We start from the raw sequence: 72,089 nt of genomic DNA on the forward strand, positions 1-72,089 counted from the left end.
TTTTTATCCAAATAAAAAATGCATATTTTAACAATAAAGAAAGTTGTAGCGTGAAAAATTAGAACCCATACATAGGCATTGGGGTTCAAACTGAAGATCAGAAAAGTAAAACAGCCAAGGCAATAGAGATGCCTTATCTCTACAGAGGTTGGACCACTTGAGGCTGAGCCCTGAAGCACTCTATCCCCAATCTTATAACCCTATTTGGTGATCAGATTGGAAGGTATGTGTGACTATCTAGTATTTGGATTAAAAATATGAGCCACCACCACCTGGATCTGTTTTTGCATCGATATTTTGTAGTCTAGGGTGGCCTCAAACTCACCAAGATCCATTTGACTCTATCTTCCAAATCCTGGGATTAAATTTGTGTGACATCACTGCCTGTTCTTTAGTGGCATAGTTTTACCCTCTGGTGTTCAGGCAAGCTTTATTTAATAAAACATAAATGAAATATCACTATAGAAAATCAAATTATGGTAAATGCAGGGAATTTGAAACAGTTGAAGATCATCATATTACTTGAATTTAATTGATATCAATTTGACAATTTCCATATTAGTACTCTCATTTGTGCTAATTAGGCAATATATGTATATATATGATCGTGCATGCATATGATACAAAGTAGAAATGGCATTTTCTGGAGGAAAAATAGCTTTTAGATGTGGATTCAAGGTTTTAGAAGACAATGAGATGGAAAACTGAGGTTCAAGGTTATTATTATAACAGTTATTAATGCTGTGGACAAACAACCCAAGGGAAAAGTATAGTAGAGAGCTTCAGGGAGAATTTTATCCCAAGCATCAGAGACAGACAACATGGTGGGGAAATCTCTACAGGAAGTCAGATACCACATGCAAAACCTAAGACAAGTTTTAAACACTGGAGAAGATTTACAGAAAGGACCTATATTCAATCTCTCTGATTGTTATTCAAAGAAGAGAATGGGAAATGGGATGTAAATATTGCCCATACCTTAACTACAGGATTCTTTTATCTTATCTCATTTCCCAGGTGGGCTTTCCTATCTTCAATGTCACTGTAGGGAAACTGTCAGTATCAACAGTAGTTGGAGAGCTGCTGTACAGCTAATAAGTTGTTGCTTGATTCAAATATGATATTTTGATAAAAACACAAAAAGTCTTTGTGTGTAGAGGGGTAATTGATTTTTTGGAGTTGATCTTGTGTTCTGCCACAGTATTAAATGTGTTGATCAGCTGCAGGAGTTCTCTGGTGGATTTTTTTGGGTCGCGTATGCACACTATTATATCATCTGCAAATAATGAAAGTTTGACTTCTTCCTTTGCAATTTGAATCCCATTGATCTTTTTATGCTCTATTATTGCTATTGCTAGAACTTCAAGCACTATATTGAAGAGCTATGAAGAGAGTGGACAGCCTTGTCTTGTTCTTGATTTTAGTGGGATGGTTTTGAGTTTCTCTCCATTTAATTTAATGTTAGCTGTCGGCTTGTATATTGCTTTTATTAAATTTAAGAATGAACCTTGTATCTCTAATCTCTCCAACACCTTTATCATAAAGGGGTGTTGAATTTTGTCAAATGCTTTTTCAGCATCTAATGAAAGGATCATATGTTTTTTTTTTCCTTCCTTTTATTTAGAGGATGGATTACATTGATAGATTTTCTTATGTTGAACCAGCCCTGTCTCTCTGGGATGAAACCTACTTGATCACAATGATACAAAGAGGGAAATCAGAGAAACATCACCTTTCACCATAGCCACAAATAGCATAAAGTATCTTGGATAACTCTAACCAAGGAAGTGAAAGACCTATTTAACTAGTACTTTAAGGTTTTGAAGAAAGAAATTGAAGAGGATACCAGAAAATGGAAGAATCTCCCATGCTCTTGGATTGGGAGGATCGACATAGTAAAAATAGCAATTCTACCAAAAGCAATCTATAGATAAAATGCAATCTCCATCAAAATCCCAACAAAATTCTTCGCAGACCTTGAGAGAACAATAATCAACCTTATATGGCAAAACAAAAAACCCAGGATAGCCAAAACAATCCTATACAAAAAAGTCTTTCCGGAGGCATTACCAGCCCTGACTTCAAACTCTATTACAGACCTACAGTAATGAAAACTGCTTGGTACTGGCACAAAAACAGACATGTTGACCAATGAAATGAATCAAAGACCCAGATATTAATCCACAAACCTATGAACACCTGATTTTTGACAAAGGAGCTAACATTATACAATGGAAGAAAAAAAAGCATCTTTATCAAATGATGCTTGCATAACTGGATGTCCACCTGTAGAAGAATGAAAATAGATCCATATCTATCACCATGCACAAAGCTCAAGTCCAAATCAATTAAAGACCTCAATATTATTCTGAACACATTGGACTTGATAGAAGAGAAAGTGGAAGTAGTCTACAACACATGGGCACAGGATACCACTTCCTAGGTAGATCCCCAGTAGCACAGACAATGAGAGCAACAATGAATAAATGGGACCTCCTGAAATTGAGAAGCTTCTGTAAAGCAAAGGATACTTTCATTAAGACAAATAGGCACCCTACCAATTAGGAGAAGATCTTTACCAACCCCACATCAGACAACGTTCTGATCTCCAAAATATACAAAGAACTCAAGAAACTAGACACTAAAACTCTAATTAAATCAATTAAAAAATGGGGTACTGATCTTAACAGAGAATTCTCAACAGAAGTTCAAATGGCCAAAAGACACTTAAGGTCATGCTCAACATCCTTAGTGATCAGGGAAATGCAAATCAAAACAACTTTGAGATACCATCTTACACCTGTCAGAATAGCTAAAATCAAAAATACCAATGATAGCCTATGTCAAAGAGGATGTGGAGTAAGGGGAAAACTCATTCATTGTTGGGAACGCAAATTTGTGCATTAGTTGAAAACTTGCCTACTTGACTCTTATTAGTACTGAACAAAAGACCACATTTAACCATCAATGAACAGAAATATATAACAGTGAAGAGAACTACTATGCAAAATTAATGATAGAAGGTAGAAATAGATAAAAATGGAGTCGAGAGAGAATTAAAAATCTTTTAAGTAAATGACAGGGGCAACTTTTATACAGAAATGAATTCCTGAAGGTGAATTACAACCTTGCATTAAGGTTGTGAGCACAAAAGTCTGTGGCTATCTAAACAACAACTGCATAAAAGACATGTGACAATAATGTGGTGACTTATTGGGAAGAAGAATTAGGTCAGCATTTTTGAAAAGAGTCTAAGATGGGACTTGTAAACTAGTATAGGTATGTGTAATTGTCAGGAAAAAGACAGAGAGCATGAGGCAATTGATAGTACATAAAAGATAAGTGATATGTAGAAAGACAGATGATAGATAGATAGATAGATAGATAGATAGATAGATAGACAGACAGCAGACAGACAGACAGACAGATAGACAGACATTGAATGAAGGTAACAGAGAGGTGATCTACAAAGTTTCCTGGCATCCTCCAGGATAATGACTAATTCCTTCTCTGCTTACTAACACTAAAGAAGCAGGACCAATAATAAATACAGTCCAACTAGTATATATGAGATAAGAAAACAAAGTGAAATGAGACACCATCAAGATATTAAACTACTTAAACAAATCATATGGCTTTGTAAGGATATGTACTACCTTAACTATTAACCCATTATCATATGAGATAAACATGAAAGCAAATGTGTCTTCTGTAGCTGTTAGAATGTATAAGTGCCTCCTGTGTCAGTCCCTACACTTCCTCAGAAGTGTTAATTGCTGGCAAAACTTTTTTTACAGGCACTGCATGGAACTGCAGCAAAGTTCTCACTATTTTTTTTTATTAATTTATAAAAGTTACCATTTCCACCCCTCCTCCCAAAACCCTCCCACTCCCCTCACTCCCTCTCCTCCTCCCTCTCCAGCCCTAAGAACAGTCAGGGTTTCCTGCCCTGTGGGAAGTTCAAGTTCCTCCTCCCTCCCTCCAGGTCTAGGAAGGGAAGCATCCAAACAAACTGGATCCCAAAAATCCAGTACATGCAGAGGAAACAAGTCCTAGTGAGATTATCAATGGCTTCTCAGATAGTCCCCATGCCAGCCACATTTAGAGACTCTGGCCACACTCAGAGAATCCAGTTTAATCACCTGCTTGTTCAGTCCCAGTCCAGCTCGCCTTGGTGAACTCTCATTAGATCAGTCCCCTTGTATCAGTAGGTGAATGCACTCCCCACGGTCCTGCCTTTCTTGTGCATGTTCTCCTTCCTTCTGCTCCTCATTTTGACCTTGGGGACTCAGTCCAGTGCTCCAATGTTGGTCTCTGTCTCAATCTCCATCCATCATCAGGTGAAGGTTCCCTCTGATCTTGCCTTCCTCGCTCACGTTCTCCCTCCTTCTGTTTCTCCTTTGGACCTTGGGAGTTAATTCCAGTGTTCCAATGTGGGTCTCTGTCTCTATCTCCATCCATCACCAGATGAAGGTTCTATGGTGATATGCAAAAATATTCATCAGTATGGTTATGGCCCAAGGCCGGTTCAGGCACCCTCTCCTCTGCTGTCCAGGGAACAATATGGGGATCTCTCCTTGGACCTGGGAACCCATCTAGAATCAAGTATCTTGTAAACCCTAAAATGGCTCCCTTAGTTGAGATATATACTTCCCTGCTTCCAATCTATCCTTCCTCCCTCTCCCCATCCCAATCCCCCAAGCTTTCCCCAATCCTCCCCAACTCCCTTCTCACTAACCCTCTCCCCTTCCATCTATCCCCACAGCCCTCCCACCCCCGTGCACACAAGTTTGCCTGGCACTCTTGTCTGCTTCCAATCTCCAGGGGGATAACTACATGATTTTCTTCAGGTTCACCTCCTTATTAACCTCTCTAGGATCACAAATAATAGGCTCAAAGACCTTTAATTATGGCTAGAATCCACTTATGAGTGAGTCCATACCATATTCCTCTTTTTGGGTCTGGGTTACCTCACTCAGTAAAGCGTTGTCTATTTCCATCCATTTGCATGCAAAATTCACGATGTCATTGTTTTTTACCGCTGAGTAAAACTCTAATGTATATATGTTCCACACCTACTTTAAGCATTCTTCTATTAAGGGGCACCAAGGTTGTTTCCATGTTCTGGGTATTACAAATAGTGCTGCTATGAACATAGTTGAACAAATGCTTTTGTGGTATGATAGGGCATATCTTGGGTATATTTCCAAGAGTGGAATTGCTGGGTCCTGAGGGAGGTTGACTCCCAGTTTCCAGAGAAACCGCGACACTGATTTCCACAGTGGCTGCACAAGTTTGCATTCCCACAAACAGTGGATGAGTGTTCCCTTCACTCCACAACCTCTCCAGCATTGGCTATCATTGGTGTTTTTGAGTTTAGCTAATCTGACCGGTGTAAAATGGTATCACATAGTTGTTTTAATTTGCCTATCCCTGATCGCTAAAGATGTTGAACATGACCTTAAGTGTCTTTTGGCCATTCGAAGTTCTTCTGCTTAGAATTCTCTGTTCAGATCAATACCCCATTTTTTAATTGGGTTAATTAGAGTTTTAGTGTCTAGTTTCTTGAGTTCCTTGTATATTTTGGAGATCAGACCTTTGTCTGATGAGGGGTTGGTGAAGATCTTCTACCAGTCAGAAGGCAGTCTTTTTGTCTTACTGACGGTGTCCTTTGCTTTACAGAAGCTGCTCAGTATCAGGAGGTCCCATTTATTCATTGATTCTCTTATTGTCTGTGCTACTGGGCTTCTACCAAGGAAGTGGTTTCCTGTGCCTATGTCTTGTAGACTACTTCCCACTTTCTTTTCTCTCTGGTTCTAATGGTCAGAATAATGTTGAGGTCTTTAATCCATTTGGACTTGATTTTTGTATATGATGATATATATGGATCTACTTTCATTCGTCTACAGGTTGACATCCAGTTATGCCAGCACCATTTGTTAAAGATGCTTTCCTTCTTCCATTGCATACCTTTAGCTTCCTTGTTGAAAATCAAGTGTTCATAGGTTTGTGGGTTAAATTCTGGGTCTTCTATTCGATTTCATAGGTCTACTTCTCTGTTCTTATGCCAATACCAAGCTGTTTTCAATACAGTAGCTCTGTAATAGAGTTTGAAGTCAGGGATGGTTATACCTCCAGTAGTTCCTTTATTGTATAAGATGTGTTTGGCTATCGTGGTTTTTTTTTTCCATATAAACTTGATTATTGTTCTCTCAAGGTCTGTGAAGAAGTATGATGGGATTTTGATGGGGATTGCATTTTATCTATACATTGTTTTTGGTGGAATTGCCATTTTAACTATGCTGATCCTCCCAATCCACGAGCAGGGGAGGTCTTTCCATTTTCTGGTATCCTCCTCAATTTCTCTTTTCAAAGGCTTAAAATTCTTGTCAAATAGGTCTTTCATTTCCTTGGTTAGAGTAACCCCAAGATATTTTATGCTATTTGTGGCTATCGTGAAAGGTGATGTTTCTCTGATTTCCCTCTCTGCTTCTTTATCCTTTGTATATAGGAGGACAACTGATTTTTTGGAGTTGAGCTTGTATACTGGCACTATACTAAAGGTGTTTATTAGCTGTAGGAGTTCTTTGGAAGAGTTTTTGGGGTCGCTTATATACACTATCATATCATCTGAAAATAACGAGAGTTTAACTTCTTCCTTTCCAATTTGAATCCCCTTAATCCCCTTATGTTGCCTTATTGCTTTTGCTAGAACTTCAAGCACTATATTGAAGAGGTATGGGGAGAGTGGACAACCTTGTCCTGTTCCTGATTTCAATGGAATGGCTCTGAGTTTCTTTCCATTCAGTTTGATGTTAGCTGTCTGCTTGCTGTAATTAGCTTTTATTATATTTAGGTATGATCCTTATATCCCCAATCTCTTCAACACCTTTATCATGAAGGGATGTTGAATTCTGTCAATTCTTTTTCAGCATCTAATGAAATGATCATATGGTTATTTTCTTTCAGTTTATTTATATTCTGGATTACATTGATATATCTGCATATGTTGAGCCAGCCCTGCATCATTGGGATGAAGCCTACTTGATCATAATGGATAATTATTCTAATGTGTTCTTGGATTCGGTTTGCCAGAATTTTGTTGAGAATTTTTGCATCGATGTTCATGAGTGAGATTGGCTTGTAATTATCATTCTTGGTTGTGTATTTATGTGTTTTTGGTATCAGGGTAACTGTAGCTTCATAAAAAGAATTTGGCAATGATTCTTCTGTTTCTATATTGTGGAATACATTAAGGAGTATAGGTATTAACACTTCTTGGAAGTTCTGGTAGAATTCTGCATTGAAACCATCTGGTCCTGGGCTTTTTTCGTTGGGAGGATTTTGATAACAGCTTCTAATTCTTCGCGACTAACTGGTCTATTTAGATTGTTCTCCTGGTCTTGATTTAACTTTGGTAAATGGTACTTATCTAAAAATCAGTCCATTTCTTTTACATTTTCCAACTTTGTGGCATATAAACTTTCATAGTATGATCTAATGATTCTCTGAATTTCCTCTGTGTCTGGAATTATGTCCCTCTTTTCATTTCTGATCTTATTAATTTGAGTGTTCTCTCTCTGTCATTTGATTATTTTGGATAGGGGTTTGTCAATCTTGTTGATTTTCTCCAAGAACCAGCTTTTTGATTCATTGATTCTTTGGATTGTTTTCTGTGTTTCTATTTTGTTGATTTCAGCCCTCAGTTTGATTATTTCCAGTCTTCTAGACCTCCTGGGTGAATCAGCTTCTTTTTTTTCTAGGACTTTCAAGTGTGCTGTTAAGTCTCCAATGTGTGCTTTCTCCATTTTCTTTAATTGGGCACTTAGTACTATGAACTTTCCTCTTAGCACTGCTTTCATTGTGTCCCATAGGTTTGAGCATGTTGTGTCTTTATTTTCATTAAATTCAAGGAAGACTTTAATTTCTTTCTTTATTTCTTCCTTGACCCAGTGGTGATTCAGTAATTGACTGTTCAGTTTCCATGAGTTTGTAGGCTTTCTGGTGTTAGAATTGTTATTGAATTCTAACTTTATTCCATGGTGATCCAACAAGACACAGGTAGTTACTAATATGTTTTTGTATCTGTGGAAGTTTGATTTGTTACCAAGTATGTATTCAATTTTCGAGAAGGTTCCATGAGCTGCAGAGAAGAAAGTATATTCTTTCCTATTTGGGTGGAATGTTCTATAGATATCTGTTAAGTCCATTTGATTCATTACCTCTATTAATTAAGTAATTAAGTAATTCTCTTATTTCTTTGTTGGGTTTCTGTCTGATTGACCTGTCCATTGTTGATAGAGTTGTGTTGAAATCTCCTACTATTAGTGAGTGTGGTTTGATGATTGCCTTGTGTCCTAAAAGTTTTTCTTTTACATAAGTGGGTGCTTTTATATTAGGGGCATAGATATTCAGGATTGAGATTTCCTCCTGATGAACTCTTCCTGTTATGAGTATAAAATGTCCATCTCCATCTCTTCTGATTGATTTTAGTTTGAAGTCGATTTTGTTATAAATTAGAATGGCCACACATGCTTTTTTTCTTAGGTCCATTTGCTTGGAAACCCTTTTCCCAACCCTTTACTCTTAGTAGGTATCTGTCTTTGTGGTTGTGGTGTGTTTCTTGTAAACAGCAAATGTTGGATCCTGTTTTTGTATCCAATCTCTTTGTCTGTGCCATTTTATAGGTGAGTTGAGTCCATTAATATTAAGTGGTATTAGTGACTGGTGGTTATTGACTCTGATTATTAATTGTTTGTGTGTGTGTGTGTGTGTGTGTGTGTGTGTGTGTGTGTGTGTAGTAGAGTTTGTAGGTTTCCCTTCTTTGACCTCTGGTTCTGAAGGGTCACTAGATGTCTGAATTATTTTAGGCAGTGTTGGCAATGTTGGGTTCCTTGGGTTGTGATTTTTCTTCTATTACTTTTTGTGAGGCTGGATTTGTGGCTATGAATTGTTTAAATTTGTTTTTATCCTGGAATATTTTGTTTTCTCCATTGATAGTGAACAATAGCTTGGCTGGATATAGTAGTCTGGGTTTGCATCTATGGTCTCTTAGTTTCTGCAGTACCTCTATCCATGACCTTCTTTCTTTCATGGTTTCCATAGAGAAGTCTGGGTTAAGTCTGATAGGTTTACCTTTATAAGTTACTTGACCTTTTTCCTTTGCAGTTCTTAATATTCTTTCTTTAATCTGAACATTTTGTGTTTTGATTATTATATGGCGAGGGGATGGATTTTTTTTTTGATCAAGTCTATTCAGTGTTCTGTATGCTTCTTAAACCTTCATAGAAATATTGTTTTTTAGGTTGGGAGACTTTTCTTCTATAATTTTGTTGAATATATTTTCTGGGCCTTTGATCTGCAATTCTTCTCCATCTTCTACCCCTATTATTCTTAGATTCATTTTTTTTATTATGTCCAAGATTTCTTGAATGTTTGTGATGAGAATTTGTTGGATCTGCCGTTTTCTTTGATCAGAGCGTTTATTTTCTCTATGGTGTCTTCAGAATCTGAGATTCGTTTTTCCATCCCTTATATTCTATTGGGTATGCTTGATTCTGTAGTCTCTGTTCATTTACCTACATTTTCCATATCCAGCCGGCCCTCGGCTTGTGTTTTCTTCATTACCTCCATTTCAGTTTTCAGTTCTTGAACTGTTTCCATTACCTGTTTTATTGTTTTTTCTTGGTTTCCCAGGGTATCATTCACAGATTTACTCATTTCTTCAATCTTTTTGTTATACTTCTCATCCATTTCTTTATTCATTTCTTCAAACTTTTTGTTATACTTCTCATCTAATTCTTTAAGGGAGTTATTCATATCCTGTTTAAGGGACTCTATTGCTTTCATAATGGTACTTTTTTCCACATCTTCTGGATTAAGGTGTTCAAGTCCTTCTATTGTAGGCTCGTTGGGATCTGGAGTTTTCATGTTGTTTTTCAGATTGTTGGAGGAGTTCTTGCCTTGGCGTTTACCCAATCCTTCCTTCAAATGCTCTCTATTGGATCTTCTGATATTGGGTCGGGTTCCCTTGTTGGGCAGGGACTTCTGTGACAGAAGGCCTACTTTTCCTCAGGCAGGCTATTGAAACACAAGAACTGCCTCCTGCCAGGTTGGGCTTACCGCCTAGGCCCAGCAGGCAATGCAGCTGAGCTGGGGAAGTTTTATGGCCGGAGGGGGAAGGGAGGAAAAGGGAAGGTGTACCTGGATGAAAGCTGGGATGGGAGGCGGGAGACCTTAGCAGGGTAGAGCCAACACTGCAGGGTGATCAGAAAGTCAAGGGCTTCGGGGAAAGTCTGAACTACTCCTAGCTGGGCTTCTGCCGTGGGCCAGGAACAAACTCACCCCTCTGTTGTATGTCCGGCAGAGGCTCCAAAGTTCTCACACTTTACTTCTTCATAGAAGGCATGGAATCCATATAGTTCTCCTGTTTTTCAAAAGGGTACTTCCTTGTATAATATCATGCTCACCCTAACACACAGAGAAATAAGATTTGTCCATAGATTGAAAAACATCAAAGAAACTGAAAAGAATGTGGAAACACTGATATCCTGCCCCACACCTGTTTCTTACAGTAAAGCAGGAAACACACCAGACAGAGAAGAACCCCATACTAGTAAGTGGACAAGACTGCAGTGTTCAAGTTTAAACCATGGTAACATTTTCAGGTTTTGATGATGTTGATTACAAAGAAAAAATTAAACAGATTGAAAAACAATGCACACTGTGAACTAAGAACAGCCTACAGTAGACAGGTTAAATCATAGGCACATTTCATGAGAAACACAGTACAAAAACAAGTAATAAAATTTCCACAGGCAATATTTATATTACGTTCACAAATAGCAGTATCTCTTTCTATCTATCTGTCTATCTATCTATCTATCTATCTATCTATCTATCTATCTATCTATCTTTCTATCTATCTATCTCCATAAATGACCATGTTAAAAGTCTGGATGCATGTCCCTAAGAAAACATACAGAAAAAAAATATAAGATATTCAAATAATCCTCTCAAGTCTACTCAGAATGATAAAAAGGAAATATAGATAGGCTTTTAAGGACTTAAAAGTGGAAAGAGAATTTTGGAAATGGGTATACATTATTAAAATTAAATGTTAAAAATGAAGTTCAAGAAAGTAATGAAAATTTATAAATGCATAAAAATTTTTAACACTGAACTGAAATGATATGAAATCATTATTATATAGAATCAATATCATGGCTGTTACAAAAAGAAAGACAAGAAATTCATGTCACATGAGTACTAGCCAAACCAGTCACCCAACTAGATGAGTTTAGCTAGAGTTCTCAGGTTCAAACAACTGCACTGGTTCCCTTCCACCTGCACCTCACAGTGATGCAGAGTGAACTGTTCTTCTCTAGTCAAGCAGTACATTGCAGCTGAACCTCTCCAAGCAAGGAAGTTTTTGTTAGGGTCTGTATCACTGTGGGAGGAGCATGTATATCTTGGAAACAATAATAAACTCCTATGTCCTCAGCCTCTACTCTGCTGATTTTGAGTGTGAAATCTGTCCCCGACCCACTGCCACTGAACCTGTCAGGGACTCCAGAGTAACGGTTGGACACTAAATAGATTAGGATCTGTGGAGACTGGCCTGGCCTCTGTATGTACCATTCCAAATAGGTATTTCCATTACTATATAAGAGACTCTGACTTGAGTGGCAAGAGATGGAGGCTGATTGTCCAATTGTAACCGACAAAGAGAGTGGAGTCTGGGTCATCACAACATCACCATAGGTTCCTGAAATTAAAACAGAATAGTACAATGTCCATGTAAATCAGAATCTCCATGTTAGCACAGATTATGTCTCTTTAGTTTCTCATCATCACATAACTAAACCTCACATGCCCATCCAGAACAACAGGACCTGCCTCATTACACGTGGACAGCACACAGAGGCAACCAGACGGTTCACTTTATTCTCATTCCTGCTTTTATCTATCACTATTCTTACCCAGAATGGAGAAAATTAGCAGAAACAGGGACTGGACAGGAAACATCATTTTGAGGAGATGAACTAAGTAGAGTTCTCAGTGAAGTCAAGAGAACAGTTGAACTTTTATTTAGGCCAACAAGGCAGGGACCTCCCTGGGGAACAATATGCAAATACCATGGACTGCATAACAGTGTACATAGAGAAGACTGTTATGTGGGCTTCTTCAATTCTCAGATATAAAGATGAAGTCATTATAGTTCATTAACTATAAATTTCTTTGACTAGCAATGGGAATATTATGTAACGTACATCCTTCTCCCAGTCATTCTTACATTAACATATATCCAAAAGATTTACTTAATCATTTAATTACAGTTTTACTAGTTTGTTTTGTTTCCTGAGATACCATGCCCCAAAGTATAAAAGTAAATGATTGCTTATCTTTTGTTCACAGTTCTGCCAATAGTTTTTTCCTATTCTTTTAATTTATCCACTTGGTCATTGAATTCTAGGTATGAAAACTATTTTGATACTCATGCCTTCCAGATTCTTTGACAAAATGTGGTATTAGTAAATAAATTACACAAAATTGACTTGCCTGTATAAAAGAAAATTAGTTACATGTGAAAACTGACTCAGTAACATTTTTTATGTTAGCAATTAATTTCATAATTTTCTTATTTACAATATATGGGGACCTAAATGACAACTCAGGGAAGCTATAAATTATTCCTACTTAGACCAAATGACAGAACGAGTGCATACCTTTCACAAATGACAGAACAAGTGCATATCCATATAAAACTTACCACCTATAGGCATAAGTAATTCATTCTTCAAATAAAATGTCTGAAATCATCAAAAAGGTGGATGTAATCATGAAACTAGAGCATCATAGAGAATAATATAGGGAAAGTCTAGTTATTATATGTTTTTTTGGGTGACTTAGTACAATGCCAAACTGATGATCCATGTAGGAAAGTATATGATACACTTTAATAACATGCCATAATTCCTCTGTGAAAAACACTAGCAGGAGACATGCACATTTTCAAAAATTATTTCATAAATTACTACAATCTTAAATATTCAACTAATTCTTCGGTTTGACAATGATTTCAAATAATCATTTTATTCATATTTACATAATGTACTTATTTTTAAATTATAATTATTTTACATTAATTTAGAAAATGTTGCAATGTATTCAGACTACACCTCATAAAAGAGAATATGACCATCATGTCCTCACAATACAGCCTCATCACATCAAATTCATTATTTTCATGTGAGAAAATATATGATAAATTATATTGCACTGGAGCAAGTAAAAAAAAGAAAGTTATAAACTGCTATGTATCTGTAAGAATACTGAAAATACAGAAGACTAGCAAAACAAAATGATGAGTGTGAGAAATTCAATTATGAGTTTCTCTGCATTATTTATGAAAATGCAAATTTTGGTAAGACTATATAAGATATATCATATATCACTATATGATGATTTATTACAATACAAAACAAGTTCTTTTTCCTGTCATTAGCGGATATGACATTTAGATGTCCTGGTCTCAATCCACGCTTTCTGCTTTTCTTGGAGACAGAGTCAGTATTGTTTACCATGCCAGTCTGAAAGCAAGAAATCTTTCTAAACCATTAGTAAGGCATCCAACATTCAATCAAGAGTATCATCAAGATTCAGTGTCAGGGATATCTGGGACAGATTTCATTCTTACATCAGCTCCTAGCAGTCTGGGAACATGGTCACGTAGGACTTACTGTCTTCATTCTCTGACTTATTAACACAGTCATGCAAGTCATAAACCAAACCTCCCAAAAGTTCAGAGAATAGACCTGATTTGGACTAGCGGCTCCCTCTAGTGATTGCACCTGCTAATATTTTTTTTTCATGTTCTGATCTGCTTTAAATGTCATTTATAGAATTGGAGGAACTGTCAATAGATCTTCTCTAAAGCTAACTGTCCTCTTGGGCCCAAGAGTTGACATATGACATATTTCCAGAGTTTTATTAAGAGACAGTGATCTTTTATTTTTGTTTATGCAGAGAGTAATCCTGAATTGGACTAGATGCTCCCAATAATGCCGGCACCAGCTAATATTTTTTTGAAGTTCTGCTGTGCTTTTTGACATTTGCCCTTCCCTTCTCTCCCAACCACATTCTCCCAATTTTGTTAGGTTATCTCATCTGTTTCCTTTTTACAGTTGAATATATGGATGTTTTTCCTAGGATTCAGATTGTTAACATAGCTTTTCAAATGTTATGGACTCAACACCCAATCATGAGTGAGTGCATATCATGTACAGCTTTCTGGATCTGTGCTACCTCAATCAGGATGATTTTTGAGATTCATTCATTTGCATGCATTTTCAAGTTGTTGTTTTTTACCATTAAGTAATAATCCATTGTGTACATTTTCCACATTTTCTTTATCCATGCTTCAGTTGAGGGGCATCTAAGTTATTTCAGATTCAGGATATTACAAATAAGGTTGCTATAAATATTGTTGAACAAATGTCCTTTTAGGATGATTCAGCATCTTTGGCTATATGCCCAAGAGCGTCATTGCTGGATTTTGAGGTAGGTTGATTTCCTATTTCCTGTGAAACCACCATATTGATTACCAGAGTGGTTGTACAAATTAGCATTGCCAATAGCAATGGGAGAGTGTTCCCCTTAATCCACATCCTCTCCAGCATATGCTATCATTGGTGCTTTTGATCTTAGCCTTCTAACTGGTATAAGATAGTATCTAAGACTCATTTTGATTTTCATTTCCCTGATGGCAAAGAACGATGAACATTCCCTTAAGTGTCTTCTGGCCATTTGAGATTCTGCTGCTGAGAATTCTTTATTTAATTGTGTACAGCATTTTAAGCTGATTATTTGGAATTTTGTTGTCTGTTTTATTGAGTTCTTTATATATTTTGGAGATCAGTCCTCTGTCTGATGTGGGGTTGGTGAATAATTTTTCTAAATCAGTAGGCTGCTTTTTCGTCTTATTATCTGTGTTCTTTCCTTTACAGAAGCTTCTCAGTTTCAGGTAGTCCTATTTATTTACTTTTGTTCTCAGTGTCTGTGCTACTGGAGTTGGAGGGGAAAAAGGGAGGGGGAAGAACTTGTGGGAATTGGATAATTGATATGAAAGATGGACAGAGATGAGTGAAGGTATAAGTCACAAACAATCCTACACAAGTTTGGAATTATGATTAATAAAATATGTATTTATTTAAAGGGTAAAAACTTACAAATCACCATCCTAGACAACAGCCCTCTGCATGATCAGAAAAGGAGTCTAGGAGCCAGAAGTGGAGCCGGAAGCCAGAGAGAGAATGGAGGACAGCCACAGCCTTTTTAAAGAGAGAGAGAGAGAGAGAGAGAGAGAGAGAGAGAGAGAGAGAGAGAGAGATGCCCCAATGGGCTGGCATATCAGCAGCTATTGGCTGAAAGAGAAGAAGGAGCTCCCACAGCACCTCTCCCTTTTGTTTAAGGAAGAGAGTTCAAAGCCACTATGAAATTATATATAATAAGTGCATATATCCTATTTGAACTATCTTAAGTGTGTTATAGATATGTAGAAAATCAAAAATATTTTCTAAATTCATATTTCTTTCTGTCCCATATCATGACTCATAACATGAGACAGAAACTCCAGAAACTCTGGGTTTTTTCCTTAAAAACAGGCTTGGGGCCTGGAGAGATGGCTCAGCAGTTAAGAACATTGCCTGCCCTTCCAAAGGTCCTGAGTTCAATTCCAGCTACCACATGGTGACTCACAAACACCTGTAATGCGGTCTGGTGCCTTCTTCTCGCCTGCATGCATACATGTAGACAGAATACTATATACATAATAAAAAAAATTAAAAAAAAAACAGGCTTGGAATTCGAGAGGGACTGAGCCAGAGTCCAACTCCAAAACCAGTTCTATATATTTAGAAATATGTTTTAGTATATCTTACTTACAGAACCTATTCAGTTTTCTTGATAGTCCCTATTGGGTAGTTATTTTTCCATCTGTCAGTATTCAAACATCTAGGGTCCCTTGAACTTTTCAAAGATGAGTATTTTCTTGCAGAGATAAGAACAGAACCCTGCCCCCATTCTATATGTTTTTCTTACCACCTGTATGATTATCATCATTGTGGGTGAGCTTTCATTTCTCCTTTCCAAGAGTTTTCTTCTCTTCAAATCAAACCTTTATTAATTTTGATGGTATCCACTATTTTTCTTCTCCTGTGGAAATAAGAGAGAAACCCCTTCTCCAAAGTAGCACATCTCCTGGCTTCCATTGAGAGGTCGACATATCCTTGAAATAAACCGGTTGGTTTAGTTCAGCAGACTTTTCTATTATCTAATGTCTTTCTGCCACTGTTGTTTCTTTCTCATTAGCATTCAGAAAATTCAAGGTTATTAAAGCATTATGCAATCTTTTTCAGAGGGTATTTTCTATCCCTTTCTGTTTGTTCAGCATATCCTTTATAGTACAATTTGATCTTCCTACAACTGTCTGACATGTAGGATTATTTGGTATACCTGTAATGTGTTTTATATTATAATAATCGAAAAAGCATTTCATTTTCCTAGATACATTTGCTGGACCCTTCTCTGTCTTTAATTGTGCAGGTATACCCATGATGGTCATAACTTCCAATAAATATGTGATTACCAAATCAGCCTTTTCTGAGCTCAGGGCAGTTGCCCAATGAAAATCTGAATATGTGTCTATGGTGTGGTGTTCATATTTTAATTTACCAAATTCCATAAAGTGGAGCACATCCATCTGCCAGTTTTAATTCCTTTGAGTACCTTTTGTGTTACTCCCTGCAGGCAACGGTGTTTGATTATAGAAAGAATAAGTAGGACATCTCTTTATAATCTCCTTAGCTTGTTGTCATGTAATGGAAGACTCTTTCTTTAAGCCTTTACTATTGATGTAATGTTTTCTGTGAAATTCTAAGTCCTGCAACACACTTTCAATTGTTGTTTGGTGTCTATAATGATCATTTTCATTTGCAAGATGGATATGTTAGTTTTAGTATTGTACCTTAAAAGATTCAATTTGCATCTTATTTTCATGGACAGGTGTGTAATAAAGTATACCTGAGTGTGAAAACAAAATGAGTAATCACTTAAACATCTTCATGCCAAATAATAAATAACAAATACAGATTCAGAGTAGGAATGAAATGGAGTTTTTCAGGAAAATCATGTTCTGAGGACCTTTAGGTGCCACCTAGATACAGGTCATGCTTTGACATTAGCAAATGATGAATATTTTATACCACAACTACCCTCTTGAGAGTCAATAAAGAAAAAATAAGTTAGTATATATTTGAAATGAACAATAATCATCAATTTCCAGAAAAGAAGTAGAAGTACAGTTCGTTGGGCTTTCTATTTTGGACTAAGCTTTTATAAGGTGAGTTACAGATTTCAGGTATATAGACTGTATCAAACAAAATTTTGCCACCACTGTGTAGCTGAAATCCATAGTAACTTCTGATTAACACATGTCTGCTTCTGTGGTAACTCATCATTTAAATTGTCTATCCAGAGACTGATTTGTGAATACCTGGACATGAGAAATGAGAGGGGCTGAAGAAGACTGCATTGGTGATGACAAACTGTGTACATCACAAAGAACAAAGAATAATCATGGATTTTATCTTGTTAGACATTTCTGTTGATTATATACATAAATAAATTTTCCTTACTTAAAATAGCAAACTTTAATAATAAAAAGACAACATTAGAGTTGTTTTCAAACACAAACAGCATTGTTTATCTGAAGTTTATAGGGACAGCTTAGACATAAACCACGCCAAGTCTTATTCATATTGACAAGCTTTAAATGTTCCCTTTTTAAAATGTTATCTGTCTGAATATTTTGTTTGCTTACATTTAGCTGTTCAATGGTGTCCTTGGATCTCAGAACAGGGCATTACATTACCTGGAATTTGAGTTATACAAGGTTTTGAGCTGCCATGTAGGTACTGAGATCCTAACCCAGGTTCCCTGTCAATAAAAAGTAATCCACTTAAACATTAAATCGTATGTCCATGCCATGTCATTTTAGGTAAAATGTTTTCTCATTTTGTAATCATATTTTATAGAATTTGTACACCCCACCTGTCTAACACCACTGCATTCAGCATAGAATTAACACCCAAATTCATCTTCACATCTGAAATGAATAATATTTATAACAAAGAAATGAGATTCTGTATGGCTTTGCAAAATACATGTTGAAAGAGCAGCAGAATTAATGAGTTGATAGAATCAAATCAAACCATTAGAATAAAGGAGTAAATTCTAAGCAATTATTATAGTGATGGTGTTAGGTTCATGAAGTTTTTATATTGAGTACATGTGATTTATTCCTGACACATGCCGTTAACTAAGTACCTACTATTTTGCGAATACTTTGATTAAGAATTTAAAGTGTGTCCGGAAAACAAAAAAACAAATAAATAAAACCAACCCCACACAATTGACACACATCTTTACACATGAGGCCTTTTTCCTAAAAGTTTGTAAACATTAATCTAATCTTTCACACCTATTACAATCATGGACAGTTTCTCAGGGAAACTGTGAGTTAACAAGGACTCCATGCTTTCCTGAGAAAGATCTATGTGATAATTGTGTCTCTTTATTTTAGTTTTATTTCAATATACTTAAAAATATTTCAATATACTTTTAATGTTATCTTTTATTCTACCTTTTATTCAATAATAAGCAGGTTCATTCTTTCCATCTATAATTTATCATGCATTACTTTAATTAATGTTTAATTTTATTGTTTTATTATTACAAAAGATTCAAAATATAGTTGTATTTTTAATTTTTAATATTTATTTTGAGGTGTATTATTTGTTTATTTTGAACCATGTTCTCTTTACTAAAAAGAATAAGGCATTCTCTGAATCTAACATGTGAAAATACTGCAGCAAATATTTTTTGGATATATTTGGTCAGTAATGTTCACTTATACTGACTTTGTTTTTTCATGTAAGTTGATTAAAGCAAAGTACTATAGATCCCTTTTTAATGTATGAGATAACATGTCTCAGTGTAGACCATGAAATATTTTTATTCATTGTCAATTTTACTGTTGGGAAAAGTGTGTATGAAAACAAATTATTTAGGTGTGCCCTATAAACTTATTATATAGACTGCTTTGATGTACCACGCTAAACACAGTATAATAGTTCTCTTTTCCTGATACCCTGCAGAATACATTCTGTTCAATTAGTGCTTCCTTTTAAGTCAAATGTCCATACAGCATCAGTAAACTTTATGTTGTAATGGTGCTTCACTTTTTAATAAATAAAGTTTGCCTGAAGTATGGAAAAGTAAAACAGCCACACTGGCCAGTGTTACAAAATAGGCAATGGTGACACACGTCGTTAGTCCTAGTAGCCATGCCAGGTTGCCATAAAAGCCAGACAGTAGTGATACACACACACTTAATCCCAGAACTATAGAGTGTTATAAAATAGGAGGAGACAGCTCTCAGTCTCAGAATCATTCTGAGATTTCCGGGAGGCAGGTTCACCATTTTCTGACAAAGTTTGAGCTGAGAGTCTCTGGCTGGCTGCTTTGATTTTTTGGTCTTCAGGTTGAACCCCAATATCTGAATCTGAAATTTTGTTAATTATGCTTCATTATATAATTCAGATGACCTGGTTTTAGTTATAATTATAACTATTCATAAAATTCATGACTTATTTTGAATTATAATTGAAATTATAGTGATTTTCAGTGATTTTCTCCTATGTTCAACATATAAGAATCACTTGTTCAAGAAAGCATTAGTTGAAAACCTGCCTGATTGACTCTTATCATTACTGAATAGAAACCCACAGTTTAGTACCAATAACAGAAATATTTTGGGGTGAATAAAACTACTTATTTAAATAGAAGGAAGGGCAAATAAAGATGAGGGATAAAGAGAATTAATTTCATTTAAGTAAATGATAGGGTCAGCTTTTATACACAAATGACTTCCTAAAGGCAAATGACAATCTTGCATTGAGGTTGTGATCCTAAATTGTGTAGCTTTCTAAAAAATAACTGCATAAAAAAGGAGACATCAAATTGGGAGTGAGACAAGTTGAGAAGAAGATGAGGGTCAGCTTTTTTTGAAGATACTAAGATGGAAATAATAAACTGGTATACATATGTATAACTGTTTGGAGAAAACAGATATGTTTTAGAAACATATCTATTTTAGAAACAGTCATGATAGATGACAGACAAACAGATGATAGATAGATAGATAGATAGATAGATAGATAGATAGATAGATAGATAGATAGATAGATGAATAGATAGATAGATAGATATTGGTTGAAGTTAGCACAGAGACCATCTACAAAATTTCCAGGGTTCCTCTAGGACAATAGTTTATGCCTTCTTCCATTTGGCTTACACTATAATAACCACGACTAAGAATAAATATTGTCCAACTAAGTTGCATGAGAGAAACACTAAAGTGAAATGTGAACTCATGAATAAAGATACTTGGGTACTTAAACAAATCAAAGGCCTTGTAAGAGTATGAATTACCTTGCATCTAATAAACTGCTGCCATATGAGATTAACATGAAAGCAAATGTGTTTAATGTAAGTATAAGAGTGTATAAGTGTGACCTATGTCAGTCACTACATCTTTCACAAAATTCGTTGTTGCTGGTAAACCTTCCTTCTCAGGCAATTCAGAGAATTTCAGCAAGTTCTCACTCTTTAATTCTTCATAGAAGACATAGATTCAGTATTATGCTTTTGTTTTTCAAAGAAATATTTCCATGTATAATAATATCATACCCACTCTGAGACCACATATGAATATGGATCCACAAAAGATTGAAAAACATTCAAGAAACCAGATAAAACAGTGGAAACTCTGATGTCCTATACCAAACCTACTTTTTATTAAAAAAAACAGTTAACACAGCAGATTAAGAAGACCCACATCCCAGTATGTAGACAAGACCACTGTAATTTAGCTTACACCAATGGAAGGTTTTCAGCCTTTGATGATATTGAACACAATTAAAGAATTATACAGAATGCAACAATATTACTATGAACTAAGCACAGGGTACAGCCAAGCATTAAGTTTACTTCATAGGCATATTTTCATGAGGAACTCAGTTCAGAAAACACAAATAAAATTTCCACAGCAAATATTTTTGCTATATTGACAAATAACAATATACATACTTAAGAAGCATATGAAAGTCAGTAAATTTAATCCTCAAATGAATATACCAACTTTTTGATGCATGACCCTTAGAAAATACACAGGAGATTCTTTAATGATATTCAAAATAATTATCTCAAGTATACTGGAAAGATAAAAGAGAATATGAACAGATATCTCAGCATTTGAAAAGCTGAAAGAAAATTTAACAAACATGCATACATCATTAAAAGTAAGCATTAAACATGAAACTCAAGAAATTAATGAAAAATTGTTACTGCTAAAATTGTCCACACTAAACAGAAATAATGATATAAAATTATTCTTGTATAGAACCATGACTGTTACAGAAAGTATGACCAGAAATATGTGTCACAAGTAGACTAACCAGACGAGACTAGGCAGAGTTCTCATGTGCAAACAACTGCCCTAGTTCCCTTGCAACTGCACCTCACAGTGACTCAGAGTGAACTTCTCTTCTCCAGTCAAGCAGCACATTGCAGCTGGGCCTCTCCAAGTAAGGAAGTTTGCGTTTGGGTCTGTATCACTGTGGGAGGAAAATGTGTACCTTGGAAGCAGTAATAAACTCCCAAATCTTCAGCCTCTACTCTGCTGATTTTGAGAGTGAAATCTATCCCAGATCCACTGCCACTGAACCTGTCAGGGACTCCAGAGTTATGTTTGGACACCAAATAGATTAAGTTCTGTGGAGACTGGCCTGGTCTATGTAGGAGCCAACTCAAATAGGTATTTCCATTACTATGTAAAAGACTCTGACTTGACCAACAAGTTATGGAGGTTGATTGTCCAATGGTAACTGACAAAGAGAGTGGATTCTGGGTCATCACAACATCACCAGTGGTTCCTGAAATTATAATAGAAAAGTTCAAATTTATGTGTAAACTTATTCTCCTTTGTGAATACCCATATGTTATTCATGTCAAGAAACTTTCTGCTATCCTTTGTGTTTCTTTACAAAACAAATCAAATGATTTTTTTCATGAAAAAAGTTATTTGAAGTGTCTAGAGCTCATAGTCTGTGCGACACCTTTCCGTGTAAATCAGAATCTCCATATCAGCACTGATTATGTCTCTTTTATTTCTCATTATCACATAAATAAACATCAAAAGCCCATTCTGAGCAAAAAAAAAACCTGCTTCATGACACATGAAAGCATTCAGAGTCAGCAGAGGTATCCCTCTATCCCCATTCCCACTTATGTCTCCATTTATACTTACCTATAATGTAGAAAATTTGCAGAAGGAAGAACTGGACAAGACACGCCACTTTGAGAAGATAAATTATGTAGAATTATCAGTGAAGGAAAGAGCACAGTTGAGCTTTTATTTAATCCAACAAGGCAGGGACCTCCCTGGGGAGCAATATGCAAATACCATAGACTGCATAACAGTGTTCATAGAGAAGGCAGTTATGTAGGCTTCTTAAATTTGAAAAATGACTCAAACAAATCTTCTATAAAGGAAGTAAAATTAGTAAAACAAAATGTGGTGAAGATGGGAGACTATTAGTATGCTGAAAAACTGCTAATATAATTTAAATCAGTTGTAAATATGTATTAATGTCCTCAAATGCATCTCTTAACAGATGGTATGTTCATCATATCCTCACATTACAGCCTCATTATATCTACACATTATTTTAGTATGAGGAAATACAAGAAATATTATAGGGTACCAGAACAAGTAAATAAATCAAGTTATGATGTGCTATACATCTGAGAGAATACTCATAATACAGAACACTGACATAGTTAAATGATAGAGATTAAGATGTGTTCTGAAATATAGTCCTTTAAAAAGCTTCCCCATTGTGGATATAAAGTTTCCATTCCATACTATAGATGATGTGGTATCATATAAGTAAATCATTGGAATTTCTGAATTTTGAAATCCTTTAGGTGATTGTAAAAATTCACGAAGACAAGGTAAAGAACTTGATTTATATTGTAATAAATAACAAAACAGTCCTTTAAAGTCATACCACAATTTGTATTTTCCTAAAGAGTAAGAGAAATATAAGGTTTCTGAAATGCAGAGGTGCTCAATGAACCTTGATACTGACAAACTCACACATCACCAAGGCTTCAAGGACTTGTTGCTTTTCTGAGTGTCAAAACATCCCTGACTGGACTTCCTGATTCTCTGTTCTTTTCTTTCTTTTTAAAAATTCATCCATTTATTTAACATCCTGGACACAGCTTCCCCCTCAGCTTCTCCTACCACTATGCCCTGCCTTCACCTTCCAATCCTCTCCTCTTTCATCTCACCTTTTCATCTCCAAAAAATAATTGTTCTCTCATGTGTACTAATATAATATGTCATATTATGTTACAATAAATCTGAGCAACTCCCTGTATACTGATGCTGGAAAAATTAACCCAATTAAAAAAAGAAGAATACCAAAATTTTGTAAAAGGGTTGGAGACAGCCCCTGATTCCTCTATTATGAGTCCCATAAGAGAACCAAACTACACAGGTGTCATATATATGTAGAATCCCTAGGTCAGTACCATGCAGACTCCATGTTTTGCGGTTTAAACTCTGCCAGTCCCTGTGAGTTCAGGTTCATTGACAGTATGAACCCACTGTGATTTCCTTGACCCCTCTGTCTCCTACAGTCCTTTCTCATCCTCCTCCCCCGGATTTCAAATCATGGCCTAATGTGTGGCTGTGGGTATCTGCACCCTCTTCCACCAGTTGCTGGATGGGGCATCTCTGATGACTATTAGGACAGACACAAATCTGGTCACAGGGGTGAGCTCAGGATACTCATCCACTATGGTTAGGAATATAAGCTGATGACCACTCTGTAAACTCCTCAGTTGCTTATATGACTGTTTTTTTTTTATATGACCTTATAAAGTTCTTTTACCTGGCCCGTATTGCTCATGAGTATGCAAATGAAGCATTCTCAATGTTCATGCACCAAAAATTGAATGCCTCCTCATCGATTCCAAGTGTATAACTGTTCCTTTCCCCCTTTGAATAAATGAGCCCTTCATTGGCAGATTTGGGGGATTTTGTCCCATCATACTTGAAACCACTCAGGATCCAGTTTTGTCCAAACATGTTCAGTTTCTTTACTCCTTCCCTGGGTCTGGCATGAGTAAAAGAGTCTGATCATAACTGTATGAAGTAGCACTTAACCCTGGCACAAGCTCAGAAGAATAAAAATATATTGCAACAATGTCATTACTAAAAAACACAAAGAACTCTTCACTCACCAAATCAGATCATGATGTCCTCTTAGACATATGTGTGATACATTATGTACCTAATTTCCTGAATTAGGAATCAAGATGTGTTAAGATTTACACTATAATGGAACTAAAATGTCCCCAGTCTTAATGTGGAATTTATAGTTTTAACATCAACCTTAGCAGATGAAGTTGTGTTAAGGTCTACCTGCTGGTAGTAATGGGAATTACAACTTTGACTCTGCTTCTACATTGACATGGAACTCAAATTGTAATTAATGTCTCAATTATTTATCTAAAACTAAATGCTAAAATATTAAGAGAAAAGTTATAGCATGTAAACAACCATTGTGTCCTTTTACAGAAGAATACATAAAGAATATACTGCTTGAATATAGCATAAACATTTTTTCAGTATTAATTGTAAAATGAATTGAAATAGCTGAAAATATAAGATAACATTATATCAATTAAAACAAGATTTTCATTAAGCAGTTATGCATTCTTTATTTTTATGTAAATGCATAATAGATATATATGTATATACATTTGAATCTAATATAAGCATATAAATATTAATTTGAAGGAAACCAAATGCATATAATAGTAAAGTATTGTGGTTGACCATCCTGCATAAAACAATCAAAATTCACTGAGAAATCCTTATTTTCCATATAACTGAAGTCATTACTTGACTGAATTCATTTGTCAAGGGGTAGAATACTACAAAAATTGTTCCCCTTCCTTTTTATTATATCCATTCATACATATTACAATTGTTCCTTTCATGTTTATGCAGCAATTTTAGTAGGGACAGTTTCTTAATAGAATTCATGGTATTCTGGCAGTTACAATCTTCTTGTTCCCTATTGTCCAAAGTTATCTGAGCCATAGTTGATAAAGCTTTTGTTTAGAAGTATTCAATGGGGCTTAGAAGGAACCCCAAATCAATATATACACAATCAATAAAAGTACACTTAAAAAGACTGATTTATGTGTTCATTATATATATTTATAAATACAGCTTACACATGCATATGTAATGATAATAATAAAGAAAATGTTATCAACATCAGATTGGGGTCTATAGTGTTCATGGCAGGAAATATAGGAAAGAAAATGATATAGTACACATTTTTCCTCTTTTGAAAATCCTGGTCAGGTTGGCTTTGTTGCTTGGACATGAACTGGGGAAAATGGCAATAGTCCAAAGTTCCTGCATCCTCAGCTTGCTCTAGAGCTAGGTCCCTGGAATTGACTGACTCAATTGATATTTTTGCTGCTTTAACACCAATCTATATTATTAAGATATTCTAGAGTCCTCTGTCCAGAGTTCTCTGTTTAGGTCTGTACTACAATTTTTATTGGATTATGTGTTCTTTTGGTGACCAATTTCTTGTGTTCTTGGTATATTTTTGAGATCAGACATCTCTCTGATGTGGGGTAAGTGTCAGTGTGGTGATTTCTCAGAAAATTAGAGAACAACTTACCTCAAGACCCAGTAATACCACTTTTGGGTATATATCCAAAGGATTCTCAATTGTGCCACAAAGACATGTGTTCAGCTATGCTCATAGCAGTATTGTTTGTCATAGTCAGAACTTGGAAACAACTTAAATGTCCCTCGACCGAAGAATGGATAAGTAAAATGTAATAAATTCACACAACAGAGTACTACACAGCAGAAAAAAAAAATTGGCACCTTGAATTTTGCAGGAAAATGGATGGCGCTAGAAAACATTATTTTGAGTAAGGTAACTCAGACACAGAAAGACAATTATGACATATTCTCACTCATAGGTGATTTTTAAACATAAAGCAAAGAAAACCAGTCTACAAACCACAATCCCAGAGAATTTAAACAACAATGAGGACCTTAAGAGATACTTACATAGATATAATCTACATGTGAAGTAGAAAAAGACAAGATCGGAGTAAATTGAGAGCATGAGGACCTTGGGGTAGAGTTGGAGGGAGAAGAGGAGATGCAGGGAGGGGAGGAGAGAAATATTTAGAGCTCATTAAAATCAATAAAAAGATATTCCATAGTTCCTACAACCTCATATAAAGCATTTGGCACATTGGTTTATTAAAACTAGTTACCTCCCATGCCATTTATGAACTCCTTGATGAATTATCAACTTTCTTAATTCTACTGTGAAGAATATTCTCTTGATCTCAGTGTAAAAGTATCCAGGTTCACTTTCTCATATTAACAACACTAATGCCTATCCTTATTCATTGTGTACCCACCTATTTGAGCTTTGTGGGGACTTTTGATAATGAAGACAAAGTCCACCAATCTGAGATGAATTTCCCTATTTTTGTCTCAGTTTATGCCACATTTGTCTCAAAGAAAAGATTACCATGCTCATGTTCTTCATTAACACCCAGATTCAAACCATCTCCTAAATTAAGCACCTGAAAATTCTGAAAATTGTGGTTTCCTCTATTATAGTTTTATGAAATGTAAAGTTCTAAAGCATGTAGTATTCAAAGATGAAATCTGAATTTTCCCTTGTAAACTTTAAGTCAAACCCTGGGCCTATCATTAATCTTTTATACCTTCCTTTATCATTTCCTTGGTATCCATGTGTGATAGTTTAAATGAGAGGGATTCCATGGACCAATATTCTCAAATAATTTATCTCCCTTTGTGAAAATATTTGAAAAGGATTAAAAGGTATGACATTTTGGGGAAAGGTTTGTAATGGGGATGAGAGAAAGAAAACATAGAGAGCTAAAAACATTGTTTTAAAAAATTCTTTAAAGACATAAAGTACAGACAGTCACAGATTAAAAGTAAAGAAAAATAAGCCATATAGAGATGGAAAATACACAGAGAGTTTGGTTTATGTATATTATTGTGGCTTTTTTGAATTTTTGACTGCGAAGGAGCTAAGTACAAAGAGTCATTTCATTATATACGTGGCTAAGCTAAATCATCATTTATATTATAAAGGTATCTTGACTTCAAGATATGGTGCTTTGGAAAAGAGGTTCTTTTGTCTCCACAGAAAATGAGAACCTGTGGATTCATTCAAGACTAATATTGTTTGATGGACCGAGACCCCCCTGAAAGGCTGCTGTTACCATTTCACTAATAAAATACTTCACCCAATAAACAGCTAGAAGCAGTTTGGAGTGAAATAACTGTACCCATATTCCCAAATATTGTTTATAAATATTTCTTTACATTTAAAGGGGGATATGCTATAGAGATGCATACTTTGCATTGCACGGGTATGGATGTCGATTTATTGATACAAGTTTAAGTTCAATTTTGTTATATGTATACACATTTTTTTCTCATGTTTAAGGTATTGTGATTGTGTAGCTCTTTCAAAAATATAATGTATAATTAAGAAATATAGGTTAATAGATAATCATCAAGTTTGTAGTCATGTTAGTTAAGTTTTCTAGATATATAGAGATATATTTAAGTTAGATAGGTATTCTTCAAATCTTTCAGAGATCGTCAGAATATGCCATTTAAAGTATTTAAAAACTTAAGACTTTTCATGACAGTGAGACAAATCTGCTCGTGGCAGAACCAATTAATTCAAGAAGGTGATGGGCCTTGAAAAGGCTTCTTATATAGTTGGTTAGCCATTTGGGTAAGAAACTGTTCTTTTGTGGACTGTTGTATAATCTGGACATGCAGGACCCACAAAGCAATGACTCCTGAACTTGTCTAAAGGTGAGACGATCCTTTGGGGTTCCTGCTTCATGAAAGAGACTGTTAGACATTCTGCAGGACACAGAAAAATGTGAGGGGCAAACTGCCAGTATAGGTGGAACTGTCTTTGAAATTTCCTGCTTCATGAAGAAAGAGTCTGCTGGATACCATGGGCCTGTAGGCTGAAGATGGAAGCCCTAAATTTACAGAAGAATTTTGGGTGACTGTCAAAGTATCAAAATGTCTCTGTCAGTTCTAGAGTTTCAGAAGTTGTTTACAATGAACTTCCTGTTTACTTAGGTACTTATATCCTTCTGGAGTCTTTGATGGAGTTGAAGAATTTATAGGGTCAAATGAACATTAGTTACAGTGTGAGTTTCAAGTTTTGAAAATTGAGGATGATGCAAAGATAGAACAGAAAGATAAGAATAGTATCTTGAGACATCCAGAGATATCATATAATATATAAAATGCATGATTATTAAAGGAGGGAGCTTGTGGAACAGAAAGAAATCCTGATATTGGATGGTTTTGATTAAAGTAACTTGGCATAATACTGATGAATGGATGGAGGCAAGATTGCTTAGAAACGGGTAACTCAACCTGATTTGAAATGTTCTGTTCTTCAAGTTCCCTTATAGATCATCAGGGAATCAAAGCAAAAATATTTATTTTGTGATTAATGGTATCAGTTGTCAAAAATGAAATGAGAGAAAAGAAATAAAAGTTATGTGTAGTAAGATCCACTTGTTCATTTCCCAGCTACCCAGACTTCCAAAATTACTACACAGAAACTGTATCAAGTAGATTACTGCTTAGTCAATTACTTAAGCATATTTCTAGCTAGCTCTTACATGTAGACTTTACCCATCTCCATTAGTTTATCTTTTACCATAAGACTCGTGGCCTACCAGGAAGATTCATGTATGTCTGTCTCTGGTGATGGCTCCATGGCTTTTTTTGTAAACTCTACCTTCCTACTCTAAGCATTCAGTTTAGTTTTCCCTGCCTACCTCTGTTGTGTCCTGCAATGCTATAGGCTCAAAGCAGTTTCTTTTCATATTTATTTAAAATATTTTTAAATATTTGAGAATTTCATACATTGTATTTAATACTATTCACCACTGCTACAATGCCTCTCAAGTCCACACTGATCCTAGATCTCCCTCAGTGTATTAAATAAAATTAATCATTTCTTCAAATTCTCAGTGAATTTTTAATTTGTAACTAAGCTTAACTGTTCTTTGATTTAAACTTTGATTCAGCTTCTCTTATTAGAAGATATTTTCTCTGCAGTTTGAAATTCCATGATGATTCTACACCTGAAAGCAATAATGACCCATGGAGATTACAAGATACTTGACTTTTTCCAGGGATTATTCAGACATCCATGCCAATTTTCCTTACAGAATGTTTTATTGAATGATGCGCTGAAAATAGTCTCTTAAATGTTTTCCCTGATCTGTTTGAATCCAGATCAGGGTGTCTTTGGTTCTGAGTTGTTCCACATGAGTTTATGATCATAAGGGTCCATGGCTCTCTAAATGATAACTGCTTAAAAGAAAAGACATGAAAGTATGAGGAAGACAAGTTGTGAAGTAGAAGGGGGTCTGCGTTATTGGGAAGGGACTAAATTGGAAAATGTAAACTGGCATACATGTACATTGGCGAGAGAAAGACAGAGACAGGGAGACAGAAATCATATACATTAGATACGTTACAGATTGAAAGATTCATGATAAATAGGCAAAGATATGATTGATGATAGACAGGAAAGAGAGGGGGGAGAGAGAGAGAGGGAGAGAGAGATGTATTGAGTCAAGTTAGCACAGAGATTTATCTGCAAAGGCTCTTAAAGATCTCCATTACAATGTTTGCTCCCTTTTCTACTATTATTTACACTACTTCTATCCAGGACAAAGAATTAATATTATTCAACCAGAGTATTTGAAAAGACCACTAAAGACAAATTAGAAATTATTAAGATACTAAGGTACTTAAGGATATCAAATAACCTTGTAAGAATATGAAGTATCTTATGTCTACTAAGCCATGTAACTATATGAGATCAATTTGAAAGCAAATGCCTCTTCTGTAACTGTAAGAATATATAAGTGAGGCCTGTGTCAATCCCTTCATCTACTCCAGTGTTCTTTGTTGCTGTTGAATCTTCCTTCTCAGGTACTGTAGGGTGCTACTGCAGAGTTCTCACACTTTACTTCTTCTTAGAAGGTAACAACTCTATAATGTGATCTCATTCACCAAAGTGACAACTACATGAGAAATATACTGCCCACCCTAAGATACAGAGGAATGTGGAACTTCCACAGATTGAGAAACAATGAAGAAACCTGATAAGACTGGGGAACTCTGATATCCTGTCTCAGTCCTGGTTTGCAAAGGAAAGCAAGTAACACACTGGACTGAAAAAAAAATCACATACCAGTAGGTAGATAAATCACAAGATTCCAAAATTTAGGAAACTGGGACACCTGTAGGCTTTCATGATGTTGATTACAATAAAAGGAAAATTATAGCAATTGCAAAACTTTGCAAATTGTGAAATAAGCACAAACCACAGTACCTGAGTTGGGTCCTAGACATATTCCCTGGAGAAACTCTTTCATTTCAGAAAAAATAAATAAAATTTTTACAGCCAATAATCATGTCAGAGTCACAAATATTAAATTAAAGTATTAATAAGAACTTCAAAGGCAGTAAAATGAAATTTCTGGATGGATATACCAACTTTCTGGTTTTGTGTCCCTATGAAAATGAAATATATACAACACCTCTAAAAGATATTTAAAATGACGCTCTCAAGTCTACTTAGAAAGAAAAAAGATGATATAACACAGACATTTCAGCATTTAAAAAGCTGAATGAAAATTTAGCAAACACACATAAATCATTAAAGGGAAGCCTTAAAAATAAAGCTCAAGAAATTAATGAAAAATTTAAATGCTTAAAATTTAAAAAATAAAATAAATAATTAGATGAAATTATTCTGGTACAGAAGCCATACCCTAGCTATTGCAGATTGAAGGACCAGAAACTGATGTGATTTCAGGTCTAGCTAAATCCCTTACTCAGCAAGATGCATCTAGCCAGACTTCTGAGCTCCAAACAATTGCCCAAATTCCCTTGTGCCTTTGTCTCACAATGATACAGAGTGAAATGCTACTGTAAAATCAAACAATATATTGCAGCTGGGCCCCTTCAAGCAAGGAGGTTTTTGTTAGGGTCTATATCAATATGGGAGGATCATATGTACGTTGCAGGCAGTAATAAACTCCCAAATCCTCAGGTTCAACTTTTGTGATTTTAAGAGTAAAATCTGTCTTTGACCCACTTCCACTGAACCTCTCTGGGACTCCAGAGTCAAGTTTGTACACCTGATAAATTAGGCGCCGTGGAGGCTGGCCTGGCCTCTGTAGGTACCAATTCAAATAGGTTTTTTCATCACTGTGTAAGACGCTCTGACTGGACTGGCAAGAGATGGAGATTGATTGTCCAATGGCAATCGACACTGAAAGTGGAGTCTGGGTCATCACAACATCACCACTGGTTTCTGAAATTATAATAGAGTAGCAAAAATCATGTGAAAATTTCCTGAGAAATTTTTCTGAAATCCGTTTTAAGTATTCATTTCAAATGAGATCCTGGTATCTTTTGTGATTTTAAAAAATATATAAATGTTTTTTATGTGTGAGTATGAGCACACACACACACACACACACATATAATTTGGATGTCCTAACCGTAATAGTCTTCACCACTCCATCCCATATAAGTCAGAATCTTCATAGTAGTACAGCTTTTTTCTCTTTAATTTCTAATAGTCCCATAACTAAACTTCACATGCTCTTCATAGAGAACAGGACCTGCGTAATCAGGCATAGACAACACTCATTGGCAACCAAAGTTCAGCCTCTCTCTCCATTCTGTGATTTTTATCTCCCTCTATCCTTACCCAAAATCCAGAATATGAGCAGAGACAGGAAATGGACAAGACACATCATTTTGAGAAGATGAACAAAGGAGGGTTATTAATGATGGTGAGAACTCAGTTGACCTTTTATCTCAGCTCAGCAAAGCAAGGTCATCCCTAGGAAGCAATATGCAAATACCATGGTCTGTCTAACAGGGAACATAGAAGAGAGAGTTATGTTAGCTTATTAAATATTGAAGAATAATTTTAAATGTTCTTTATATGAGGAGTGAAAGTAGTAAAACAAAACATATCGACATATGGGAGACTAACAGGATGCTGAAAAATTGACAATATAGAGCAAATCAGTAGAAATATGGATTAAGAAAGTAGTCTAGTTGTCTAATTTGAAATATACTTTAATTTTATCTAAAACAACAAAACATAATTTCAGAAAAGTTAATATGATTAAAACACAAAGTTAATTCTCCTCTTGATGGAATGAGATCCCAAAACTTTTTGCCCATAGTCTGTAGTGGAAAATGGAAGAAAATCATTCAAGTTTCTCTTCAAATTTTTGACTGTACTCTTACTCAATATTAGAACATAGATTTCTGATTGCAGGTGACTCAATTAAGTTACAACTGTATCTCAAAAGGAAATAGATACAAGAAATTTTGATATACATAATTATATATACTATACATTCACCAAGAAATTCACAAAAGTGCAAATATAAACATTACTATATATGCCACATTGTTTTCATAACATTAAAAACTCTTTTGGATCAAATGTTCTTAATATCAGACAACATCTAGGCTTCCTGTTGTCAATAAAGTTTATGTATTTTTTCATTCCCCAATCTCATTTGAATTAAATCCTTCAGTATATATCCTTCAGTAACCTATGTTCATTTTCAGAGTACAGGTGATTTTTTAAAGTTACACTCATGTTCTGTGAATAAATAAATAGTATATTTATATTTCTGAATCTTCTAGTAATGATAACATTTATTCTTCCATCAAGATAGTTTTAATTTTTACCTTTAGAAGTAAATAAACACACTAAGAATTTTTTTCAATTTCATTATAAATGAACATATATTTCCATTTATTTTTAGAGGAAACATAAGAGTGTATTTAGCTGCCTCCATGCCAGAGGAAAAAAAATGAAACCTACTAAAGTACATTAAATACAGATTGTTTTGCATATTAATGTCAATATTCTGTAATGCACATCCTTCTTCTAGTGATTGGGACATTAACTTATACTTGCAAGAATACTTGATCATTTTATCCTTATTTTATGTTTTTTGTTTCCTGGTAAAAGGGAGATACCACACCCCAAAATGTAAATATAAATGTGCATACTTTATTCACACTTCTCCTAGTACTTTTCTCTGCTATTTGTTTTTAATTTTTCTTTTGGTCATTAACTGCTAAGCACAAACATCATTTTAATTCTGCTTCCTTCCATATTCATTGACAAAATGTGTCCACTATTATTAGGTAAATGTCAATTTTTAAAATATAGTTGACTGTAAAAAGGTGTTGGTAACAAATGGAAACTGACTCAGTAACATTCTCTATGTTAGCAATTATTTTCATAATTATCTTACTTGAAATATGTGTGGAACCAAATGGCAACTCAGGAAAGCCAGAAATTTTACCTCAATTAACTAAAGGAAAGAAAATGAGCAAATTACAGTTCCCTGGAAAATGACAGAACTAATGCATATCCATATTAAAGACCAAAACGTATTGGCACAAATTTATCCCTCGTATAAACTCACTAAAATTAACACAGAGGCTAAACACAAACAGAAAACTAGGGCAATCATTAAGTATAATGTATAAAAATTCTAGTGAGCCTTGTGTTTTAAGAAGACTTAGATCAATACCAAAATGATGATCTGTGAAGATAATGTGTGAGACAGACATTAATTATATACCATTTATTTATCTGTGAAATACACTAACAAGAGATAAGGAACTTTCAAAACCTCTTCCTTGAAAGATTCTGTCTTAAATATTCAATAAACTATTCAGTTGAACAATGAATCCAAAAATTATCTTATTCATTTTTTATATATCTATTTTTTAAATTGTAATTATATTATTTTAGAAGATGATGTATTGTTCTCAAAATGTACCTCTTATAAAAGGATATGCACATTATATCCTCATCGTATGTTCATTATATTTCACACATTAGTTTAGTATGATAAAATATATGATATATTTTATGCTCCTGGAACAAATAAATAGAGCTAGTTATAAACTGCTATGCATCTAAGGATATGCTGAAAACACTATCAAAACAAAATGATGGATTGTGTTAGAGGAAAACCTCAGTTTCTATTCAGTTTTGATGGAAATGAAAATGGTGGGAAAATCTTTAAGGACAGTCTGGTGATTTATTACAATATGCAGAATGTTCTTACCCTATCATTCTGGTGCTGCCAGATTCATTTAGAAGGATTTAAAATTTTTTGTCTACACAAAATAGACATAGATTGTTCTTTTATAGAGCTTTATTAATAACTGGTAATGTTTGAAATTAAACATAATCCCCTTTAATGGATGTATCAATAAATAATCTGTGATATATCTAGACATGAAATAGCATTAAGAACAAAGAAGAAATAAAATATTATATCTGAAAATTGATAGAGAGAATATAAAAATTACCTAGAAAATTATTCTGAATACTTCATTTCCTTATGATTCAAATTTTATTGAACTCACAAAAAAAATCAAAACTAAGGGGTAGAAAAATCATGTTTTCCAATTCTTAGAGGAAAGGATTGAGGCATGGTATACAGATTCCTACAGGGCAGTGGAATAACTTAGTATGTTCCTCAATGGAGGATGAATCCCACACTATATTAGTTAAAAGGCATTTATTATATAAAACCACAGCAATGCCCTGAAGAAATCAGGTTCTCTGAGTGGTAAATCATCCAGAGCAGTGATGTCACACAATCCAAAAAATACAGTGCTGTGGTGGGAGATACTCATAATGGGAGCAGCTACACATGATCATGGAGAGTAGGGGCATATATACCTTCATTAATTCTCCATCAAATTTCTCAGATTCCAAAAGGACTCTAAGTGTTTTGCATCTTGACAAATATTTGTGATATAATTGTTTATAAAATCTACTTAAATGTGCTGCTAATTTGAACCATGAAGGGCAAAGTTTTGCTTAGAGAATGATGAACACATCATGTCCCCAAAAATTTCTTGTTTTCAATTCTAGCTATTTCCCATAAATTAGTCTCTGTACTCACACAAGAAATTTGAAGGTTATTTGAATTTGTTTTGTTTTACTTGGCTTTTTTTCCCCTGTCTTGGAAGGTTCATGTTAGTCATAATAACACAAAATATTTTACTTGTAAAAGATTATTTACTCAACATAAAAATATAGGACGTATTAGCATTGACCTCTGTGGTATTTTGAATGCAATTGACTCTAATAATATCACAAGTAATGACACTATTAGAAGTAGCTTTGTTGGAGTGTTTATGGCCATGATCGAGAAAGTGTCTCACTTTGAGAAAAAGCTTGGAAGTTTCCTTTACTCAGAATACCGCCCACTCAACTTCCAATTACCTTGAAGATGTGGATATTAGCTATTTCTTTAGTACTACATGTGCCTGGATGCCACCATGATCCCTGCCATGATAATAATGGATGGAAAATCTGAAACTGTATGTAAGTCCCAATAAAATGTTCCATTTGCAAGGGTTGCTGTGGTCGTAGTTTCTCTTCACATCAATAATAAGCCAACTAAGACAACCTCTGGGGACCTGATGTAGGTTTCTTGTTATAGGTTATGATATTGCTCTAATTGCAATTTAGGAAAATGAAAAGAGCAATCTTTCACACAATCTCTTCATCCAGCCTTCACTGTCTACTGTTCTGGGTTTTGGCTCCAGTAGAATAATTTTACTTTTGGTATCAGAAAAATTTATATCAGACATGTAATTTTGCATTTGAAGAGGATTAAAGTCAGTTTATCTGGAAGAGATCCCCTTATGTTTTCTCAATTAAATGAGTCCATAAGCTTCAAGCCTGGTTGCATCTCAAAAATTTTCAAACAGTTAAATGTGACATCAGAAGCAGCTATTTCTCTGGCTGGCATATGTTATGATCTATTACCCTGAGTGTGAAATCATAACTATATTGACAGCAAGAAATTCCAGTGTCTTCTGGTTTCAGATTGTTTGTTTTAATAGTAAAATCTGTCCCTCACCTGCTACCTCTGAAACTCTAGGAGATTAGAGATGGAATCAGTGACATACTTGATGAAGAGTCTTGGAGCCTGGTTCAGTTAAGTTGGTACCAGTGTTTATATATGGCACTGTCCTCACAGGGATGGCAGGTGGTGTTGACTAACTCACATAGAGTCACACACAGGACGTCTGGAAACTGGGTTGGCATAATGTTACCCATGGACCCTGAAACCAGATATGGAATATTAATTAGAACATGGAAGATAAATAAAAAGTATCTTTAATCACCTTTGAAATGTGTAAAAAATATCATTTTATCAAATTTATACCTAAACAGTGACAGTGATGTGGAGTTACAATAAGAAAAAAGAAATTTGATATTTATGTAATATCAGTACATTTCCTGTATTGTGACCTGGAATCCAGAAGCCCAATGAGCTGTGGTCATGACAGCATCTCCTTACTTTCTCCATGTATATGTCTAACAAGCCATATTACAACAGCATATTGTCTTATAATGGTCTGAGAAAGAATCAGTGAAATGAGTTAAAAGAGGTACTTATATAAGTAATGGGAGTTTCATATTGTTATAAGAGACTGACAGGGCAACAGGCTCCATGGTCTCTAGTTTTAAAATACTTTAATCCAGTCCTTCTGGACACTCACCTTCCTGGACCTGGAGGGAGGGGGGAGGAACTTGAACTTCCCACTGGGCAGGAAACCCTGACTGTTCTTAGGGATGGAGAGGGAGGAGGAGAGGGAGTGGGGGGAGTGGGAGGGTGGTGGGAGGAGGGGCGGAAATGGAAACTTTTATAATTTAATAAAATTACTTTAAATAATAATAATAATAATAACAAAAAACTCACAAAAAATAAATAAAATAAAATAAAATACTTTATCTCCCTCTACTGGAAAACTGATGAAGTGTAGAAATTTGATAGCAGTCTCTGGATGCTTTTACAGACTCAGGGTCATCAGCAAGCACAATTCAATGCAGTTATTTCTACTGCCAAATTAATGTGGAAAGAAAAAACCCCTCATATTCTTATTTTCAATAGAGATATATTGATTCCCTTACTTTTTCTCAGTATTGGCATGTTAATTATACATGATACCAGAAACTCCGGTGATTTGCTCCTGGACCTGGAGGGAGGGGGGAGGAACTTGGATTTCCCACAGGACAGAAAACCCAGACTGCTCTTGGGAATGGTGAGGGAGGAGGAGAGGGAGTGGGGGGAGGGGGAGGATATTGGGAGGAGGGGAGGAAGTGGAAAAAGTGTTTTCAGAAACTTGAATAAACAAGTCTAACGGGAAAAAAAGTAAAAAAAAAAATTCTCACAATGCTGCATGAAAGATATTTAATCATGAAGAAGTAAAAATATTGACATTCTTCTCAGAGCACAGTATATGGATTAAGCAAAATTAAAAGTTGTGAAAATGATTTTCTCTTGTCTTTTTAGCAAGCACTGTAACTTGTTATAGTATTTCTTGTCAAATCATATTTCAGTTTGTAGAATCTGTAAAGAATTTAATATAAATTTTTTTGGTGCTAACGTACATATAGTGTTGAACTGTTAAGATTTTCCTACAAAAATTCTTGTTAAGTATAAAAATTTTAGATAAAACAATTTGTATATTATAATAGGGTCAAATGTACATCTTACAAAAGAAGCATAACTTAGAATTCATTTTATTTAGCTTGAAAATATTTCTAAAATTATCAGTTACTATTAAGTAGTGTTTACTGAAAACCTATGACAGCATATGCTTATTGTATAGTGTAACCAGATAATAAAATCATTTATTTTCTTAGGAAAAAAATTGCATCCTACAGTGTATGTAATAGAACCATTACAACAATTTATATGTCTCTCAGCTGGGGAAGGTTTATAGAAGACTATATATTAAAATAATACTTTATCTTTTTAAAGATGAAAACAAAGATTTGCTTTTAAATGTCTACCACTAAGATTGAAGCAGAAAATTGGCAAACATTTTGTAAGTGTTGACAATATAAACTATGTCCATCAGTGTCAAAAAATAACACTGTGTCTTTCATACACAGTATCAGTGGAACTGTGATGATACCTAAAAGACCACCAGTCTGAGTCAGCCTAAATCAGAAGAGGTCTCCTCAACATTTTGATGTTTCAAAATCACTGGCCCTGTTCAGTGGACTAGAGACTAAAATAGAATATATTGCTTAAATTCCAAAAATATCTGGAATTGGTAAAAGTCTTTAAAACAGAGGTACAACACAAAAAAAATAAGATTTTAGAGCAATGATATATCATCTCAAAGCACAAATAAAAATTTCTTCACCAACCAAAGGCTGGCTTCCAAAACACGAGGTCCCGATGAACATATGTATGAGTCTTTATGCATCTAATTACTGAATTGGGAATCCAGACATGCCAAGGTTTAATGTTGCTTCAGACCTGACATCTGTCATTCTAAACTGAGTATGATAGTTTTAGCATCACCCTTAGCAGATGAAGCTCTTGTAAGTCCTGTCTCCTGGAAGTAATTGGGATCCCTATTTTTGCTTGTTTTTTTTTAACATATCATTCAAACTTTAATCAATCTTTCATTTTTTTCATCTTGGTGTTAGATATTATGTAAAGATATAACCCCTGTTAACAATCAGTGTGTTCTTTCACAGAGGAATAATGAAGAATATACTGTTTTAATAAAGGATAAACAATTTTTCATCATTAATTTTAAAGTGAATTGGGACCTTGAAAATGAAAGGTAACATTATACTAATTGAAACATTATTGCCATTAAGCAGCTAGAAATACTTTATTTTTACATATGTATTTGTTATATATGTAAAAAATAGCCAAGTGAATATGGCTTGTCAAAATATTGTGCTTGCCCTGGCAGCACTAGACAATCAATAAGCCACTAAGAAAGTCTGAGTCTCATTATCTCAGTAGTCTTTATTTCACTAAAGTTCTTTTTCTAGGGGTAGAACACCACAAAAACTGTTCCACCTTCCTCTTTGTCATCTCAATTGATATTTTGTTCCTGTCATATTTGTGTAGCCATTTCTAGTAGAGACTATTTCATAACAGTTTCCTGATATTCTGGCATCTACAATCTTTCTACCACTCATTTTATAATGTTCTCTGAGTCATAGTATAGAATTTATGGTAGAAGTCTATCCACTGGGACAGAGGAGGTTGACTGAAATCTATATACATATAAATAACAAAGGAACGATATATATTTATGGATATCTTTCTTCATACACCACAAACATGTTGATGGAAATTTCTGTGCCTCCTGGTCCTGCAACCGTTCAGTGCCAAAAAATACACAGAGTCTTATATCAATTATAAACTGTTTAACCTAATAGCACACACTTATTTATAACTTGCCTTTACAACTTAAACCATAATTATTGTCTGTGTTTAGCCATATCACTTAGTACTTCTCTATGAAGCATTCTCATCTTACTTCCTCTGCATCTCACTTGTGACTGTATCTCTACCTTATTTTTCCCAGAATTCTCCTAGTTTCATTGACCCACATATATTTCCTGCCTGGCTACTGCTCAATCAGTGTTTTATTAAATCGATATGACTGACAATTATTTGAAATACGAAAATTCTCCCACAGTGTATCCCCTTTGTTTTTTCCAAAAAGACACCTGAATCTAATGTTTAACTTTTCTCCTGATTACTATCCATAATAACTTGTAAACAACACTCTAAACAAAGACAAACATTCATAATCTACGTTTTGTGAATGTGGGCATAGTTTTTTTGAATATTTCCTTCTGATTGAGGGTACTGATAATCTTATGGGAACCCAAAGAAAATTTAAGATTATGGTCAAGTTCTAACTGGATTATTCTATGTGACTTAATCATATCAGCCAGCAGACTCAAAGTTGTTTTCAGAGGAATCTGCAACAAAAGTAATCTAAAATGTTGGAATCTCTGGGATATACAATCCTCTTGGAGATTTTCCAGCTGGACTTCCACAATCAAACTTTATTTTTACTAACCAAGAATGAATCCACAGCCTGTTGTTTCCTGGGGAAACCAAAGAAAAAAGTCTTTCCAAAAGTAACATAGCTTTGGACTTATATTTTGAAGTCAAAATGTTTTAAAAATATATAGGTTGGATTAATTCAGCAGCATCTATAAGCAAATTATCTTTTAGTAGCTATTTTTTCCTCAGCAGTCATCAAATTCAAAGGCAACACAAGAATATACTTTATCTGGATTCTCTATGTATTTTTCAGCTTTAAGTTGATTTTTAATTTTCTTTTTTGAGACAGGGTTACTCTGTATTTTTTCCTGTCCTAGAACTCACTCTGTAGATTCGGGTGGCCTTGAACTCACAAAGATCCACCTGCCTCTGCTCCCCAAGGGCTGGTATTAAAGTCATATGTCATCACACCTGACTAGTCTATTTCTTTTTTAAAAGAATTTCTCTATCCTTTTTCTTTTTTTTTCCTCTCAAGCCTACATATACTTTAAACACACTGTAAGCTGGTAAAAGATTTTTTTTTTATATTTTTTATCTGAATGTGTCTTTACTGGTTATCTTTATGTTTTTCTGACCACATAAGTTTTTAATATGCTAAATAGCATGCCTAGAATTAAAGTTGAGACTTTGGTGACTGGATCCACTCCAATCCTTACATGTGTGAGAGTGTAGTTTCATGGTGGAAGGACTGGTGGAAGACAAATTTATTTCCACAACTCTGTGGAGTTTCTAGCAGCCCGACACCACCAGGAAGTCTGGTACTAGCTGCTCATAAACACCATTTAAGTGTTTGTTGGCAGAGCCTCTTAAAAGAGCTGTGAGGATTTTTGCTGCTAATGCAGAAACAGGAAGCCTCTCTTAAAAGAGCCATGTCTCCGCATTCCTCGAGCAAACAGAGCCTGCCTGAGAAAATGGTGCTACCAAGAAGCCAGGCTTAACTCTGTTCTTTTATGCCCAGAATCACCTCCCAAGCTCTTTCAGGTTTTATGTGGATGTAAATGCCCCATGTTGAGTACCAAATATACCCATTTAACTACAACAATAATAAACAGGCTAACAACATGATAGTTGGGGGTTATAGAAGGAATTAAAGTCAGAAATAGTAGGAGAGAAAATAATATAGTACCCATCTTCCTTCTCTGCTTTGGAAAACTTGGTGGTATTAGATTGTATGGCTTGACCATGAACTAGGGCAAAACGCAATGGACCCATGTTCTTGATTCTTTACCCAGTTCTAAAGCTAGAGTCCAGGATTGACAGACTTTATTTGGTATTGATTTTTCAGCATCGAAAGCGTTTTAAATCATTCAGATATTCCAGAGCCGCTTCTGCCTCATAGAAAATATTTGCTACATTGGTTTAACAAAACCAGTTATCCCCCATACTAATTATGAATTTCTTGCTCAATGATATATTTTCTACTTTTTCCAAACCATGGTTTCTATGTGTAAAATCTCTGACACTAAACATTTCTGAGAGTGAAGAAACTGGCTCAGAATTCTAAAGCTTAGACTGGACTGGCTTCTTCAGTTATCTAAAGAAATAGTGTTTCCATTTTTCTGTGAAGTCCTGACTTGACTCGAAGGTATTAAATCAGCTTCTCCAGGATCAACTAGCAAAATGAGCAGAGTCTAGGTTGTCAGAATATTTATACTGAATGCTAATAGTATAATAAAAGAAATGATATTTAATATACAGACATCAAAAATATTTTATAATAACTTCCTCTCATTTATTTCATTCTGTGGGAGAATGAATTTAATTGGCCACCATGATATCATTAGCAGTGGAAATATTGGGTAATATGGTTTTGTTGGAGTGGGTATAGCCTCATTGCACGAAGTGTGTCACTATGAGGGCAGACTTCAAAATGTATTATACTCAGTATATGACTGTATATGTCGACTTCCTGTGCCCTGCATATCAGATATATATCCAGTACCAGAGCTTCCTGCATGCTACCATGCTCCCTTCAATGGTGATAATGAACTGATTTCCTGCAATTGTAAGTGAGCCACCCCAATTAAATATTTTCTTTATAAGAGTTGTCATTGTCATAATGTTTCTTCGGAGCAATACAAACCCTAAATACGACAGAATTTGTTACCAGGTATTGGGTTATTGTTGTGATATGCTTGGCTATGTTTGTGTTTTGATGAGTTTGGACTTTGATATTTTGTGTTTGGAAAGCAGTAGAAAGCTTTAAGTACTGCTTAATGGGCCACATTAAAAGAAGCATGTGAGATAGTGATCCTTAATGGGAAAGGATGAATTGTAGGGATCAAAGCTTTCAGAGGAGAATGTTAGTATACAGCCTACACTGTGGTCTTATAACAATTTGGAGTAGAAGGTCACTGTCATTTCCCTTATCTGAGGAGTCTTGTCTTGCATAAGAAATCTCAAAGCTACCTAGTATAGACTTTGTCATCTAGTTACTAATGGTAATTCTAATGAAGATTTACAATAGAAAGAAGCTAGGTAAATTATAAAATCTAAACTTTAAGGAGAAAGGTAACACAAAAAAAATTAAAACGGACCTAAGTTCTTTGTTCAAAGAAATAAACAAATTAAGAAATGGAGTAAAAAGAATGCTGACCTCAGAGCAAATTCACTCTGTAACATGTGAAAAGGATCTAAAGAAAAGCACAGAACCAAGAATAGTGGTCAAACCTTAGTCCCAGTATTTGGAAGTCCAAAGGTGGTGATCATTATGTTTGAAGTGAGCCTGGCCTGCAAAGAAATTTTCAAGACAACAAAGATTAGACAGTGAAGGCCATAAAACTGGTGAATTTAAGTGAAACATGGGGGCATGTTCTAGACACACTAAACAACAGAACTTGGTAGTCTTGTTGACATGTTTCTCACTATATGGTCAAGGATAGAAGAAATGGGTTGTGTAATTTTCCTTCATGCCTAAAGAAAGATACTAAGGTCATATATGTATGAGGGATATCCCTAAATGTAGGTCTAATTGAGAGGCCATTTCATGAAGCTGTAGAAGTTGAAGTTTGGATTGACTTAGAGAACTGAGGATGCTAGAGATTCCAGAGTTTTTAGAATACCAGTCATGAATAGACACTAACAAGGAACCAACTGAGAAAAAGAAGTGTGTTGCAGTCAACAAAGCTAAACGGAGTTAGAGAGCTGAAGAGCATTTTGAAATGAAACTTTAAGATACACATATTCGGGTTTTTCGCAACTCGTTTTCAGACTTGCATTGGTACAGTATTTCTTCTGATTCCCCTTTTCTTATGTTTTGGAATGAAAATGTAAATTCTGTGATATTATATAGTGTAAGTATGTGATCAGTTCTTTAATTTTTATTTACAATGGATTACAGTAAAAGGGTTGCATGAATTTCAAAAGAGATTTTTGAAACCAATACTGGTCTGGAGGATAGAATAAATGTGGAGGATGAGTCAAAAACTCCAGTAGGACATAGGAAACATATATTCTGAAAGACTTCTATAAATGATCAAAGACCAAAGCTAAAAGTGTGTATAAATAACATTTTTATTTAAGGCCTACAGGACATGGGTGTAGATGTAAATATTGTTACACCAGAATCTTGGCATCTGAATTGATCTCTTCAAAAGGTAAATGTTAAGTTCTAGGAATTGGAACCCTATCTCAGGTAAAATAAACATAAGATGTTTAAAATTTATAGACCCAGAAGGGCATAGGGGAAAACTGAGGTCATATATAGCTAATATTGCAGGGAATTTGTGGGGTCGTGACCTATTGCAGCAATGGAATCACCAGATTTACATTCCTGCAGCCCCCAAACTTATATTTATGGAGATTATTACTATTAGAATTATTTATTATTATAGAATATTGTCATTATAATTATTAATTATATTAACAAATAATAATTAATACATCAATTAACAAAATCTTAATTAATAACGCTAAATCTATTCATTGGATGGTTATTAATTGATAATATTTTAGAATTATTATTATTAGAAGACATTATAGACTAAGGTCATCAGCCAATCGAGCTGTACAAGAACACAAAGCAATTAATAAAACTTTAGAGGTACTAGTCCCAGAACCTTCATCCGACGAAGGATGGCGATAAAGACGGAGACCCACATTGGAGCACTGGACTGAGCCCCCCCAAGGTCCAAATGAGGAGCAGAAGGAGAAAGATCATGAAAAGGAAATCAGGACTGAGGGTGCGATCACCCACTGATACAAGGGGATTGATCTAATGAGAGTTCACCAAGGCCAGTTGGACTGGTACTGAATGAGCACGTGATCCAATCAGATTCTCTGAATGTGGCCGGATTCTCTGAATGTGGCTGGCCTGGAGTCTTTCTGAAAAGCCATTGACAATGACACTGGGACTAGTTTCCTCTGCATATACTGGATTTTTGGGATCCAGTCTGTTTGGATACTCACCTTCCTGGACCTGGAGGGAGGGGGGAGGAACTTGAACTTCCCATAGGGCAGGAAACCCTGACTGCTCTTATGGATGGAGAGGGAGTAGAGGGAGTGGGGGGAGTGGGAGGGTGTTGGGAGGAGGGGCAGAAATGGAAACTTTTATAATTTAATGAACTTTGAAAAATAAAATAAAATGGTTACCTGAGAAACCAATATATGTTAAACGGTCACCTGTAGCTGAAGAAAAGTTGCAGGTTTTAGAACAACTGGTACAAGAGCAACTAGATGCTCACCATAGTGAAGAATCTACCAGCCTTTGGAATTCACCTGTATGTGTTGTTATAAAAAGTCTGAAAAATGGAGAATGCTGAGAGATCTTAGCACTGTCAACAAGGTGATTCAACCAATAGGCCATTTAAATAGATTTACAGAAAATTAGAACACAAAAGGCACAAGTTAGGAGAAATCGGTTGCAGACTCTTAATGACTTTTTTACATATGTGGGTGCTTTTATATTAGGTGCGTAGATATTCTGGATATTAGGTGCATAGATATTCTGGATTGAGACTTCCTCCTGATGAATTGTTCCTGATGTGAGTTTAAAGTGTCCATCTCCATCTCTTCGGATTGATTTTAGATTGAAATCTAATTTGTTAGATACTAGTATAGCCACACCCGCTTGTTTCTTTGGTCCATTTGATTGGAAAACCTTTTCCCAACCCTTTACTCTGAGGTAGTGTCTGTCTTTGTGTTTCAGGTGTGTTTCTTGTAAGCAGCAGAATGTTGCAACCTGATTATGTACCCATTCTCTTAACCTGTGCCTTTTTATAGGTGAGTTGAGTCCATTGATATTAAGCGATATTAATGACCAGTGGTTGTTGACTCCGGTTATTTTTTCTGGTGCTATTGTTGTGTGTTTCCCTTCTTTGAGTTGTGCCGGTGTAGGGTTGTCATATGCTTGTGTTATTATGGGTGTTCTTGGCTTCCTTGGTTTGTGGTTTTCCTTCTAATATTTTCTGTAGGGCCGAGTTTGTTTAAATCTAATTTTGTCCTGGAATATCTTGTTTTCTCCATCAATGATAAATGCAAGCTTTGCTGGGTATAGTAGTCTGGGCATGCATCCTTGGTCTCTTAGTTTTTGCAGCACATCTATCCAAGACCTTCTGGCTTTCATGGTTTCCACTGAGAAGTCGGGTGTAATTCTGATAGATTTCCCTTTATATGTTACTTGACCTTTTCCCTTTGCAGCTCTTAATATTTAATCTTTATTCTGTATATTTTGTGACTTTCAAAGATTATTGGGAGACCTTTCTAATATATGACTGGCTCTTGGGATAACACTTGACCTAATAGTTCATTTAAACAAAACCTTAGATGGTGATGAAGACTTGAATAGTCCCAGAGAATTACCCACTGAAGTGGAAAAGGAATTGACAACTGTTGAGGAAAAATTCCAAGAGGCTTATGTGGATAGTGTGAATTCAAATCTTAATTGTATTCTAGTCCTCTTGCCTTCCAGAACTTCTCTAACAGGAATTCTCATGCAGAGGGATGATATTATCTTAGAATAGATCTTTTTGCCACATAAGCCAAGTAAAACACTAAAACCTTATGTGGAAAATTTCTCTGAAATGATTATAAATGTAAATTAACACTAGAAGAGACTATAGTGCCTTTTACTTCTGATGAAAAAAAAAAGGTATGGAAAGACAATGAACCATGGCAAAGAGCTTGTGCTAATTTGGGGAAAAAATTAATGGCAATTATTCCAATAACAATGGACTTAACCTTATAAAGATAACTTCTTGGATTCTTGGAAATGGTAAACTGTTATACATATGTGTAATGTCAGGAAAAAGGAAGACACAAAGAGACAGAGATGATAGAAAATGGACAATAGAAGCTAGAAAATAGATGAATAGATGATAGATAAATAGTAGATAGATGATAGATAGATAGATAGATAGATAGATAGATAGATAGATAGATAGATAGATAGATGACATTTTTTGATTCAAGGTAGAAGACAGACCATCATCAAATGCTCCAGGATAATTATGGATACATTCTCTGATTTTGCTCATACTACAAAAACTAGGGCAAAGAATAAATATTGTTCAACTAAATTATAGGAGACAAAACACTGAAGTGAAATGAATGAGAGATAATAAAAAATATTTAGGTATATACAAATCAAATGACCTTGTAAGGATACAAAATATCTTGTTTCTATTAATATGTTACCATATGAGATCAATATGAAAGCAATTGTGTCTTTTGTAGCTGTAAGCTGTAAGAATCTATAAGTTCAGTCTATGTCAGTCCCTACATCTTCCCAAAACATCTTTGTTGCTGGTAAATCTTTCCTCACAAGCACTGTGCGGAATGGCTGCAAAGTTCTTATTCTTTACTTCTTCTTAGAAGGCACAAAGTCCATATTTTGCTCTCATTCTCAAAAGTGTTGTTTTGATGTGTAATATGTCCACCCACAGACAATGAAGGAATATGGGAACACCACTGGTTGAAAAACATCAAAGAAACCTGATAAGACTGTGGAAATTCTGATATTCTGCCCCACAACTGCTTTTCACATGAAAGTATGTAAGAAACCAGACTGAGAAGACCCACATATAGATAGACAAGACCCCAGATTTCAAGCACAGACCACTGAGACATTTGCAGGCTTTGATGATGTTGAACACATTTAAAGAGTTAAACAGATTCTAACAATATGCACATTCTAAACTAAGCACAGCATACAGGTTATGTCATAGGCATATTTATAAGAGAAACTCAGTACAAAAATAAAATTACCAAAGCCAAAATTATAACAGTTTCAAAATTAACAATATAAACACTTAAAAAGCATATGGAAGGCAGTAAAATTAAATTGCTAAGAGAATATACCAACTGCCTGGTTGCATGTCTCTTAAAAAACAAAATATATACAAGATTTTAAAGATATTCAAAATAATCCTCTCAAGTCTACTTAGAAAGATAAAAGAGAAAGATGGGTAGACATCTTAGCCTTTAAAATCTGACTGACATTTTAAAAACACATACATCTTTAAAAGAAAACAGTAAAAATGAAACTAAAGAAATTAATAAAATTTTTATATGTTTAAAATTTTCATCAATAACCTAAATTAATGAGATAAAATTATTCTGATAAAGAAGCAATATCATGACTGTTACAGCATGAAAGAACAGAAACATGTGTCACATGAGGTTTAACCAAACACTCATCCAGAAAGGCAAGACTAGTCAGAACTCTCAGGTGCAAACAACTGTGGTAGTTTCCTTGTGCCTGAATCTCACGTTGATGCAGAGTGAAATGCTCTACTCCAGTCAAACAGCACATCGCAGCTGGGCCTCTCTGAGCAAGATTATTGTTAGAGTTTGTATCACTGTGGGAGGAACAAGTGAACGTTGCATGCAGTAATAAACTCCCATATCTTCAACCTCTACTTTGCTGATTTTTAGAGTGAAATCTGTCCCTGATCCACTGCCACTGAACCTGTCAGGGATTCCAGAGTTACCTTTGGACACCAAATAGATTAGGAGCTGTGGAGTCTGGCCGTGCCTCTGTAGGAACCAACTCAAATAGGTATTTCCAGTACTATGTCAGAGACTTTGACTTGACTGACAAGAGATGGAGGCTGAATGCCCAATGGTAACCAACAAAGAGAGCAAAGACTGTGTCATCATAACATCACCAGTTGTTCCTGAAATGATAACAGTATAGTGAAAAATCATATGCAAACGTTCTAAGCAATCTTTGTGAATTCTTTGTTATTCTTTTCAAGACAGTTTCTGCTATCCATTGTGTTTTTTTAAATAAATAAAATACATTTTTCACACACAGAAAAAGTGAGTTGGAGGTTTTAGAGGTCATAGTCTATACCCCCACTTCCCATCTACATAGGAATATTCACTTTAGAATGGTTCCTGTCTTTTTAATTTCTCATTTTTAGATAACTAAACTTCATAAAAGAATCCTGGAGAATAGGACCTGCTTCATCACACGTGGAAAGCACACATCAGTAGCCAAAGGTTACCCTTTATCCCCATTCCCCACTTTTATTTCTTGCTGTTCTTACCCAGAATGCAGAACATTAGCATAAACAGGAACAGGACAGGACACATCATCTTGAGGAAAAAATTAAGTAGAATTATCTGTTAAGGCAAGAGGACAGTTGAGGTTTTATTTTAGGCCAGCAAGGCAAGAACCTCTCTGGGGATCAATATGCAAATACCAAGGTTTGTATAGCAGTCTACATAGAAAAGATAGTTTTGTGGGCTTCCAAAATTTGAAAAGTGACTCAAAAAATTCTTCTTCTATATCAGGAGTAAAATTAATAAAACAAAATATGGTGACAGATGGGAAACGAGCAGGATGCTGAAAAACTGATAATGTAATTCAAATCAGTTATAAATATGAATTAACAATGAAGTCTTGTTATTTGATTTGAAATTTACTTAAATTTTATCTAAAAAAAAGTTAAATTGCAGAGAACTAGGGGAATAAAGGGAAAACACACAACTAATTATCCCTGTGATGAAATTAGGTCATGCTACTTTGTGCTCATAGTCTATAGTGCACCTCAAGATTATAAGATGGAGTGTCAGCTCAGTGAGTTTCCTGGCTAGCAAGGGGCACTGATCCTCTAGCAGACATCCATCAGAGGGGTGAGTTTGCTCCTGATCCACGGCAGAAGCCCAGAAAGGAGGAGATCAGACATTCCCTGCCCCCCTTGACTCCCTGGTCACTCTTCAGGGGCAGCTCCACGCTGCTAAGCTCTCTTGCCTCCTACCCCATCCCAGATTTCACCCAGGTACCACTTCCTTTATTCCTCCCTTCCCCTGGGGCCATAAAATTACCCAGCCCAACTGCCTTGCACACTGGGACTGGGCTGTAAGCGCAATCCGGCAGGAGGGAGTTTCTGTGTTTCAATAGCCTGCCTGCGGAAAGGTAGGCCTTCTGTCAGTGATGTCCCTGCCTAACAAGTGAACCTGAACAGGTATCAGAAGATCCAATAGATAACATTTGAAGGAAGAGATGGGCAGACGCCAAGGTAAGAATTCCTCCAACAATCTGAAAAACAACATGAAAACACCAGATCCCAGTGACCCTACAACAGAAGGACTTGAACACCTTAATCCAGAAGAAGTGGAAAAAAGTGCTGGTGTGGGAGAATTGTCTGAATTCTGTCAATCATATTTTAATAAAACGCTGATTGGCCAGGCAGGCAGAATAGGTGGGAAAGCCAGACAGAAAGTAGAGGTGGAGTAAAGAGACAAGGAGTATTCTGGGAAGCAGGAAGCTCCCTCTGCAAATCTGCCCAGACCACCAGAGAGGAAAGATGTAAGCTGCCCAGTTGAGAAAGGTACTGAGCCGTGTGGCTAACATAGATAAGGATAACGGGGTAACATAAGTTATAAGAACTAATAAGTAGCCTGACATAATGGGCCAATCAGCTTTATAATCTTATGGAGTCCTGTGTGTGATTTTCTTTGGGATATGCTGGCTGTGGGGTACCAGATGGGACAGAAACCCCAACAAGCCGGCCTTCATGTTACAAAGTGCCATTATGAAAGCAATAGAGTCCCTTAAACAGGATATGAAAAACTCCTTTAAAGAATTGGATGAGAAGTATAACAAAAAGTTTGAAGAAATGAGTAAAGAAATGGATGAGAAGTATAACAAAAAGTTTGAAGAACTGAGTAAATCCGTAAACAATACCGTGGGAAACCAAGAAAAAACAATCAAACAGGTAATGGAAACAGTTCAAGAATTGAAAACTGAAATGGAGGCAATGAAAAAACACAAACCAAGGGACAGCTGGATATGGAAAATCGAGATAAATGAACAGAGACAACAGAATCAAGCACAACCAATAGAATACAAGAGATAGAAGAATGAAACTCAGATTCTGAAGATGCCATAGAGAAAATACACGCTCTGATAAAAGAAAACAGCAAATCCAACAAGTTCTCATCATAAAACATTCAAGAAATCTGGGACACAATAAAAAAACCAAATCTAAGAATAATAGTGATTGAAGAAGGAGAAGAATTGCAGATCAAAGGCCCAGAAAATATATTCAACAAACTTATAGAAGAAAACTTTCCCAACCTAAAGAATGATATTCCTATGAAGGTTCAAGAAGCATACAGAACAACAAATAGACTTGATCAAATAAAAAACATCCCCTCGCAATATAATAATCTAAACACAAAACATACAGATTCAAGAAAGAATATTAAGAGCTGCAAAGGAAAAAGGTCAAGTAACTTATAAAGGTAAACCTATCAGACTTACACCAGACTTCTCTATGGAAACCATGAAAGCCAGAAGGTCCTGGATAAAGGTACTGCAGAAACTAAGAGACCATGGATGCAAGCCCAGACTATTATACCCAGCCACGCTATCATTCACTATCAATGAAGAAACAAAATATTCCAGGATAAAAACAAATTTAAAAAATTCATAGCCATAAATCCAGACTTACAGAAAGTACTAGAAGGGAAATCGCAACCCAAGGAATCTAACATTGCCAAGACTGCCTACAATAACTCAGACATCTAGCAACCCTTCACAAGCACAACTCAAAGAAGGGAAACACACAAACTCTACTACACCAAAAATAAAATAAAATAAAATAAAATAACTGGAGTCAACAACCACTGGTCATTAATATCACTTAATATTAATGGACACAACTTACCTATAAAAAGGCACAGACTAAGAGACTGGATACGATAACAGGATCCAACATTCTGCTGTTTACAAGAAATGTACCTCAATCACAAAGACAGACATCTACTCAGAGTAAAGGGTTGGGAAAAGGTTTTTCCACCAAATGGACCTAAGAAACAAGTGGGTGTGGCCATTCTAATATCTAACAAAACTGATTTCGAACTAAAATCAATTAGAAGAGATAGAGATGGACATTTTATACACATAACAGAAACAATTCATCAGGAGGAAGTCTCAATCCTGAATATCTATGCCCCTAATATAAAAGCACCCACTTAGGAAAAAGAAAAACTTTTAGAACTCAAGGCAGTCATCAAACCACACACACTAATAGTAGGAGACTTCAACACACCTCTCTCACCAATGGATAGGTCAATCAGACAGAAACCCAACCGAGAAATAAGAGAATTAATAGAGGTAATGAATCAAATAGACTTAACAGATATCTATAGAACATTCCACCCAAATAGGAAAGAATATACCTTCTTCTCTGCAGCTCATGGAACCTTCTCAAAAATTGACCACATACTCAGAAACAAAGCAAACTTCTACAGATACAAAAAAATATTAGTAAACACCTGTGTCTTGTCGGATCACCATGGAATAAAGTTAGAATTCAACAATTCTAACCCCAGAAAGCCTACAAACTCATGGATGCTGAACAGTCAACTGCTGAATCACCCCGGGGTCAAGGAAGAAATATAGAAAGAAATTAAAGTCTTCCTTGAATTTAAGGAAAATAAAGACATAACATACTCAAACCAATGGGACACAATGAAAGCAGTGCTAAGAGGAAAGTTCATAGCACTAAGTGCCCAATTAAAGAAAATGGAGAAAGCACACATTAGAGACTAAACAGCACACCTGAAAGCTCTGGAAAAAAAAAGAAGCAGACTCACTCAGGAGGAGTAGAAGACTGGAAATAATCAAATTGAGGTCTGAAATCAACAAAAGAGAAACACAGAAAACAATCCAAAGAATCAACGAAACAAAGACTTGTTTCTTGGAGAAAATCAGCAAGATTGTCAAAACCCTAGCCAAACTAATTAAATGGCAGAGAGAGAACACTCAAATTAATAAGATCAGAAATGAAAAGGGGGACATAACCACAGACACAGAGCAAATTCAGAGAATCATTAGATCTTACTATGAAAGTTTATATGCCACAGAGTTGGAAAATGTATGAGAAATGGATTGGTTTTTAGATAAATACCATATACCTAAGAAGTTTTAGAGAAGTCTAACCTAGCAACATCAATACTCTGCCTCAATAATTTCCAGGTCAGCATTTTTCCTTATTCATTAAGTCCTATGTGTTTGCTATGTACAAGAGATGCTTTCACTGGAACCTAAAAGGGGCCATTGAGATTCTGAATGCATAAGGCGGTGCTACTAGAAAATTATATAATGGGAAGCTAGGATTCTGTGTTCCCTCATATTTTTTTATTGTATTCATTTCTGAAAGAAAAGATTATATCTCATGTTCAGATTGTTGAGTTCATGTGGAATTCAAGTGTCCTAGTTATTTATTTATTCATTTTGCTGTTATGAAACATTATGACCAAAGAAAGTTATATAATAAAGATATTGATTGATATTATGTTTTCAGAGTGTTTGAATGAATGATAGTCAGCTTCTGTGAGATAATGCTTTTGTGCACTGTAAAGATTTGTCACTTGCATTGGTTTAATAAAATACTGATGGACAATAGCCAGGTAGGAAGTAAAGGCAGGGAGATCAGACTAGGAAAATTCTGACTAGGAAGAGAAAAGGCCGAGTCTGCAGTCACCAGGCAGATGCAGGGGAAACAAGATGAGAATACCTAACTGATGAAAGATATCAGCCACATGGTTAACACAGCAAGAATTATGGGATAATTCAAGTTGTAAGAGATATTTAATAATAAGTCTGAGTTAATAGATCAACCAGTTTATAATTAATATAAGCCTCTGTGTATTTTGTTGGGAATGAATGACTATAGGAATTGGTAGGAAAGAAATTTATTTCCACAGTCAGCAAAAGTCTGGCAGGAGAAACAACTTAAAGCTCACATCTAGAGCCACAAATAGAAGTCAGTGGCAGCACAAGAAATGACACATAGGTATTTGGAACCCCATAGCTAATGCTAATATTATCTCGTCCAATTTCTACTGATACTGTCATATCCCAACAACCTAGTAAACCTTGGCAAGTCTGGATACCCAATTCAGGGAATTAGATGCATAAAGTGTTAAACATATATCCAACATGATCTCATTGTTTGGGTACCACAATTTGGACATTGAAGAGATCACTATTTGCCATGATAATAATAATAATGATTATTATATCATCATAATGATGATGATGACACATCACTATTCTACAATCTTAAGATTCTGTGCTGAGGCTATGTTTTTAAAAATTCACAAACTTTAGATATTTTCTGAATTTAAGCAATATGTTCTATCTTATGACCCACAAAACAGGGTCAGTGCGTTGTAAACTTCAACATTATGAATTGTCCTTTTCTTACTCAGACTGATTCAGAATGGTTGTCTTTTAAATATAATAAATACAATGATACTGTATATGAGAGATAGAATGTATTATTTTAATACTTTACATATTCTTTAATGTACATGGTTTATTGTATTAGCAATTCAAAAATGTTTATCCATCCTCTGTTTCAATCTCAGTGCTAGATATGCAAATGCAAATTTACATTTTCATCTTAAAGGAGATAAAGAAGTATTTTGACATACAAAAATCTTTCCCAGTTGTTATACATAAAAATTGTTACAAAGTTTCTATTACATGTTTTGGAGGATGCAGTTTCATACAGGCAAATCATTGGAATTACTGGTTTTATGTGTCTAATTAGCATAATATTACAATAGTATTATGGGGATTGATTCTTTATGTTCATACAATAAGACTCTTTATTCAATAATGAGACAAGAGACAGGGAATCCATATAACTCTGGATGAAAAACAAGGATATGAGGGGATTTTTTTCTTTATATATTAATTTGGCTGTGTAAAAAATCTGCATTTGATTGTACTCACTGTTCAACCCTATATCTGTAAAAACATTCAGCAATTACCATCAAATTTCTATACTTCATCAAGTATCTGACAGAGGGAGACATATTATGTTCAAACTAGAGTCCATGGAGAATGTTATCCTGTTAGTCTTAGTATTTGAAAAAATATGAAAAACCTATCACTTAAAGAAGCACATCTTTTAACTCATGTGTCTGATTCATTTTTAGAGAAGTATAAGACAACCTGTTGTTGTGCTATGGAATGATATACATATACATGAAGAAGGTAGATATTGTCCTTGCCACAGCTTATTGGGCTTCTGTATTTCAGGACAGACTACTGGAAATGTTGTCATATTACATCAATGTTCAAACTTTTTTTTTTACTTTGTAGCTCTGTATCATATGGAGTTGTCACTGTTTATGTGTAAAATTGAGAAACCAACATTTTTTCACTTTTCAAAGTGAATTAGACATGCTTTTTTGTACCAGTCATATTCGAATTAATGTTCTTTGTTTGATTTCAGCTTCCAGGGATAACACTGTGCTGACACAGTGTGCAGATACACTCTCTGTGACTACAGGGGAGAGAGTCACCATTCCAGTGAAGACAGTGCCATACATATACACTGCTAACAAATCTGAAACATATTTCAAGGCTCCTCATCATGTATAAAAGGGGTTCCACCTATGGAATCCTCTAAAGGTTAAGTGTTAGTGGGTTAGAGATAGATTTTACCCTCAAAATCAACAGCACAGAATCAGAGAGTGTAGAACTTCTTACCATCCATAGAGATGATTTCATACTCACAGTAATATAGATCATAATGTAAACCAATCTAATATGCAGAAGTGTTGGACTGAGCTCCCAACTACCTCTAATGGCAGATTTAACTATTGGGAAGTTTTTATGAGATGCAACCCAGCCTAAAGCTTATGGGCACATTTAGTTGAGCAATTACAAGATGTACTCTTCCAGCTGAAATGACTTTACTCCACTTCAACCTCACAATCACATTTCTGATAATGACTTTCCTGACAAACAAATAATATACTTCAACTTGAGCAACACCGCAATACAATAGTAATTAAGTATGGATGAAGAGATCGGATGACAATTTGTTCTTTTTATTTTCTCTGATTACAATTAGAGCAATGTCATTAACTATAACAAGAAATTTACTCCAAAACCTCTAAAACTTTTCTTAGTTCTGTTTTTATTGCTGTGAAGAGACAATGGGACCAAAGCAACTCTTGTAAATGGAACATTAAGTTGGGTCTTGTTTACAATTTCAGAGGTTCAGTCCATTATTGTCATGGCAGGGTTCACGGCAGTTTGCAGGCAGATGAAATAGAAAGAGAATAAAAAAATAAAAAGAGAAAAAGAAATAGCTGAGAATCCTACATTTTGCAGACAATAGGAAGTTGACTGGTACACTGGGTTGTAGTCTGAGATAAGAAAACCACAAAGCCTGGCCCAGCAGTCACACACTTCCTCCAACAAGGCCCTATCCATGCCAACAAAGCCACATCTCCTAATAGTGCCAATACCTATTATAATATTGGGGAAAATGACATCCAAACTACCTCAGAGGTCAATGCTAAGACTTTACATATTTTAATATTGACTTAATAATCTTTTATAAGTAAAATAATTTTTATTCTGATTTACATAAACCCTCCAAGACAGCTAAAAACAAAGCAAAACAAAATAAAACAAAACAAAGCAAAACAACTTTCTAAGTTCTTGGCCAGTAAGTACAAGAAGTCATTTATGGGAAATAGTTAGAACTGAAGACAAGAGATGTATGGGGTAAACTTAAGTTCAGTTGTCATGAGCTCAAATTAGTCGCAAATTTAAGTTGATTTTTTGAGCATATGCATCATGGATGTTTGTCAGGATAGAAAGCAGTTAGATTTCTTTTGAAAAAAGAGAATTTTGATTGATAATTAATGAAGTTCTATTAGCCGCTCATATCCATTAATGTGTGCAGCTGCTCTTATTAGGCATCTCCCACCATGACAACACATTTGTTGGATTGTGTGACACAAACTTTTCTGGATGACTAACCACTCAGAGAACATGATTTCCTCAGAGCATTGCTGTGGTTTCATGTAATAAATGCCTTTGAACAAATATATTATGGGATATATCTTCCCTTGTGGAGCATAATGAGTTGTTTCACTGCTCAGAAGCTATTTGAAAGTCATACTTCACCCTTTCCTTTAATAACCGAAAGACACTACTGATATTTTTGCAGCATTGTTTTGTCTTTTCATAAAATTAAAATTATAAAACAATGAAGAATCCAAACTGGCTTATGTAGAGAACATACTTTCATGTTTCTTCAATAAAATTTTCAGATATCATTATCTTATTTTTCTTTACCCTCAATGATATTTCATAGTTGGATATGCCGTAGATTATTTGTCCATTTAACTATAATTGGGAATTAAGTTTAATTCCAGGTATTGATAGCCATTAATGATGCTTCAATAAACATAACATATCAATTTTTGAGTGAACCTAAGGTTTAAAATATTTTAGGTAAATACAAAAGTTGCAAGATGATAGGATAAAGATCATGCTTTATTATTGTAATAAATTACTAGACTATCTTTTAAAGTAGTACCACGATTTGCATTCCCATTAAGAGCGAAGAGAGATAAAAGGTTTCCCAAAAACACTTCTTCATTTTCTTTTGTCAATGTTCTCTATGCTCAGTATTCTCACAGATGTATAACAGTTTTTAACTTTATTTACTGGCTCCAGTATCATATAAGGCATCACATATTTTCTCACACTAAAATAATGTGTGAGATATAATGAGGATATAATGTGAAGATATAATGTGTATTTTCTCTTTTATGAAGTACAGTTTGATGACATTACACTTTCTTCTAAAATGAAACAAAAATTTATTGCAATTTAAATATAAATTCATTATAAAATATAAATAAAATGATTGTTTGTATTCAATGTTGAACTGTTGGGGGAAGACACTTCTTTATTCCCAGTTGCCCAGACCTGAAATAATCACTCAGAAACTATATTGTTTAAATAACTGCTTGGCCAATCCATTATATGTATTGCTAGATAACTCTCATATCTTAAATTAACCCATTACTGTTAATTCATATTATACCACAAGGCTCATTGCCTACCGACAAGGTTCCAGTTGGTGGCTCATGTCTTTCTTGTTGGGTGGCTTGATGGCTACTCCTGACTTTGCCTTCTATCTTCCAGGACTCCGTTTAGTTTTCCACCTAGCTTGACTCTGCCCTATCACAAGCCAAAGTAGCCTCTTTATACATTAGTCAATAAAAGCAATACATATACAAAAAGACTTAATGTGAGGATATAATATGCATTTTCTGTTTTATGAGGTCCAGTTTTAGTATATTGCACTTTCTTCTAGAATGATGCAAATTTATTGTAATTTAAATATAAATGCAGAATATACATATTAATTAAATGTATTTGGATCATGTTGTATATGAATCCAACATGTTTGGATTCATGTTGAACTAGAGTTAATTGACTATTTAAGAAAATAGAAGAATATATCTCAACTAAGGGAGTCATTTTAGGTTTTACAAGAGACTTGATTATAAATGGGATCCCAGGTCCAAGGAGAGATCCCCAGATTGTTCTCTAGACAGAGGAGAACAATCTTGGCCTATAACCATACTGATGAATATTTTGCTTATCACCATAGATCCTTCATCCGATGATGGATGGCGATACAGACTGAGACCCACATTGGAGCACCGGACTGAGCCCCCCATGGTCCAAATGAGGGGCAGAAGGAGGAAGAACATGAAAAAAAAACCAGGACCGCGAGGGGTGCGATCACCCACTGATACAAGGGGATTGATCTAATGAGAGTTCACCAAGGCCAGTTGGACTGGGACTGAACGAGCATGTGATCCAACCAGATTTTCTGAATGTGGCTGGATTCTCTGAATGTGGCTGGCCCGGAGCCTTTCTGAAAAGCCACTGACAATGACACTGGGACTTGTTTCCTCTGAATATACTGGATTTTTGGGATCCAGTTTGTTTGGATACTCACCTTCCTGGACCTGGAGGGAGGGGGGAGGAACTTGAACTTCCCACAGGGCTGGAAGCCCTGACTGCTCTTAGAGATGGAGAGGGAGGAGGAGGGGGAGGGGTGAGTGGGAGGGTGTTGGGAGGAGGGGTGGAAATGGAAACTTCCATAATTTAATAAATTTTGAAAAAAAATAAAAATAAAAAAAACTTCTTAGGAATCCTTTGTTGACATTTAAGTTACAATATACCTGTGTGAGCTTCCCACTGTAGGTTATATAGGGACATACTATAAAGCTTGGCATTGTACTTTGAATATTCATATATAAATAACATTTTAGATTTATATGTATGTTGAAAAAGCATATATAGCCTACTATATTCGAAATAAATTCTATGTATATACATATGAACATATATTCACTGATTGCATTAGAAAATGCAATCAGTCTAGATATGTATGAACTGATAGATCTCTTTTGCTGTTACCTCTGACTTCTACATTCAGAACAGCCTCAAGAGTACTGACTAAGATTATTTAGCCTCATAGACTACTTCAGTCAGGACTTAGCCATAATCATAAATTTTCCTTGAGTCCCAAACTATTAAAATCACCCCTGTCAACAAGAAATAGCCAAGAAAACAACTCCCACATTTCCCAAAAATGGATTGTGGATTTTTGACTTTGTTTAGAGTCTTGATTTTCAGTTGTTATTGAGAATGATGAAGAAAAAACATACACAAAGGTAATTAGATTCATAGTTCTTGTTTTGAAAAGAGAAGGGGAAATGCTGTGGGATGGTGCTTTTTGGTATTGTAAATATGTGTCACTCATATTAGTTTAATAAAATGCTGTTTGACCAATAGCCAGGCAGTGAGTATATGTGGGCCAACCAGGCTAGGAAAATTCTGTGAAAAGAAAAAGCAGAGAAGCAGTCACATATACCCAAGTTGTTAAAAAATACATACAGTGTGTTTGGGGAAATAAATATATAATTTTATCTCTTTTTCTAATACGATACTCCTAGCATATACCACAGTACACCATTTTTACAGAATAATGTTCATTAGCGTTATTACTATGTCAAACAAGTTATAAAATATGAGGCTGTGTTCTGTCTCACAGTACTACACCAAGCTATTGAATGAATTATGTCTGCTATTGACGTAGCAGCCACACCACTGGAAACTGTGCTCTAACCCCTCTAGTATGGCTTCCAGAAATTTTCACTTTGAATACAAATACACACACACATATATGCATATGCATATATGTATTATACATATATATGCTTGTGTGTATATTATACTTGAATGTATATATTAATTTGAATATATATATATACATGAATATATATTCAAAGCAGAATATTAAAAGAATGGTAATAATAAAATGACTTTAAATTGATATGACTGCATTACAAATGTTTAAACAAGGTATAAACAAAACTTTCTGGAGAAGAAGCTTTGAATATAAACACAAACTGACCAATAAGAACTTCACTGATATGGACAGGTTTAAATGTTGTTAGGACAATATTTAGTGTCCATGAACATGCTTCCAGTAGACTACTTCCACATACTGGGCTATATTTTACCCCATTCCAACTCCTCCAGTACTTTTGTTTTAAAAAGTTATTTAATTTAAATCTATCAATATATGTGTTATATTAGAGCCTCCACTACTCAAGATTAATAAAATGCTAATTGCCCACCCCCACATAGAAGTGTGCAGTAATAATTTCCTGGAAATTTCTTAATTCCATCAATGTAGGCTTTCATTGAACTGTGTAGATCTTGTCTGCTTGATCTGGTATCTAGGACCTGAAAGAATGGGGTAGACTATAGTCCATTGTAGACAACGTTACTTCAGTGTCAGTGTACTCATATACAAGAGTGAAACAAAGAAAGCAATGTTCCATGGAAGGTTGTTTGAGTTAATGAAAAAGCATGATCAGGAAAACCTGCAAATAAATATCATTAAGCACATAATAAATATTAACAAAACAGTCCTTTCCAAGAACTTTCTCAGGACAGGCCAATTTTAACACAATTTCCTGATACATACTACAGATTTCATTTGGGAAAGCATAAAACAAGGCAGAAGGTCATATCCAGATTAAGGATATAATACTAGCCAAATTGGCTTCTGTTGCTATGTTCTGAATTTCAACAAGACTAAATATGAAATATAAATTGAATGTAAATGTTTGTTGAGCGATGAATAAAATTGCATAAAAGAACAATCCAGGGAACAAAATTCACCTGTGATAAAAGAACCTCTGCTTTTATATGTCACCTCTCTCACAGTTTCCAAAGGTATTATCCACCACACTTCATTATTTTGACCATGTTCTGACATTAAGGTGACAATCAATATTAACTAATATATAGATACAATAATAAAATCACTGGAACACATAATAGAATCCTTAGGATAGTTTGCCTAATGATAATACTGACTTTCATTACAATGAATGGTTTACCTCTCCTTAGAAATATACTCATTTTGATAGTATTGGCATACCCTTTATGATTAATAGAATTGAACATTTTTACCACATACCTATTAGCCATTTGTAAGTTTTAAGAAATAGATATTTAATTCTGTTGAACAATTTTAAATTTGTTATTATGATTCAGCTTTATTAAAGATATTGGATATTGATATATAATGTTTCTTTTTGCTATTTTATTTTGTATTATTTGAATATTGTTATGTCTAGATTTTTCTATCAAGGTTATGTTAACTGTGTAGAATGTACTTAGGCATAGTCATTGTCTATGAGGTTGTATAATAAAATGAGGAATATTTATATTGGTTCTTCAAATGTTTGTTAGAATTCAACAATTTGAGTGAGTAGGAAAGCTAAAATACCCACCAACTTGTCAGTTTTATAGTATTAACTTTTATCTCTGCAAATATTATCATGAATAATTTAGTCATTTGAAAATGTGGTAAAATGACATAATTACATCTGATGTGATTACCTCTACTGATATAAGAATAGGAGTTCATATGGAAAGCCACATGCTCAAGTCTGTACCTACCATCTTCCCTCTACACAGTGACATAGAATAATGACTCTCTGTGAAACATTCGTCACAATGGAATTTGTTTGGACAGCTGATTTATTTGGGTTCAGACTGTGTTCAGTGTCACATCATAGAGAGGGGCAAAATGTCCACTACTTTTTTTCCATTTGTCAAAGGCCAGTTAATACTGTTGTCTCCATCACTTCTTTGTCACATTGTTGGCATTGCTATTTAGTAGCCTAAGACTTTTGGATGATTCTGTTTTTACTTGAGGTTGTATACAAACAAAATGCAAGAACACATCAAAATTATACACCATGATCAAGAAGACTTCATTCCAGAGCCTGTTAGTTTTCTACTGAGAGGTGGATAGGAGTGGAAACTGATGAAACAGTAGGAAGGGAGGAATTGCCAGAAAATTGTATAATCCATAAAAGTTTTGTTTTCTCAAAATATCATTTTTTTCTGTTATGAACAACATAGTTATATGACAACTACCCAAAGTCTTTGATAATAGCTAAGGAATTAAAACATTGCATATTCACTAGGGTGGAAACATTGAAAGAAGTAAAGACTTATCTATTGTTGCTCTGTACATAGAGTGTACAGAGTAAGCAGAGAACAATATATCTAGCCTTAGAGATGAGCTAATGTCAGTACTGAAACCTTAGACACCTCAGAGAAATTTTGATGTTTTATTGAAAATGTATATTCTAACAAAGTTGTTTTGAAAGATGTCCTAGAAGAGTTAGTAAAGGAGCAAAGCAAATTTTATTTTAATATCTCTTCCTCCTCTAAGTTTCTGTCATTTCTCCTTATCTTCATCTCTCATGATGCATGGTAGCATATCTGAATGTATTTTAGAATATAAAGTTAATCTTAACAATATATCAATATATTTATCCTTATGATAGTTAAGAAGAAAAGCTATATAATTGTCTCTATAGTGTCTAAAAATAATTTATATGGGAATAAACAGCTACTTATGATAAACTTCTAAGGAAGCACAGAATGGTTGCAAAAATAGCTTACTCACATGTATTTTTATAAAGGTCAGTAAAATATCATAGTCATAATGAGTGAAAGAACATTAGGCATTTTAATCTCAGAGTACACAAAAAACCAAAATGTCTACTGCCACAACTTATGTGACAATAAAAAGATATACCAATTATATTAAAAATGAGAAATGAAAGGTATGACGTAAACATCTGCTGATTAGTGTGCACATTCATAAAAAGAAATCTCAATATAAATATTTAGATGTAATTACTATAAAATCTATACATAGAAAAAGTGTAGTGGCATTGCACCTAAATGTAAACAGGCACTCAAGTGAATAGAGATATTTTGTGTCATAATCTGAGCCATATTTTAAAAATATTTTTACATGTTTGAGGGTTTTTATTTGTATGTTTGTATGATCATGGTCTGCTTTCAAGGGCAAAAGTTGGGTCTGGATCTTGTGTAACTGAAGTTTAAGAAAGCTAGCTCTCGGTGCATAGAATAAAATCTACGTCATATTAAGAGCATTGAGTATTATTAACTACTGGTTAGTCTCTCCAGCTTAATGCAATTATATATAAACATTATATATTTGTAATTATATTTTATAATTATATATTTGTAATATATAATTATATATAATATATAAAAATTATATATTTGTAAAAATTATATATAATGTAATTATATATAAACATACATATGTGTGTGTTTGTGTGTATGGAAATATATACATATATATATTATGTTTATATATGAGTTTATCTGTGTTCACATAAACTCAATATAATGAAGCTAATATTTCTGAAGAAGTTTCTAAAATTGAATAACTCACTCCAGAATTTACAAATAAAATCCAAAGACAGCAAAACTAAAAAAATGTGTACTATAGAAATGTGATATTACATATTGTGACTTGTTTACCTTAGTGCTAAATCATAGTAATTATGTCTTGTGCATAATATATGAGAGATAGACACATATATGAATGAGACATCATAAAATTATGTACAGGAGCTAGATCTTATACATACACAATTTTTAAAAGATGAACAATATTAAAGATAAGTCACTATTGTGTTGATATTTTGTTTCATGTCTAAAACTGTACTATGGCATATGAGTTCTTCAATAACACCACTTATGGAAGCATGATTAAAACAGCCATTTACTGTGTATAATTTCATATAAACAAATCTACATTTTACTTCACACAGTGGGGTTCAAAGTCATATAAGGGTGGTTCTATTTTCTTTGGTAGTTATAAACAGACCAGTGGACACATGTGTCAGAAAGTCCTATGTGTCCTGCAGAGAGTTGAAAGCATCAGTGTCCATAGTGACAATTTCAAGGCACAACAGAATATCATGTTTATACAACCTCCTCTTTCTCTGTCTCTGTGCACTCACTTTTGTAAAAGCAATAATTGTTTCTACTATCAATTTCTTTTAAATATTTTATTTAAATGCTTGTGCTTAAAGCTAATTTAATAGATTTAAAATCTTTTTTTTTTTTTTTTTGGCTCGGAATGTCCACAATAGTGTCCACTCTTCTGTATGAATTCTAGGAGGTGATATAACTCACATTACTCATGGGAAACAATTCTGTTAAGCCAAACAAGGCACTGGTAAACTGTGTTTCTGGAAATGATGGGGGAGGAAGATAGGGTACAGAATGGACTGTTTAGAGTCTTCAACAAAACAAAGCTCTCTGTGAGCATTTGTAAAAAAAAAAAACTGTGACTTGTGAGAAAAGTTCAGTGAGTGACACATGACATGGAACAGCTGAGACAGTTCAGCCTCTCACTTCTGCTTCCATGGGGGTTTATGTTATGACTTGTATCACTGTGGAAAGATAATTTTTATAATGTTGACAGTAGTACGTTCCAATGTCTTCAGGCTCTAGGCTGCTGATGGTGAGAGTGAAATCTGTTCCATACCCACTGCCACTGAACCTAGATGACACCCCACTTGCCAAGTTGGATGCATCGTAGATCAGGACCTTAGGAGCTTTTCCTGGTTTCTGCTGGTACCAGTTTAAATAATTACTAACGCCCTGAGTGGCCTGACAACTGATAGTGATTCTGTCTCCCAGAGATACAGACAGGGGAGATGGAGACTGGATTAACTGGATGTCACATCTGACACCTAGAAATAAAGGCATAATAAATATTCATGTAATTAAGCATCATAATAAAGGACTTCTGCCAAACTCCAATCAATAACTACTGTGTTACAATAAAAATTTCATTTTAGTCCCTTTTTACCTGGAAACCAGAGCAACAAGAGTCCAAAGAGCTGAACAGCGGCCCTCATGTCCATGTTGAGTTTTAACTTCAATGACAACTGCACAGGTTCTGACTTCTATATGAGGAAGTCCTCAAGGCTGTACAATGACTGCATGCAAATCATTGGGAACCAGTTAGTTCACAGCTGCAAGGCTTACATAACTATGCAGAATCCCAGCATCTCTATGTGTTCAAGATCATATCCCACAAATGCTTACAGAGAATTTAATTTTTTTTGATGAGAAAGTAATTTTATTAAATTATAAAAGTTTCCATTTCCGCCCCTCCTCCCAACACCCTCCCACTCCCCCCACTTCCTCTCCATCCCTAAGAGCAGTTAGGGTTTCCTACCCTGTGGGAAGTTCAAATTCCTCCCCCCTCCCTCCAGGTCCAGGAAGGTGAGTATACAAACAGACTGGATCCCCAAAATCCAGTATATGTAGAGGAAACAAGTCTCAGTGTCAATGTCAATGGCTTTTCAGAAAGACTCCGGGCCAGCCACATTCAGATAATCCAGCCACATTCAGAAAATCTGGTTGGATCACGTGCTCGTTCAGTCCCAGTCCAACTGGCCTTGGTGAACTCTCATTAGATCAGTCCCCTTGTATCAGTGGGTGATAGCACCCCTCTCAGTCCTGATTTCCTTTTTCATTTTCTTCCTCCTTCTGCTCCTCATTTGGACCTTGGGGGGCTCAGTCCAGTTCTACAATGTGGGTCTCCATCTGTATCGCCATCCATCGTCAGATGAAGGTTCCCTCTGGTCTTGCCTTCTTTGCTCAGTTCTCTTTCCTTCTGCTTCTCGTTTGGACCTAGCGAGTTAAGTCCAGTGTTCCAATGTGTGTCTCTGTTTCTATCTCCATCCATCGCCAGAAGAAGGTTCTGGGACTCTTGTCTATTTTTTAAGTTTTAAAATTATACATGAAAGAGTTTCACAGGCAAAAAAAAAGAGTCAGAGAGAGCCCTCTCTCCCACTGTTAGCTATCTCAAAGGAACATCAAACTACTCATCCATAACATACATATCTGTCTGAGAATCTGTCAGACGCAAATAGGCTCTCTGATCTCTGAGTCTGCATAAATCCTGGTCAGATGATTCTACAAGCCATGTTTTCATAGTGTCAGGGAACAATCTGTATCCTCTTAGATTCCCTCTCCTTCCTTTGCAGGACTACCAGAACTCTGCCTATTGTTTGGCTTTGGGACTCTGTATTTTTTTAACTAATAGGTGAAGGAAGATTCTCTGGTCAATTTAATGTTATCTGAATTGCAATAATGGAGTGGGTGTTATCCATAAGCACAAGATGGTAAATGGGAGATTCTCCCTAAAAGTTCACTTAGAGAAAAATCAGCCTTCTGGCACATAGACTAACACAAGATGGGTCAGAGCAGCTAATCTCCCATGGATTCTGAATGTTTTCCTGGATATGTATAAATAAATTATTAGAACATCCTTAGTCATCAGAGAAAAATGCAAATCAAAACAACTCTGAGCTTCCATCTTATACCTGTAAGAATGGCCAAGATCAAAAACACTGATGACAACTTATGTTGGAAAGGTTGTGGGGAAAAGGAAACACTTCTTCATTGCTGGTTGGAATGCAAGCTCTTACACCCCCTTTGGATGCCAGTGTGGCAATTTCTCACAACATTAGGAAACAACCTTCCTCAAGACCCAGCAATAACACTTTTGAGTATATACCCAAAGGATGCTCAATCATGCCACAAGGACATGTGCTCAACTATGTTCACAGCATAGTTGACATGAGTAGACATTGATAGTAAATCCAAGTCTACAACTCAGCTAAGATCTCATACTTTCATAGATATATCTCTGTAGTGGAAAATAAGAAAAGTTCAGACATATGCAGCTGTTTGAGAAGAGTCAAATATTAATAAGGACCACCTTTTTGAAGAAACCAGTGTAAAATGTCTTATTCTCTTCAGCAGTAAACAAAAAGGAAATCAGTGTGAAATTTGGGGTTGGAGATATGTCACTGAGTGTACAAAAGCAAATGCTTTCTAAGACAGTATCAGAGACACATTCTTTGAACAACTTTTAGAAAGACTGTGGAAAATCTGCTTGGAATGCTCCTTAATTTACAGAAGTATAAAACACACACAAACACACTCACCTTTCCTATTGATACTCAAGGGACAGTGAACTCTAAGTCTCTCCTAAATAAATAATCTTTTATTAATCATAATTCCAAACTAGTGTGGCTTGAGATTTCTCTAGGTCAAATTATAGGTCAGGGACTTTACTCTGATCCTCAGGATCAAAAACTTTATGATGAATACACCTTGTCCCTATGTAGCACATCAGCCTTAAAGGATTGGGACAGGATTCAAGAACTAGAAAAGAGAGTTGAATCATGTCTTAAGAGTTAAACAGGGTTAGAGAGAATATTTGGTGACTTTTTACAAATACTAACTAGAACTGTACAAATAGGGGTAACTGACCCTGAATCTAGACATATAATAACTGAATCTTTGGCTTATGAGAATGCCAACTTAGAATGCAAAAAGGATCCTTGGGCTTTTAAAGATCAGATCAGCACCGATGGATAAATGGATCTTGCATATAATGAATGTCAAGACACTTGACTATGGTACTGAAGCTTGGTAGGAGAAGCAATTTCCAATGGTAAGAGAAGACATCAAAATAACAAATGATTTAATTGTGGTAAAACAGGACATCTGAGAAGGGATTGTAGATGATTAATTCCTAGGAATAATGTCTCCTCTGGGAATTGCAGGAGTAGGACTCAGCCTTCAGGTATATGTAAGAGGTCTGGAAAAGGCCAATATTGGACCAATTAATGTTGATCAATGAAGGATAGAAAAGGAAACACGATATCACCAGGAAACTCCATGAGGAATATTTTGCAGGCCCTCAAGATGAACGTGGTCCAGTCATTCCCAGTTACTGTGGAAAACATGTCCTGGACAGATATTTTGCACAACCCACGGGACCAAAGATGCCAACCCAGACTACTATACTCAGCAAAATTATTAATCACTTAGGTATAGAAATCAAGATATTTTATAACAAAGTCAAATTTAAACAAAATTTGAACAGTATATATCTATAAACCCAGTCCTCCATAAGGTACAAGAAGAAAAAGTTCAATTCAATGGGGTGAACTACACCCAAAAAAAAGCACAGCAAAGAAATAATCTCACACTAGCAAAATTAAAAGAAAGGAAACACAAACACATACTACCAAAACAAACAGTAACAACATCAAAAAACAAGAATTAACAGTCATTGGCCATTAAATTCTCTCAATATCAATAAACCCAATTCATCAATAAAAAGTCACATGTTAAGCAAATGGATACAGAAAATGATCTATTCTTCTCCTGAATACTAGAAAGCATATCAACATCAAAGATAAACATTACATCAGAGTAAAGAGTCAGAAAAAGGTTTTCCAAACAAATTTGCCAAAATAGAATTACCAGTAAAATTAATTAAAAAAATTGGAAAGGAAATTTCATATTTATCAAAGGACAATTCTACCATAATGATGTCTCAATTCTGAACATCTGTGGCACAAATGCAAAAGCACTTACATTTGTTAAAAAAATTACTAAACTGAAAAAACAAATTGAACTCCACACATTAATAGTGGAAGACATGTACCCCATGTTCACCAATGGTCTAGTGATCCTGACATAATCTAAACAGAAATAATGAAACAGATATTATGACTCAAATGGGACTGTCAGAGATGTATTGAACATTTCACCCAAACTCAAAAGAATGTACATTTTTATCATCACCTAATGGAATCTTCTCAAAATATCAGAAAACAAGCTCAACAGATATAAGTAAATTGAAATAACTCCCTGTATTCAATTAGTTAACCATGTTTTAAACTGGATTTCAAAAACAGAATCAATAGAAAACCTGTAAACTTCATGGAAATTAAAAAACTCCCTGTTGAATAACTGCTGGGACAAGGCTGTTGTAAAGAAAGAAATTAGAGGCTACATAGAATTCAATGAAAATTAAGGAACAACATATTCCACTTTACAGGACACAATAAAACCAGGGCTTAGAAGAAAAGTTAATCATCCTAATATCTTCATAAAGAAATTATTAATATGTCATTCTATCAACTTAGTATACCTGGGAACTCTAGACTGAAGAAGAAAAAAACACAGTCAAGCAAAAAATAGTTATGTTGAGGGATGAAATCATTAAAATTCAAACAAAGTGAACAGTACAAAAAATTATTAATCAAAGCATTAGTGCTTTGAGAAAATCAACAAGGTAGACAATTCCTTATCCACACTAACTTTATAAAAGAGAATGTTCAAATTAACAACATCAAAAAAGACAGGGGAAACAGAGGAGTTCCTATGATGTGTCTCCAATTTTTATCATAGTCAACATTAAATATGGATTCATATGGGTGAGCTATATGATAACTTCTTTGTCTTTCCAGATCTGTTTACTTAAGAATATCAAAGTGGTTGGCTACTGTGATTCATATAACATGGATACATGGTGGGTGAGTGTGTGTGGTTGTGTGTGTGTTTATGTGCCACACATTCTTATATACACATTCATGTATGAATGTATATAAACACACATATACATGATACACATATCTATAAATCCACACACATATATATGTATACACACACACACACACACACACACACACACACACACACACATATATATATATATATATATATATATATATATATATATATATATATAATCATCATCATCGCCATAGAAAACTTAATTGGCAGTGAGTTTGGGAGCATTATATGCCCATACATTCTGTAGACGGTTCTATATATCCATCATCTCTAACACTGTAAAAAAGAACTGCACAGGAAAAGAAGATACAGGTTACCTCGAGGATTATCATGCCCTCTTCTTTAAGGAGAACGAAATTCAAGTTATCCTCTCCCCAAATATTCTTCAGTTTTAGGCTAATGGGAGGTGAATCCTAAACTAAAGATCATGTAGAAAAGAAGATGACTGATTTATCTCAAACAACTTCTTGAACCAGAGGCTCTTTTCCCCTAAAGATGCTGCATAGTTTATTTTGAACACTGCTCACAATATCTGTATCTAATCTGCTTGTAGTTTTCCTTTTATTGTTATAAAATATCATAGATACTTAATGAAATCAGGAATTTATTTTCCGTTTTAATGCTGGAGTCTCTTCTGTGTGCTGTTGTTACCATTAATGAATGAGCAAACTAAAGTAGGATAGAACTTAGGTAGGCAGGGAAAGCTATGCTGAATGCTGGGAGAAAGAACAGAGGAGTCAGGGAGATGCCATGGAGCTGCTCCTGGACATAGATGTGCTGAAATTTTGCTGTTAGGCCACGACCTCATGGTGATACACAGATTAATAGAAATGGGTTAAAATAAGATGTAAGAGTTTGCTAATGAGAACCTAGACCTAATGGGCCAAGCAGTGGTTTAATTAATACAGTTTCTGTGTGATTATAATCTAGCCAGAGGCTGGGAACCAACAAGCAGCCTTCCTTCACTTCTCCAAAACCCCTCCTTTATATGTAAATTTGTGTCCTTTGTTTAAGGAAATACCAAGAAAGTCACCATGTGACCTCTAAATGTTTCACAAACCAAAACAAGAACACCGACAAGATAATATTAAGACTATTATAATACTGCATATTATTTTCTATACAGGGAATACAAATGAGTCAAAATTGCCTGATGGCAATAAAGGAAAGGCAGAGGCTTTAGTCTGTAACATTTGAACAGTGTTCACTCATCAATCAAACTACCCTGGAAGAAACAACTGAACACTGACACTGTCTTCCTATCTGTCCTCTGTTCAGAAGAAAATGAACAAAAATGGCACACACGTGTCAACTTACCCTTACCATCTCCAGTTAAAATTATAAGTAAATAAACTATTTGGAGTGCAAATTGTATCAGGATATATGTTTGTCACTATACTTTAATACTGTTGGTATAAAATTAGAATGATATTAAATAATAATAGAAAATATGCAGGTACAATGAAGTTTGAGATAGCTACAAATGTCAATGTACTGATCATAAGCCCTCTCAGTAACATTGAATTATTGATATAAGTTTGAAATTCCATAAATTTTCAAGGCACACCTCCAATAAACCAGTTCCAAAATGACATGCCTGATGTTAGGTATAAGCAATTTTGTACAAAGCTCTGTCTGGTTCCTACAGAGAAAAGATCCCTTCCATTCATTACTGTTTTTAAAAAGACAACACAGTTCATCAGACTAAAGACCCTCTATGCCAGCAATCTTCCTTCATGTTATTACACTCACAAACACAAACATACACACACACACACACAAACACTGGTTTCAGTTTTTGAGTATGTGTCTGATTTGGGTATCTAGTACACTAGAAACATGCATAAGGATTATCTTCACAGCCAAGGACTACACTTTGGGATATGAACACTTACCTAGTGGACTTGAAAACCTCAGACCATTTCCTGAATGTGCTATAGGCATATATCAGGAACTGAAAAATGTTACTAATCACCTGCTGGCAACTTCATGGACTTAACTGCATACCTAGTACTGAACAGTGGAATACATCTCCCCTCCCCTTAAAGATCTCCAAACTTGGACAGATACTATGTAGTCTTTGTCTGAATAATGGCATTAGAAAGTTGGGCCGTCTGAGTTGGTTTGGAGGTCAGGCATAATAAAGGAATCTGTGCCAAGCAATTAATGAAGATTTAAATTTTTCTCTTTGAAAATTTGGCCAGAGAGATACATAAACAATTATAACACCTGTATTGGGAGAGATTCCCTGTCCTTTAATCATCAGCAGGACAGAGGTGTTGTTTAGTAACTAAGAAAATGGGACATTGTTGTCTAAAGGGGTTTAAATAATTGTCACATTTCAAATATTATTGTGCTTTTAGGTTAGCTTGAGTTCAGAGTAGAGAGCCGGAGGAAATCTTTGTCTGATGAGGTTCAAACAAATCAAGAATGAAATTGAAAAATGTATTAAAAATTTAAGTTTCCAAGTGACAATCATTGCTTCACTAATTATAGAAATATGATTTATGAATACAGAGATTTTTCAATCTGTAGCTTAGGCCTGAAACCCTGAAATAAATGAAAAAGACATGTAGTATAAAAGTTTAGATGAAGACAATATATTTTCCGTAAATAGAAAACAAAGATGGATATATACTTGTATATTTGATAAAACAAAATGGGAGACTTGTTGTATTGGGATGAAATAGATTAAGATCTACCTAGGTTTTTCTTGTTT

The sequence above is a fragment of the Myodes glareolus genome, chromosome 6 (assembly GCF_982192425.1).
Source record: "Myodes glareolus chromosome 6, mMyoGla1.1, whole genome shotgun sequence".
NCBI classification, from domain to species: Eukaryota; Metazoa; Chordata; class Mammalia; order Rodentia; family Cricetidae; genus Myodes; species Myodes glareolus.